A 72,089-nucleotide genomic window follows, 5' to 3' on the forward strand; every position below is an offset into this window, starting at 1 on the left:
AGTCATAACTATGGACTTTGGTAGACAAGTTCGATTACGGCTCGCCTACCCTTAAGGCGCGCCTCCAACTTTAGACCAGGATTCTTTTCAAATCTTTATCCAGAGGGCGCGTCCACCTATAATCTGTAGGCTTTACACATCCCTTAATATATGTACAGAATTCAACTGTTATAAGTGAAGTATCATATCATGGATATCTTTTTGTTCGTGTAGATAATTAGCACAACTTTTCCCAAATTACTATCATTAAAGCACTTTCAAACAGGGCGCGCCTTATCGTTTTAAGAACATAAATACCAAACAAGCAAACAGCTGAAGCCACTTTTCTTCTTTTATTGATAATGTGATCTAGTGTGAAAATTACACCAGTCTCATGGCTACTATGCTCTGTGGGGAAATAATTTGAAAATTTTATCCTTCAGCTAGCTCCAAGGTTCGTAGTCATATATACTACCCCTAGGCTAGGAGGAATTTATTTGCTACTAGTCTATTACATAAAAATCAATCATAGAAGTTATGGGGCCCAAGCTGCACCCTACTGATAATACTTTCGCAAGTGCTCTGCATTCCAGGCTTGAGGAATGAGCTTGCCATCTAAATCTTCCAAGCGATAAGTCCCCTTCCAAAGTATAGTTTTGACCCGATACGGTCCTTCCCAATTAGCTCCAAGCACTCCATGTTGAGCTATTTTAGTGTTTGGCATGACTTTTCGCAAAACAAGATCTCCCACCTTATAAGGCACGGACTTCACCTTCTTATTGAACTACCTTGCAATTCTCTGCTGATATGCAGCAAGTTTCAACTGAGAATTCATTCTGGCCTCTTCCAACAAATCCAAGTGGAGCCTTTGATTAAACTCTGCATCTTTCTCAATGAACAAATCCCTTCGCAACGATCCAGCTCCCACTTCTACGGGAATCATAGCCTCATACCCATAGGTTAGCATAAAAGGGGACTCGCCCGTAGTCGACCTTGTTAGTGTATACTGAAAATATTTATTTGAAGTATGTACATTTATTTCTGGCCAGTTTATTTGAGAATCATTTGAATGTTTACATGTTGTCTAATATTATATATTATGAACAATCTAGTATCAAATGGGATACAGAATATTAGATTGTTAAATACGGTTATATAATATAATAAGGTTCACAACACAGGTGGTGTTGGACAATCCACTGGTATGGCTGTAGTATTATTTAGATTAGTTTATATTGACTAATAAATAATGCTAGTATACTTTGTGTATATTGAACAGGATCAAATTTAGAATTGTTCCCTTAATACTGATTAAGAAGGAGAACTAAGATTTTATGTTATTATTAATGCTTAGGTTCTTAATCCGGAAATAGTAATTGACACGTGTATATTATTTACATGCTTTGATTTATATATGAAATAATTCTTTTGAATTATATCATTATATTTTGGGTGATGGAATTATATACATGATGGATATTATTTATTGAAGGAATCCATGTCCTGATAATATTCGGGTTAATGATGTCCCCTTGAAAGCTCAAAAAGATTTAAATATGTGGAACCCTGCAGGTGGAATTTATTCTGGCATAATTAAATAAAGGTTAAGTGGATGATCAAGGATAAAAGATATTAATTAAATAAATTATCAGTAATTTATTTAATTAATGGACATATGATATTTTAAACATGGGGAATTTAATAAGCAAATAATATTGGAACCGAATTAATTAAATTACGGTATTAGGAAAGGTAGTGCAAATATTAATTCTTTAGTGGATTGAATTAATATTTAATTACATTGGGCTAGGCTCAAGATGTAATTAGAAGGCTCAACCTAATTATCCATGGTCCCTATTGTAGCCTATATATATTCTTATTCTCTTCTTGCTTGGAATTGTGTGAAAACATATTGTAGCCACCAAGGAGCAAGAAGAGAGGATAACTTGAGAAGACGGAGGCCACACTTCGCGGAGGCCACACTTCGCTCAAGGGAATTTGGGAATACGATAGAAGAGCGTGGAATCAACCATTAACAAGGTAATCTTCTTTTCGTAATCTTTATCGTAAAACGTAGTAACACCCCAAGTCCGTGGTTCCCAACAATTGGTATCAAGAGCCTGGTAATGGGTTCTACGTTTTATGATATAATGTCCATGTCGTAATTATATATGCGTGTATATATTATTTTGCTTGTATTGGTTTTGATGCAGGTTGTTAATCCACTATTATGACCATGTATATTTTAATTATGTGTTTGGATCCCACGTGGTTTAATCGTGGTTAATTTTTGTTTTGGTTTCCACGTGGTTTAATCGTGGCATGTAATTTATGGTGTCTAGAATTTTATAGAAATTACTAGAACAAAATTCTTAAATTAATAAATTTTGAAAGGAATAAATACGGATTTTCTTTATTTCTGATTTGGGGCGATTTTGTCAAAAACGGGTTCATCGAACTTGTAAGGCTGTGGGTTTTAAGCGAGACCGATGTGACTCCTCCACTACCTGGAAATCAAACCATTGATGAATATTGAATTGAAGTATTCTATTCAAGGCAAAATTACGAATATTGGAAGGTATACATGCCACCCATCGTGGCGTACCAAGTTCCATAGATTTCGAATAATTTAAGATTTGATGATGGTATACACTTAGCTATGAAAAATAATATAGTCCACCCCAACGTGGCATATTGTTTAGTAATAGGACTGAAGTAACATTTAAACAAAATTAGGTGGTATACATGTCACACATCGTGGCGTACCAGAAGCTTATGGTGTTTAGATGTTAGTGCATTAAATTTTAATAATTTAGATCGTAATAATTAATGCACCCTTATTTATGTGATGTTTTTATGCATGATTCTCAGGATAAAATGGGCTTTAATCCACTATTCACCATACTTAAGGATAACAAACTTACCGGACTTAACTATATTGAATGGAAACGAAATTTGGACATTGTGTTGACTGCTGAGGAGTACAAGTTTTGCACTTATGAACCCAAGCCTGAACAGCCTGTTGCTGATGCTCCTGAAGATGAGAAAGAGTATTATAAACGGTGGATTAAGGCTGATGAGATGTCGCGATGTTACATTCTGGCAGCAATGTCGGGTGTTTTGCAACATCAGCATCAGTCTATGGCCACTGCTTCGAATATGCTCTTTAATCTCAAGGAACTTTTTGGAGATCAGAATAGGGCTGCTAGGCAAGTAGCCATGAAGGCTTTAATGAACACTCAGATGGCTGAAGGCACACCTGTAAGGGATCATGTTCTCAAGATGATGTCGCATCTGAATGAGATAGAGATCCTTGGTGCTGAACTTGACGGGGAAACCCGGATTGACATTATCCTTATGAGCTTGTCCAAGAGTTTTGAGCAGTTCCGCTTGAATTACAACATGAACAAGAGGCAGTATAGTCTCGCGGAACTGTTGACAGGACTTCAGGCAGCTGAAGGATTATTTCGGCAGAGTGTTCAAGTGAATCTGGCTGAGAAAGGTTCTTCCTCTAAGCCGAAAGGTATTAAGAAGAAGAAAAAGGCTTAGACACAGAAAGCTGTGAAGGCAGTGGGAGTTCAGGGTGGTGTGAAAAAGCCTAAGGGAAAGTGCTTCAGATGCAAATAGTCAGGTCACTGGAAACAGGATTGTCCTCTTCCTAAGAAGACAAACAATACTGGTATGTCTCTTTCTCTAGTTACAGAAACATTTATAGCGGCTATATCTACGAGCACTTGGTGTGTAGATACAGGAGCCACTGATCATGTTTGTAATTCTATGCAGGGGTTCCAACTATCCAGAATGCTTAGAGATGGTGAGATATACGTGTTCATGGGAGATGCTACGAAAGTAGCAGTAGTTGCAGTAGGAGTTATTCATTTATCTTTTGGTTCTGATAGGATTTTGGTTTTGAACAATTGTCTTTATGTACCTTCTTTTAGAAGGAATTTAATTTCGGTTTCTAAACTTGCTTTGGATGGTTATAACGTTTGTTTGGATCGTAATGTTTCTATTATGATGAATAAACGAATTATATGTTCTGGTACATTGCAAAACAATTTGTATATAATTAATCATAGTCAACCTGCACTGCAACTGCAATTTAGGGAATTGAACAACACATCTTTAAACTCTACTAAAAGAAAGGAACCTTCTAGTTTGAACCAAACATATCTTTGGCACTTGAGATTAGGTCATATTAACTTGAGGAGGATTCAAAGACTGGTAGTAGACGGGCCTTTAAGCTCATTGGCAGTGGAGCCATTTCCAGTTTGTGAATCCTGCTTGAAAGGTAAAATGACTAATAGGTCTTTCAAGGCAAAAGGGAATAGAGCCAAACAACTGTTAGAATTGGTTCACTCTGATTTATGTGGACCCATGAATATCCAAGCAAGAGGTGGTTATAAATATTTCGTCACTTTCATTGATGATTATTCTAGATATGGGTACGTTTATTTGTTGCACCGTAAGTCTGAGTGCTTTGATAAGTTCAAAGAGTACAAAGCTAAAATGGAGAAGCGACTTAATAAAAGTATCAAGTCACTACGATCAGATCGTGGTGGCGAATACTTGCTTGGAGAATTTAGGGAATATTTATCAGAAAATGGGATAGAATCCCAGTTAACTACACTAGGCACACCCCGGCAGAACGGTGTAGCAGAGAGAAGGAACCGGACTCTTTTAAAGAGTGTTAGATCAATGATGAGTTATTCGGATTTACCCAAGTCGTTTTGGGGACATGCCTTAGAGACAGCAGCTTATCTTCTGAACTTAGTACCTTCTAAGTCGGTTCCTAAAACCCCCTTAGAATTGTGGACCGGGGGTAAACCGAGCCTAAGACATATTCGAATATGGGGTTGTCCAGCACATGTGCTGAACAAGAACGCGACTAAGTTAGAATCTCGTACAGAAGTAAGGTTGTTTGTAGGCTACCCCATGAGAACGAAAGGATATTTATTTTATAGTCCGAAGAATCGGGATGTCATTGTTAGAACCAATGCAAGATTCTTAGAGGAGGAATATATAATGAATCACAAACCCATGAGTAGTGTCATTTTAGAGGAACTAGTGGGAGGGACAAATAATACCCATGAAGCTGTAGTACAAGTAGAACAACCACAACATAATGTACAACTTGTCACTAATACCGCACCAGTGCCTCGTCGTAGTGGGAGGGTTGCTCAACAGCCTGATAGATTCATGTTTTTGGGTGAGTCTTCAGACTTGGTCTCTGGTGAACATGATGATGATCCCCGTACATACGAAGAGGCAGCACAAGACAAAGATGCAGATCTTTGGCAAAAGGCGATGGAATCTGAGATAGAATCAATGTATTCTAATCAGGTCTGGGAGCTCGTGGAACCACCCAAAGGTATAAAACCTATTGGATGTAAGTGGATCTACAAGAAAAAGAGGGGATTAGATAAAAAGGTGAAAGCCTAGAAAGCAAGACTTGTTGCGAAAGGGTATACTCAGAAAGAAGGTATCGATTATGAGGAAACCTTTTCACCGGTAGTCATGCTTAAGTCAATCCGTATTCTTTTATCTATAGCAGCTCATCTCGATTATGAGATTTGGCAAATGGATGTCAAGACAGCTTTTCTTAATGGAAGTCTTGAAGAAACCATCTATATGCAGCAACCAAAAGGATTCATTAAGGAAGGCCAAGAGCATCTGGTATGTAAGCTTAAGAGGTCTATTTATGGACTTAAACAAGCTTCTAGAGACTGGAATATTCGTTTTGATCAGGCAGTCCAGTCATATGGATTTGATCAAAGTCCAAGCGAATCGTGCGTGTATAAGAGAAGTGAAGGTAATGCAGTGGTTTTTCTAGTACTATATGTAGATGATATTTTACTCATTGGAAACAATGTCGAGATGTTGTCATTAGTAAAGGCATGGTTGTTCAAATAATTTGACATGAAGGACTTAGGTGAAGCGGCATACATCCTTGGGATCAAAGTTATAAGGGATCGCAAGAAAAGGATGTTGGCTTTATCTCAAGAGCCCCACATTGATGAAGTATTAGCTCGTTTTAACATGCAGATCTCCAAGAAAGGTTTTCTACCTTTTAAGCATGGAGTTGCTATATCTAAGAAGCAGTGTCCTTCGACACCTAAGGATCTAGAGAGCATGAAAGCAGTTCCTTATGCTTCAGCATGTGGAAGCTTAATGCATGCTATGTTATGTACGAGGCCTGACATCTGCTTTGCTGTAGGCATGGTTAGTAGATATCAGTCGAACCCAGGTCAGGAATATTGGAGTGCAGTAAAAACTATACTCAAGTACCTGAGAAGGACTAAGGAGTATATGTTAATTTACAAGGCCTCAGATCTATTTCCTTTGGGATATACTGATTCAGATTTCCAATCAGATAGGGATAAGAGGAAATCAACCTCGGGATATGTTTTTACTTTGGGAGGTGGAGCCGTTATATGGAGGAGTGTAAAGCAGAAATGCATTGCAGACTCCACCATGGAGGCCGAGTACGTGGCGGCCTCTGAGGCTGCCAAGGAGGCTGTATGGTTCAGGAACTTCCTTTTGGACTTAGATGTGGTACCTAATTTGCCTAGGAGCTTGACGGTGTATTGTGATAACACTGGTGCTGTGGCAAATTCAAAGGAACCGCGAGACCACAAAGCAGCTAAACATATTGAACGTAAGTATCATCTCATACGAGGAATCGTAAAGCGAGGGGATATAGTTGTGGCTCACATATCATCAGAAGACAACCGAGCAGATCCTTTCACAAAGAGCTTGTCAACCAAGGTTTTTGACAAGCATGTGGAAGCGATAGGAGTCAGATGGATGGACACATAGATTTTTATGTAATAGTGGATTAAATAAACACTGATGTACACATAGAATATTTTGAGTATAAGTGGGAGATTGTTAGTGTATACTGAAAATATTTATTTGAAGTATGTACATTTATTTCTGGCCAGTTTATTTGAGAATCATTTGAATGTTTACATGTTGTCTAATATTATATATTGTGAACAATCTTGTATCAAATGGGATACAGAATATTAGATTGTTAAATACGGTTATATAATATAATAAGGTTCACAGCACAGGTGGTGTTGGACAATCCACTGGTATGGCTGTAGTATTATTTAGATTAGTTTATATTGACTAATAAATAATGCTAGTATACTTTGTGTATATTGAACAGGATCAAATTTAGAATTGTTCCCTTAATACTTATTAAGAAGGAGAACTAAGATTCTATGTTATTATTAATGCTTAGGTTCTTAATCCGGAAATAGTAATTGACACGTGTATATTATTTACATGCTTTGATTTATATATGAAATAATTCTTTTGAATTATATCATTATATTTTGGGTGATGGAATTATATACATGGTGGATATTATTTATTGAAGGAATCCATGTCCTGATAATATTCGGGTTAATGATGTCCCCTTGAAAGCTCAAAAAGATTTAATTATGTGAAACCCTGCAGGTGGAATTTATTCTGGCATAATTAAATAAAGGTTGAGTGGATGATCAAGGATAAAAGATATTAATTAAATAAATTATCAGTAATTTATTTAATTAATGGACATATGATATTTTAAACATGGGGAATTTAATAAGCAAATAATATTGGAACCGAATTAATTAAATTACGGTATTAGGAAAGGTAGTGCAAATATTAATTCTTTAGTGGATTGAATTAATATTTAATTACATTGGGCTAGGCTCAATATGTAATTAGAAGGCCCAACCTAATTATCCATGGTCCCTATTGTAGCCTATATATATTTTTATTCTCTTCTTGCTTGAAATTGTGTGAAAACATATTGTAGCCACCAAGGAGTAAGAAGAGAGGATAACTTGAGAAGACGGAGGTCACACTTCGCTCAAGGAAATTTGGGAATACGATAGAAGAGCGTGGAATCAACCATTAACAAGGTAATCTTCTTTTCGTAATATTTATCGTAAAACGTAGTAACACCCCAAGTCCGTGGTTCCCAACAGACCTTGGAGTTGTATTATAAGACCAAAGAACCATTGGCATATGTTCTGACCAATCTCCTTTCTTTTCCTCTAGCTTGGCCTTTAGAGTATGCTTAATGATCTTGTTTATAGTCTCAGTTTGGCCATTGCTTTGTGGGTGATAGACTACAGCGAAATCTTTTTTGATGTTCAAATCTTCGCAAAGTTTTCTCAACTCTTTACTGTCAAATGGCTTCCCATTGTCAGATATGAGTTTATACGGAATACCAAATCTGCAGACTATGGAATTGAAGACGAAATCTTTGATTTTTTTAGCCGTGATTGTGGATAATGCATAGCTTCCGCCCACTTTGTAAAATAATCAACAGCCACCACGGCATACTTCACCCCCCTTGACCTTGGGAAGTTCTCCAATGAGGTCAATTCCCCACATAGCGAAAGACCAAGGACTTTCCAACGAAGTTATGGATGTTGCTGGGGCGTTTGAATAATTAGCAAATCGCTGGCAACGATCACATGCCCTAACAAACTTGAAAGCATCTTCTTTCATGGTTGGCCAATAGTATCCATGTCTGAGGACTTTTAATGCCAACGAACCACCCCCCGAGTGGTTGCCACAAATACCTTCGTGTACTTCTATCAGAATATAATTTCCTTCTTTCAGATCTACACATCGTAAAAGCGGTTGATTAAACCCTCTCTTATATAGCACCATATCATACTCAACGTACTTTGCAGTCTGATAACGAAGGCGTCGAGCTTGCAGCTTGTCTTCCGGCAAAGTCCCTGCTCAGATATAATTGTGAATAGGAGTCATCCAAGTCTCCTTTGGGATCCCTTGCATCTGAAATACACTTACTTCTGGAATACTTGGAACTTCTTCAATTCCCAAGGGAATTTGTTCTAGCAGCACGTTGTCCATCTGTGAGCCCATTTTTGTCAAGGCATCCGCATTGCTGTTTTCTTCTCTTGGCACGCCTTCCAACTTGACACTGCCAAATCTTTTAAGTAAGCGTTGCACACATCTCATATATAATTTAGTTCGAGGACCTAGGGCCTGAAACCCTCCATTGACTTGATTTACTACTAACTCCGAGTCGATCTGGGCTATCAAATTTACGACTCCTACTTCTTAATCTATCTTCAGGCCATTGATTAGTGCTTCATACTCGGCATCGTTATTTATGACATAAAACTTGAAGTGAATGGCGTTCATCAAATGATGTCCTTCTGGGGTAATCAAAACAATCCCTGCTTCTGCTCCACTACTATTCAGATTAAAGAGTTGGAGTCTGTTCCTCTCTTTCCACCGGGTATGCCCCTGGTGTTGATGTAATTTTATCTACTGAGTTCTAATAATTTTTTTACTTGGCAAAAGAAGAAAAACTTCATTTATTTTAATGAATAAATCATTGCTTTGGTATTTACTTCCACATGGCCCTGTAGGCTGTGGCCTGTAGACGGAGAGGCTCAACACCAAGTCCAAGGCCAGAGCCAGGCAATTTGTCACCAAAATATATTCAAGTCCATTAATCAATCTGAAGACATGTAGAATGGTGTTCTAACTTGTTAGAGTAAGAAAATAACCAATAACTCAGTCTCGTGTAATACCAAACGCATTAAGCTCAATAAGCTCTGGATTTGCGTTTTGATTTGGTAGTATTAGCACACATACTTTCGAGAGGTTTATAAGTAAATCGTAGCTACGCACATACTTTTGACAGCAACACGCCTATTAGAAATACTAGAACTGGTGACATTTCCTTGAATTTCACAGTTTTGCAAGCTACAAGGTAGAAGATAAGTTGGAACTGCCAAAGTGCCCCTGCAGTCTGCAGATTTAATCAGTCGTTGAAACATCGAAACTGATCGGTTTAATCTGTCGTTGAAAGACTTGAATGCATACATGACTGCTACTGACATAGTTTAAAACTGAGTCTAGTTAACTGAGTTTCTTTCCCCTGCGTGATTTATATTTTTCTTACAGTTGTTCTGGCCTTCTAGGACATTAAAATTAGAAAGTACAACCTAGGATCTTCATAAAATGTACCAGAAACACCCTATGTTATAAATAACGAAGCTCATGTAGTCATGTAGACACGTACTGATCTCCTGGAAGATAAACATTGAATGTTTGGAAGGATTTACATTTACAATTCTCACCTAATCAAAGTTCCTAATCTTTAACTAACAAATGTTATCAGTAATGAAACATCTGCTCCAGGTTGCAGTACTTTAAGAGCAACATCTGAGACCGGCCTGTTTGTTTTATACCATTTTCAACTTATATTACATGCCGGTCCACATCAAGCGAGTGCGGATAAATTATCCGTCCGCAATTTTTTTTCGCAATTAAGACAAATCTTATAACTGAAAAATTAAACGTTAATAAGAATAGATAACCTTCATGCATTCACATTAATCAGCGAAAAAAATTTAAGAACAAAAATTATTGTCATCAGGATCAGGGGAAGGGGTACCGGGGACACGTGTCCCCTTAAAATAAAATTTTATCATTTTTTATCATTAATTTTTTTGAAAATATATCAAAGTACCCCAGAAAATTAAAAAATATAAAAATGTATTACAAAATATGGTCGGTGATCACTGGAATATAATTCACGGATCCGCTCTGGTCAGGACCATGTATATTACAAATACTAGGATTTTTTTCATTTTTGGATTAAAATTATTTTCAACTGACATGCGAGGCGTCGAGCCTATATATGCCCCCGGTATAAAAAAAATCAAAAAAAAATCTTTAAATTAATATAGTGGGCAAGTGGAAACCCAGATTTTGCAACTGGTTTGGGATATGTTATCTTCAATGTTAAATCTGTTATATTATTACCAACTTTAACTTTATTTACTTTGTCCAGATTAGTTTTGATCGGCACTGAGATGCTTACATCAACATGAACCTTCTATATGGAAATATTAAACACACAGGTATGAATTGAATTAGAATAATATAATAAGTAACCAACCACTTGTATTTTGTAGGTACATGCGTGTACGTATTCATTCGTATTCATGTATTATACGTACATCCAATTTATTCACTAGTTGGCATGTAATAAGACAAATGTCAGTGTTGCCCCCCATCTGACTTTATTAATATCTGATGTGGCCTGCCCATTTAGTCAACAATGGACTACGCAGGCTTGATTTTGATTTTCTTTTTTTTTTTCTATAATAATTATTTAATTTTTAATTTAAGCTGGATCTCATGGTGGCTGCATGTGTTTCTTTGATTCTCTGGTATACAGTACATAAAATCCTCTAGTAAATTTTGTAGTAGAAGGTCTGATAACCGATTGTTGTAATAATTTATCAGCAATAAATCCAATATTAAATTTAATATGAATACAGAGAATCACGTCATCTATAAACGTTTCATGCAGATATTACACTTTGAGCTACATATGCAGATTGCAGGAAAATGGAACCTCTGATTTGAGTGTAAGAGTACAAATTATCAGCTTCAACTTATATATGCTGTTCGTTTCATAGCACTCTTTTTAACTAAACAAATAAACCGTACAAGATATAAATCTTAAACTTGCTAAGTTTCACTGATGATGACAACAACTATACATGGACACAAGAAAAAACTGAGATTTATTGGACTGTGCATAAGTCATTTACGCGAAAATCCGAAGCCATTGGCTATGGCATGAACAGCAGGATTGAAAGACAAACGGCCCAGAATACCTTGTTTGTATGGCAAGAATGTTTTTTTCTTCAAATCCTCCGAGACTGCACGGTTGATTGTGTAGTGCAACTCATGAGCTGAAATAGGCCCCTTTCCCTTTCTTTTCGAGCTGTAGACTGAATTTCCTGGATCATTATGTATCGTCCTGAAGCTTGAACTCTTGACCTCTTCGTGTTTCTTGAATAGAGAAGCATACTTCTTCAATGGATCAGCTTTGTCTGTTGCTCTTCCTTCTGATGCGCTCCGGAACAAGAAAAAGTCCTTCAACTTCCATTTCTTGGGGCCTTTTAAAGTAGTAGTATCTGATAGAGTGGAAACAGAAGATGTCAAGTTTGGTTTTTGTTTCGAATTCTGCTGATCATTTTTCTGCTGGTGTCGCTGCTGGTACTTAAATTCTTCTTCCCATGGATATTCAGAAACTCGCATAGGAGAAAGTGATCTAGTAGCTCTGTGCCTTGACCTAGATGTCGATAAAGAAGAAACTGATCTCTCCCTTCCTCTGATTGCACCCTCTTCTTTCGATATTTCCGATGATTTTTGCACCTCCCGTGGCTTAATTATACCTCCATCGAAAAGCACATCAGCAGTAAGTGAGCCTGCATCCATTTCCTGGCTCACATCAAACGCAAAATCATCCTCAAACAAGTTGTTGCACTCAGATGGCATGTCTGATGAAACACTATTTCTCATCAAATCACTACGCATGCTATGATTCGTCAAAAACTCATCAAACTCCGCATAAAACTGCGATACGTGCCTCGGACTAGTTGGTGCACTGAAGTAATAGTCCCCTATGCGTGCAGGCGAGGACGGCGCAGTAAATCCCGGGGACGATATCGCATTGCTGAACTCAAAGTCCATCATGGTCTGGCTAGGCAAAATCACCTCAGTTTCTCCCATAGTTGTGAAAAGAATAGAGTTGAGTCCACAACTAAAAAGATGTAAAATGAAGTGAGGGTATAATATAGGAATTTTGAGAGAGAGGCAACAGAAGAGAGCCAAAGTTATTGACTAGCCGCCTTTGATTACTATTATGACAATTTGTTGTGGCTCATCCTTTGTAGTTAACACTTGTTGTTAGATTGGTTACAAAGGTGGCCACATATGTTTATAGATTTTACTCCAGTTAGAAATTGACAGAAGGGCTTAGGATTACATGAGTAAAATTGTGTTGGTTTATTAAAGATGTTGCATGCGTAATAAGCTTTGTCAGCTCTCTCTTAACATTCATGTTTTTTATCTTGTAATATACATCAGATTGTTTTGCGTGATTGATGCTGTTTTTGTTAGATTGCTTCTAGATTGAATGTATATTTTGGACATGAGATTTCTAAATGATTGAGTACAAATGTAAAATTCAGTTAAAACACAATTTTATACCGATGTATTCACAATAATTAGATTAATAGTGGTAGGGATGTCAAAGAAAAAATTTGATAATGTTGATAAAAATGATTGGCTAAAATGACATAAATTAGTGATTATGTAAAATTGTTAAATCATTTACTACTCGAGTTTGCATATAATAATTAGTTGTTTTTAACAATAGTATTTTATTATTAATTCTAATTATTGTAGATAGAATGCAATATTAATATGATAATTAAATGATGTGTAATTTCACTATAGTATATATAAATATATCAAGGGTTGGTTCGGTTACTTAAAAAGAGGATAATTATCTCTTGATCACAGTTTCAAATCTATAATTTTAGCTAACAGGAATGTAACATTAGAGTGGATTAATTTTACATAATTTTTATAATATTTATTTATGATATTTTTGATATATTTTAACATTTTTATCTAGTGGAGATGCTCTTATTAAAGTTAGAAATCAGACATGTAAAATATTTTTTTGATAAATGTTGCATTTTCTTGACAGGGTCGAGACTTCCTCATTTCGAGATTTATTATAACAACTGTAAGTCTAATAATTAAAAGAAAATAACAATTTAATATTAAGTGGCCTATATCGGAGAAAAAGACACTTTGACAATATTTGTGGTAGTATTACTTATATGAATCCCACCACGATTAATTGTATTGGCCAAGTCGTGGAGGCCTTTCCTTCAAATTTGATCTTTATATCAAGTATTATGAATTTATGATGATGTAAGACCATATTTTAATTATAATTGGGTTGACTAAATTGGACATGTAGAATAATAGGTAAAATTTGTTAAATCTGTAAGGCATTGTACTATATTGGCTCTATTGGTTAACTATATTTTAAAAATAGTATGTTATTTAAATTTTAAGTTGTTATAAATAGAATATATTACTTCATTATGGTAATAGGCGATTAATTTTTTTAACAAATTTCTTACTGATCTGTAATTGTTCAACAAATATAGTCAACATCAAGAGGTTATTATATTTATAAATAAGGGGAATACAACATTGAAAATGATTTTTTTTTTAGTAATCTCTCTATTTTGTATTTATAGTATGTATTAATAGTTTTCAAGTAAGGATTCTATGTAATTGGAGATGCTTAAAACATATTTTTAAACAAAGAGAAAAATATTGGTGGTTTTAATATTACAAGTAATTGACCTGACAATTACAGCCGCCCTTTGTCACGTTAGTCATTTGTAATGGTGTTTTAGGATTCGAAACTTATTTGTTTCGAATCAAACACTCATGATACAGGCATTATGGCTCTTTGGAGCTTATTTTGATTGTTGTGTTTAGAATTTTCATATAATCTAAATATGTCACGTCTGTTCCATCGTAGTCAACTTGTAATATGTTTGTCTGAATTTATCAATCACATTTCACAAAGATATTTTATGGGAAGTTATTGTTCGTCATCGTTACACACAGTCGATATAGTTTTCTACTTCTTTTGCCTTGATTTTTGTACTTCATTTTTATATTTTTGCAGTAAAATTAATAATTTGTAGTATAAGAACTTTCTTTTAGTGTAAATTTTAGTAGAAGTAGGTTAGAGTTGAATACGAGAATAGTATAATTTTTACGCTATTTTAGTGTAAAAATCAGGCCAGCACTATGATTTGGTCACATTTTGTTATTCAAAAGTGTGATTGATTCTTGCTCACGGTAATATACAGTAAACTGGTCTTAAATAAAATCATGCAAGTTGAAATTTTAACTTATTTAATTGGATATGATCATTTAGAATTTATAAGTGAATTTGTAAGTATTTTTTTAATTGGGTTAATTATCAAACACATGATTTATGGAGGCCAAATACTGTATATCAATTGAGTCGCTCATTACAAATTTGACTTAATTTGACCACAAATTTGAAAAATCGTATTGATGAGATTAGTTTCCATATAAAATTTAAATTTTGCAATAACTAATTTGATATAAATTTTTAAATTAGTAATTAGTTGAGTCAAATTTGTAACAAACAATCAAACCAATTTATTTAAATTTAATGAGTCACGTCTTTGATGATCAATCTATTTTAAATTGTACTAGCATTTTTGTACATGACATGTTTATTTCCATGCCAAAATGTCAATTTTAATATTATGAAGCAAAAAAATATAAGAGAAATGCTTGGTACACGTAAACCCTTCCCGAAACTTTCGATTCTTAAATGATGAGTGTTATCATGATATTGAATATTTACTCATGAGACGAACCCCTTGTGTATTACTCCTTCCGTCCCCTTTTATATTTCCATCTTGCAAAAAATACATTTATTAAGAAATTGTTAGATAAACTTTTCCATTGAATACCCCTAATTAATACCTTAAAATTGAGAATCCGGCTAAATTTTAAATTAGGCAAACTTTAGAATTATGAACTATAGGGATGATAGTTTAGTAAAATTATCTCTAAATTTATTTTGAAAGTGTAAATGAACATATAAATGAGATAAAATTTATTTTGAAAATGGACAGGAACGGAGAAAATAATATAAATTCGATCAATGAAAAAATGACATATATTATTTTAAAAAGATTTTTAGAAATTTTTTTGAACGGGTAACATTGCTCAAAAAACAATACACTTCGCCTGCGGGTCGAATATCCAAAGTCTTGACGAAATTGTAATTTTTATCAATTTCGTAATGAGTGAACTGGATCTACCCTTGCAAGTAATTACGGCTTCATGATTACATGTTCCTAACATTTGAATTAATCAAAAACCAATAAATTTTTTGTCATTAGTCTGTGAGACAAAGCGGCCACGTTGTCAATTTTGGCCAACAAGATAAGTCATTGTCTTGAAAAGTAATGACTGGTGGAACTGGAACTGTGGAAGTACATAATAATAATAATAATAATAATAACAATAATAATAATAATAATAATAATAATCTCCTCTATCTCGACAAAAAAAAATAATCTCCTTTATTTATTTCTCAATATAAAGTATTTGACAGTTGGTATAATAAATTGAACCTCGTTTTTTAAAAAATAAAATAAAAACTTACATAAATTGAACCTAAATTGGACGTCTTTTTTTAAAAAAAAAAACACAAATTGAACTTTTAAACAAGATTTCAACAAAATTTCTATTAATATCATTAAAAAACAAATAAAGTCATGAATCAGCTAAACTAGAGATGCACAAAAAACTCATCAGGTCGGATTTTATCTGGGTCTTCAAAAACCCAGTTTTTTTAAACGGATCGGACCAGGCTTTTCTAAAAATCTGGTCAGTCCGGGCTTCCTAAAAAATATAAGGCCCGCGGGCCGGACCGAACCGGGCTTTATCCGGACTTTTTATTTATATATTAAATAATATTTTTATATTTTATAACTCAAATTATAAATAGTTTAAATACCGGAGAAAATAATATCTTGATATATCAGAGAGAGTAGTTTAGAAATCGATATAAATAATTATTTTTTAATAATATATATATAATTATAATAATATAATTATGTACAAAAAATTATATTGTTCAAAATCAGGTATGCTCAGCTAGTTTTTTGAACATCACATGCTAAGGGTGTGTTTGGTATTAGCAACAACAACTTTTCGCTGAAAAACAGTTTAAAAATTGTTTGGTAAAATTAAAAAGTTGTTTTTCGGAAGAGTACTTTTGGCAAAAAAATTGTTGTTGAAGAAAGTAAGTCCCCCCAAAAACCAGTTTTTAGAGCTTTTGGGGGAAGAGATGCTGATTTCACCATAAAACCTTATCAAAAATATTATTATTTTTAATTTTTTGCATCAAAACATATACATATCAAAAAAATTACCAAACTTACAACATCACTTTTTCTAACAGCACAACAATTTTTAATAACAATATCAAACAGAGCCTTACCAGGTAAAAAGGATGGTGTGATCCGTACATTTTGAATCTAAGGTTAAATCAAGAATTAAAATCGAATCAAATGTTAACAGTTCTAACTTAAATCTCGTGCGATATACGGTTCCCGTGAATATTTAAAAATATTATTTATCCCGTCAGATTATAATTTTAAAATATTTATATAAATATATAAAAATTATAAATTTATAATAAAAAATTATGATAGTTTAGTAGGATAACTATACAATATCTAATAGTTTAATAATTTTGTAGTTTAACGGATATATAACATTATTTATTTATTTATTAATAATAGGATAAGCTCTGATTGTAGTTTAGTAGAATAAGTAGACTTTTTGTGTAGTAGTTTAGTAGAATAAGTAGATTTTTTGTGTAGTAATTTAATAATTTAGGAGTTTAGCCGATATATAATACTATTTATATTTTTTTAATAATTAAAATTAGGGGATAATCATTAAATCAAATTATACCTCATTCTGATTCTAGTTATTATAGTATAGTACAGAAGTATAGAGTACATATGGCTCAATTTTGATAATTACTACCTTTAATTTGAAATGATGAAAAGTTCAATTTTGATGATCATTCTTATTATTAATGTATGTTTTGGAAAAAATTTAATTTAAATAAACAAATTTAAAAAGTAAATTTTTGAATTATCGGTTCATATGAAATTTGACTAACAATAAAATTTAAATAAACAAAAAAATATTTCTAATAATACAGTCAAAAAATTCAATATTTACAGTTAAATATAGATATTTATGTATTAATGGTAGATGAGATCGATACAAAAATATTTGAGAGAAAAAATACACCTATCTTATACTAGTCAAATTAACTTCGATTTCAACATTACAAACCATTCAAAAAATGGAGTTCCAAGGAACAGGAAGAAAATGCTCAAACTCGGAATAAATAAAAATCAACCAAATTTAATTGAAATTCAATTGATCGCTGGAATGCACCCTCCGTCGACCGTTCCATTAATTTATAAACTAATGATTTTGGTACGATAATTAAAAAATGTATTATTTGGAGGGAGAAAGTATGAAAAATGGATAAGACGATAAATCAATTAATATGAATACAGTAAAATAAAGTAATGAATGTAATTAATTTTTAAATTATAAATTTTATTATTTTTGATATAATTGAGAGAAACATCATAGAATTGAGAGGAACATCTAAACGATAAAATGTATAAAAATGAAATAAACATGCAGTTTCTCGTATAAAAATGAAATAAACATACGGTAGTACTAGACTGTAAGTACTAAGTACTCCATCTATTTTTTTATATATAACGTTTGACTTTTTGGCACACATAATATTTAGGAGGGTTGACGGCATAGCTAAAATTATTATTTTTAAGAAAATCTTTTTTTGAATAAAAATATGAGATCAAAACTTTTATTCATAAAAAGAATTTTTTGAAAAAAAATATTTTAACTATGTAGTCAAACCTGTGTGCCAGAAAGTCAAAAATCATATATTAAAAAAGAGGTAGTAACAGCCTACAAAGAAAATTGTAGTAATTAACATGGTGATTCGGGTTATTAAAAATAAACATGTGCCAATTTTAATATATTATTCATAATGTCCGCTATATTTCCTTGGAAAAAATCTTCTAGATGGCTATAATATAGGTTCATCCTCTAAACTTAATAAGTTAAAATAATACAAAATATAAAAAATATTAATTTCTCATTACAAAGCCATTTCAGTTATATGACTTTACTATTTTAATATAGTCGCCCTACGTCATATTATCTACTTTACAATTTACAGTTGGAACACGGTATTTGAAAAAAAAAATTATATATATATATATATATCTGCACTGACCTCATTCACACATGTTTAGAATTTTACTCAAGAAGCATCTATTATCTTACGTATGCACACTGTATATGATTACACAATTTTACAAACAAAACAAATTAGGTAAATAAAAGGAAAGGAAATAAATATTCTTTTGAGGCCCAATAAAACAACATTTCACAAGCCCAGTTCTGAGGAGGATAGAGTCAATAAAATTGGGCTCAGTGTACAAAATAGAAGGAAATGTTGGGTTGGATCTGTCTTACTGGGCTCAATGTTAAATACAAAATTTTGTATTACATAAATTTTCATTACAGATTTTATGGAGTACTTGAAATAAAGTTGATCTCGAAAATATAAACAAAAGATATGCGAAATATATTAGTTTTGAAAATACAAATTAGATGCTAGTTTTGGCAAAATTATTTAAAAATTTACATTAAAAATTAAAATGGCGGATATGTTTGACCAAGTCAGATGAATATATGTAGCTCATGAAAGGAATCCAAAGAGGGCAAAGATCTTAACTTGACAGTATGGCACTTTCTTCATCCAGTTCAGATTTTAGGTCCACCACCTAAAATCTTAACTTGACAAGGCCTTGGCCACCACCTCTTACTATTTTACTATCTTAATTTTTACACAGTTTAACAATTACTTACAGTAATAAAATAGGACAGCAACAATTTTATTAGGAGATGAGTTTTCATTCCAACCCCACGGATACGAGAAATTGACCAAAATATCACTTTGAGGTGGAAAATGGTTTAAAATATCACTTCTGAACATAGTGGCTAAAAATATCACTTCACCATGTTTGTAAAACAACCGAAAACACTACATGATCTAACAATTTTGTTTCTTTTTTTAAAAAAAAAAATTAAGCCATAACAGTAGATGAATTAGTGTTTTTGGGGCCAAAATGCTACGTAATGTAGTGTTTGCTACCAAAACAATGCTACGTAATGTAGTGTTTGCTACCAAAACGCTACTATATGTCACGTTTTGCACAGTTAAAAAAAAATAAAGGAAAAGTGCATAACGCAACACGGTGTAGTGTTTTGGATTTTTTGCCTAAACACTATTCGAAGTTGAGTCTTGAGGTAAAATTGTGGATCATCATTTTCAAAAGTGATAATTTGGACAATTTTTCAGCCAAAATGATATTTAGGGCCACCACTATATCATCCTCTTCAAAAAGTAACTTAACATGATATCATTATTCAAGGAAAACTCAAAAAACTTGCTAGCTAAATAATGAATATCCAAGATGAAAAAAGTACGTTTTGTGGACAATATCGAATTCAAGTTTGGAATTATGATCATGATATCAAGGGTACTACTCAAATCTAAGTTGAGAATCTCAGTGCACAATAATTCTGATACCAAATAATAAGAGCTGATAACTAGTACCACCATCCTGAAACCTTGAGTTGTCATATTACTTAACCTCTGTATCTTTTAACCCAGGGAAGCTTGTCTTGTGACAAGTATTTGTCATGATGCAACTCAAAGAAAAAACATACAGCTAGTAACTGAGTATGCAAATGCATAATTGAACACCTTTAACAACATTACATACATGAGCTTCCTTTCATATGGGCTTAGCAGTTAGCACTACAAGGGCCCTCCATTTTCAGAAAAGACACTTTGTTCTTTTCTTACATTTGTAACTACTAAATATTCAAGTGCACAGATCAAAGGACCACTCCCTTCTACTTTATATGTTTATAAAAAAATATATTAATCACCTTATATATATGTATTGCTTGAGCATGAGACAAGCTTAGATTCTGGTTGGCAAAGCTGCATGGCTGGCTCCAAAAATCAACCTACTATTTCACATGTTCTGGGCTCCATAACTGCTGTATTTACATATTCTATTCTCAAGACAAAAGTCTTTTTTTTTTTAATTCTAATATATATACATATGTCTCTTCTTCTTGTTGCTGCATGTTTTTGTTTGATATATGAATATTCTCCTAGTTAGAAATTTTGTTCTCATTTCTGTCAGCACTTAGCAAGCTTGTTTCCTTGACTAATCATATCTTAATTAGTTTAATGCAGCTGTTGTTATGATAAGTTAAGAGTATTATTATATGGGAGGTGGTTAGAAAGTAAATGATTAGTCAAAGATGATGCTAATGTTTCAAAAATAGAGATCTTAGGATTCCTAATGAGAACACAAAGGTATCTTTGCTGACAGCATTATTTCAAGCAATTTCACAATGCATCAGTGCAACTCATTAACTACTCTCCTTTACAGTTCAGGATTTGATGGTATCTTCATGTCATTTCCTAGCCAATTTTTACCAAGTCAATTGGGAGAAAGCATTCAGCTGCTCACATGTAACAGCTCAATGCCAGCAACTAATGGTAATACTTTATTTATGCAAGCAGAGTTTTCGCAGACATGGATGCCCTTACCCTGATACTCGCACAAACACGTTATCGTTGAGCCTTGAACTCTCAATCTCTTGTTACGCGAAGAAGAGGGTTATCTACTAGACTACAATACTGATAAGAAATACAGGATAACTAAAAGATAATGCCATCACTTTCTTATTTAAGATGTTAAGATCATTATTAAGCTGAATATCCTCAACTACATACCCAGAATAATGGGATGTCACTGTTTACACCTAAAACTCATAAATAACATATTTATCATTATTTTCCATTAATTATCCAGTCCAGTCGGCTATCAATACAGGGAAGAAAAGAAATATCCTAAATAATACTGATAGGGAGATTTTTCTACTCATATCTCCAGAGTTAGGTAAACATCACCCTAGTCCAGATCTTTGCAACAGCTAGATATAACAGATTAATTTTGGATATTAGTGTAGTGTAACAATAAAGGAACATATCTGATAAAATAAATGTTGCATTCGCAGAGAAAATAACGCAAGCCAGTTAGCTTGACTATGAAGAGCATTTTAATATTCGAGTTTCGTTGCTCAAGAATCGTAACAGTAATCTTCAAAGTAGTCGATCTTACATGGTGTGTACGGATAAAAGAACAAATATATTTTCTATCATATATTATCCTTCCGTAAGAGCAAATATAAAGAATAATAATTACAACCACTAAGAATTACAAAGAAATCGTTACTCCCTTACGTTCTGACTACTAGTAAGGAGCAATGAGTATATATTTACCTTGGTAATATATTTTATATGTATACAGATTTATGACTCAAATTATGCAGTCAGGAGACTAAATGTTGTAAACCTTATGTGTGCAAAAGGTACCTGAAACTGAAATCATATGGAACAACCTGGACAAACTTTGACAGCGATTCAGGTTTTGCTCTCTCAAGGCACTGAAGCGCTTCTTTTCCAAGTTCACTCGGTAGTTGAAGGCATATCCAGTCCAGCAATGATTCAAGATCCTTTGCAAAATCTAGCAAATACCAATCCAACAGTTTTGGGATTGCAAATATATTCGTCGTCGTACAGATTCCAACTGAAGCCTGTAAATACTCCCTTTTCGCCATGTCTAATTCTTTTTCAACCTCAAGCGCAGTGTAAATTCGTACCTTTATTTGAAAAAAGAAAATTGAAATAATTTAGCAATAGAACTTGTGTTTGGATATCTATACACCCCCTTAAGAGATAATCTTATTTACACTCCCCCGCAACAATAATGGTATAGTTGCTTAAGTTTTTATTATCAAATGCATACACTCTCCTGTAATTAGGCTTAAACAAATTGCTGGAGGATCACTCTCAAACAGACATGTCTTAGTTCATAAGATATGGCTTAAGCGCAGTGTAAATAATGACTTCAATTATTTAGAAATACTGGTAATGACTGTATATAATTGTTTGTGGCTCTAAAATATAAGTACACAAATTGAAGAACTCTGTCTTCTCTGCATTAATGACTTACAGCAGGGGAGGACCAACTTCCACAGGATAGGGCAAATGTTACCAATGGTTCAGATAACTCCAATCCGTAGGTACTTCGTGCTGTCAACTCATCATTTTTGGAACCCTTTGCAAAAGTCTGTCCAGAACCCATAAATACCGGTATGGTCAGATAACTTTCAAAGCCTAATGAATAAAGAGGTTTGGTTTCGGAAAATGAACTCACATATTTCGAGTGATAAGGCAGTCTCAGGATGAAATGTTCGATGGTTATTGCATTTAGCAAGTGTCCCCCAACATTTATTGTTGCCTGGGGAAGAAGAAACATAAAATTGTCAATCAATGATCTCATGTATGCTACAAATATTATGATTGAACTACGAGTCTATGAGTCTATGCCCCATATTTCCTTTGAAGTGCTGTGGATGGTTCCTAAACAATTGAATCACAAGGGGAATTGAAACATTTGAACTGAGCTTTCTACAGCATATGGTTGTTTTACCTTTTGCATCAGTGCAACAACCATCTCAGGGCTTGCGGGTATTCCATGTTCTAGAAATGCCTAAAAAAGAAAAGCATTTAATAGTTAGTAAATTGATCATCTGTATATGTGAAATTAATATATATTTGCTTCAGGAAAAGTCTAACTCATACATTCATCATGCATGAATTGTAAGTATTAATCCAAAAGGCAAGCTTCTCTTGATGAGTCAAACCCTTAAGATCAACTGCTGATAACTTTCCAAGTAAAAGTCTGAAAAATGAAGAAGTAAATTAGCAAAACATTTAGTAGCTCAAGTCAAAGAGGAGGATAAATTTTTTCTTGCGGCAGTAACTTACTTTAGCCTACGAACTAGAAATACCGAAATTGCTGTTCTGCTAGAATTGATTGAGGCAGTATCAAATGCAAATAATTTTGCATATGCACCAATATCTCTATCTCCAAATTCAAAACAGATGTCATAAGGATCCTTAAACTCCACTTCCTTGTGGTTGTTCTGCGAATTAAGTGCTAATAAAGATGGCAAAGTCTCTGTTGTAGTCCTAGACTTCACGGAGCTCATTCTTACAAAAATATTCATTAAGCATTTTAGAATACTCTCAGATATTTTGTTGGGACTCTGATCTCCTGATGACCTATCATTCTGTACTGCAGGGATTTCTCCGTCTGTAGCATCATTGTTGATTATTTTGCCTTGCTGAACATATATGAATGTAAGTCACAATCAATATCATAAATAAAAAAATCCGTGACTAGAAAAAACAAATGAGTACATTTCATACCTGTAGTTTGGGAGGATCTAACTGCTTCACTTCTAACCTATTATCAACTGGACCTTTCTTGACCGGAACCCTACTTGTCTGGTCTTTTAACTTACTCAAGTGCTGCTTGTCCTTTAAGGAAGTTGCGCATGACTGATTTTCTTTTCCTTGCACATCTTCTAATTGGTAGAATGAAGAATAAACCAATTCATGCTTTAATTTAGAAGGTTAATGAATAAAGGAATGCTGATAATTTCAGTGCATTACCAGTGATTAAAGGCATGTGCATTGGTATGGATGTTGATGCACATGGTTCATTTTGAAGAGATAAGTTGGACCGCTTCTGTTTGCGATCTTGAACATGACGCGGGTCATATAAATCACCAGAATTTTCCATATTCCTTTTGGAAGATGAAACATATACAGCTTCCTGATACAATCCTTGCCTAAAATGCACAACTTGTTCTTCCAGCCGAACAACTTCCTCTTCCAAAACAGCCACTTCAGCTAGAAGCTCCAGTGTCTAAGGATATCACATACAGACGATTAATCACATTGTCACAATGAGTTCTCTTTTCACATAATACGCAGGACATACTGTAAAAAAAACTAAATTAAGTCCTATATTTTTATCAAATTACTCAATATTCTTTCTCAGTTAATTATCCGAATATGCCCCTTCCCACGTACCAAACAATTTTGTAAGTTACTTTTCTTTTCGCGCAAACAATTATGTAGTGATAGATGTATAAGACAAGAACTAGAACTAACAGGTTGAGGGAGATAAGGAGGAAGGCGAGGAAGTGCTCCCAAAGGTCTACTGAAAGCCCTCTCTAACGCTCGATGAACGCTCTCTTCATGTCTAAGCCTTTTCTTTAGCTTATCCACCTGAAATTATGCACAATTTTCACAACATAAACAATAAACACAATTGAAGAGAGAATCAAATATAACAAGAGATAAGAAGATAAATAATTCTACATCTTGTTGCAGAGCCATTTTCTTTTGTCGAATCGAGCTTCGTTTATTACTTGTGGTTGCCTTCTCAGCAGCCATAATCTTGCTCTTTTGCATCTCAGTAGCTTCCTTCAAGCAAATAAAATCAAAACACAGGAATAAACACAATGAAGAAAATTATTGAATTCAATTAGTACAAAAACAGATCATATACATATAAATAGACAGACATACTAAAAGAATAATATAAATTTGATACCCTTTTTTGGATAAGAATGTAACAAACTAACCAAGCATGAAAGGCAAAGCAAATTATAATTCATAAGGAACAAGACTAGCATTAAAAGACAAATAAAAGTTTCAAAATTGATTAAAAAAACATCGAAAAATTCGATTTTTGATAGCCTCTCAATGAGGCCACAATTTCATCAAAGATTCCTACTTTGTCAGTGCTTCGAAAAATCTTTAGCTTCTGAAGTTTTCCCAACAAAGTAGTAGCCATAACATAAACACATACAAGTACTTAAATATATTTAGAACAAAAACAGAGCAAGTTTCATTGAGAAGCAATAGTGAGCATGTACTGTAAATGCAATCATGTAAACAAGTTGAGGAAACACATGGGAGAGATGATAAAAAAGAACGAGGCAGTGATAATAATAATTAAAGAAAAGTACTAGAAGAATGAGAGAGTAGTTATTTAACACGTTGATAAGGTTATAAAGATGGTTAAAAATTAAATAAGTGTGTGTGTATGATTAGCTTACTTTTTCATGTTTCAATGGAGAAGCTTTGTGCAGACTAGTTCTCACCCTTGTGTTCATGTTCTATGGTGATTATATATGTTTTGTTTAGCTGCAAGAATTGTATCTGTGAGGAGCTGAACATTAAAATGTGTGGTAAAAATGAAGGATGGATAGAAGATGAGAAGTGTGTTGAGTTGGATGAAGTAAGAAGAACAGGGTCATATTGTAGTGGAATATATGTATGTGTTTGATGAAGAAAGCGGGAGAGAGAGAGATGCGGGAGGGAGAGCGGGAGAGAGAGAGCGGGAGAGAGAGAGAGAGAGCGGGAGAGATGGAGAGAGAGAGGGAGAGAGAGAGATGTGAGAGAGAGAGAGAGAGAGAGAGAGAGAGAGAGAGAGAGAGAGAGAGAGAGAGAGAGAGAGAGAGAGAGAGAGAGAGAGAGAGAGAGAGAGAGAGAGAGAGAGAGAGAGAGAGAGAGAGAGAGAGAGATGTGGGAGAGAGAGAGAGAGAGAGAGAGGGCCTAAAGACAGGAAAACAGAAGTGGAGCAGCTGCTTAAAATCTAAGTAAGGGGCAGCCTCGATTCTAGTGAACAAGTATAAGAGTTTGTAAATGAGCTCCCACCATCCCCACCTCCCCCGACTTTAGCTGCACATCATCTTTCAAGGACACACATCAAAACTAAAGCGTATGTGTGTGCATATATGCTTGTGTGCGCAGAGGTGGGGAATCAAGTCTTCAATGATACGGGGCCTTGCTAGTAAATTTCGGTAAATCGGACCGGTACATGCCTCGTAAAATATCAATCGAGAATTAGTAAATAAACTTGGAGATTTTTTTATAAATTTGGCTTACAAATAAATATATTTATAAAAAATATATATATTTCAAGAAATTTTTAGAACGAGCAAGGACAAAAATTCTTGAATTGAATAAGGGTCAAATTCGGTATTGCTGTTGCAGACAATTTCGCTGAAAAACAATTAAAAACTGTTTGGTAAAATTTAAAAACTGCTTTTTTGGAAAAGTATTTTTGGCCTAAAATCTGTTGTTAGAGAAAATAAGTCACCATACTTTTAGAAAAAACTGTTTTTTCAGTTGTTGCGGGAAGCAGATGCTGATTTCACCATCAAATCTTACCAAAAACATCATTATTATTATTTTTGCCCGCAAGGGTTGGCTCAGTTGGTTAAAGAGAGAAAAATTGTCCTCTACCCAGTGCGCACCCGAAGGGTAGCGGCTGCGGGTTACCTACAATATAAAAAAAAAACATCATTATTTTTAATTTTTTGCATCAATATGTATCAAAAAAGTTACCAAACACTCATCTGATTTTTACAACAACACTTTTTTCAGCAGCATTTTTTCTAACAGTACAACCATTTTTAACAACAATTACAAACAGAAACTTGAAGTTTTCCCCGAGTTGAGTATTGTGTAAATATTCATTGGAAATAATTAATTTATCTAAAATCTTCTAATACAAAAAAAATGTCGCAACCGAATCACATTTTAAAAATTTTAACAACAAATTTTAAATTTCTAAATTTTAAGTCAATTTATATATCCTACACAGTGCGTGCAAAAGGCGGTGGATGGATTATAGTTTGCATTAGTTGAATCTAGAGTCTCCTACCCATTCAGCTAACATCCGAACCCCTCTCCCGAATTCTATATTGTGTATAGTTTGTTTCTCCTTATTATATATATAAAAAAAATCACTTCTTTGACTTTCTGTTGGTTGATGCCTATTTCCAAATACTTGTAAAAACTACTATTATATGCAACAAATCCAGTGATATTGTAAAGCCCATATTGATACAAAAATATGGAAAGATGGTAATAAATTAAAATATTATTAAAATATGACTTATTTTTATTTAAACGAGATATTAAACTTGTTGGTCAAGTCTTGTAATTTAAATATTAAATTATTATGAATGAGAAAAATATAATTTGTAGAATCTTCACAAAAGTTTACAAGCACGAGAAAAAAACTCTACGACAGCTCATGGTGCGAAACTAAGACTAAATTCAGGTCGAGCGAGCTGAATTCGAGTCGGGTATAACTTGAGTCGAGATTAATCGAGTCGAGCCGAGTTGGCTTGTTTAACTAATCGAGCCTAAACATATGCTCGAACTAGACTCGTTTAATTTTACGAGTCAAGTCGAGCATGCTCGCTTAGCTAAATGAGCCGGTTTTAACGAGTCGGACGAGCCGGCTCTTTTAATTTCACAAGCTGAGTTAAGCTGACTTATTCAAACGAGCCAAAATTCCTATCCGAACTTGGCTTGTAATTTCACGAGTCAGGTTGAGCCGGCTCGTTTAACTAAATAACCCGAGTTGAGCCCACTTAAACGAGTTCGAACCGGTGAGCTTGCGAGCCGTTCGACTCGAATTACATCCTTATGTGAGCCAGAAAAAAATAACAACATATTATGATTGTTTTTTGAATGGAAGCATCGAAGACGATCCAATGATCGTTTCTCGATTGGAGACGTTATCAATGACCGATTTTTAAAACATACTATATTAATTCAATGACAACAAAAATAATACTTTTATAATAGTGTGATAGAAATTACGATAAGGGATAAGATGACGAATATGATGATGAAGATTTGACTAGAGAAAAATAGATTCAAGTGAGAGAATTGAATTAAGTGGTTGATTAAAGTGGACGATTCAGAACCAGAAAATTGATTCAAGTGACGGATTGAAGTTGATGACTCTTGTTTTATTTTTATTTTGACAAACACTAGATTTGAGTATCGTGACTCGAGTGGTATAGGAAATTGGTGATAAATTAAAATATTATAAAAATATGATTTATTTTGTCCGGGGATATCAAAATTGTTGATTAAATATATGTTAAATTATTATTAATGAAAAAAAAATAACCGTCATAGCATATATATCACATATTAATTTTTTGGTAATCTTTATAAGTTAGTTTATGAAATGAGAAAGTATTATTTTATCGATAAGATTGGTTGGCACTATAAAGTTAAAGCTTATCGCAATGGGCCTATACATGCGCACTTTAGTACCAACAACTCAACAAGTGACTAGACACGATGTAGAGACAGGCGCTCACCGTTCCATGATGAATTAACGTGGACAACCGAGTCCTATGATTCCCACTCACTGAGTCGGTACCGTTTTTACTTATCATTTTAGTTAATTTCGTAGGGTCAATAATTTCCTTTAGTCTGAGATAAGAGCGAAAATATACAATCACATCAATAATCTTTATCCGCGAACCTCTTTTTAAATCATACTGTAATACACGAATCATTAAAAGTTTGGTAGTCGGTCGGTCGGTACTTGCACCCTTACCTATTTATTTTAATTTTAATTGATATTGGTGAATCAATTCTAATTTTAATTGATATTAAAGTCAGTTTCCTCCACCAATTTAAATTTATTTTATATCCAACTTTATATCACTATAATTGATATTAAAGTTAACTTGTTCTACCAATTTAAATTAATTTCTTCTACCAATTTTAATTCTATTATATTGAGTTTTATATTATTCAAATTGATATTTTTGGCTAGAATAAATTTAAGCAAATTAAATATAATTAATTGACTTTGATTGATATAATGGGTCTCGGGCTAAAACGTAATGATAAATACTACTGATCCGACTATAAAATCATACTATTGAATTAGAATAAACAAAATAATATATATTATTTTTCCTGAAAAAATATATTATACAATTGATCAAAACACACACAAAATTAAAATTAAAATACAATTCAACTAACTAAAAAATAATATATAATAATTATGCGGACTAAAACAAAATTATCTTATACATATTGACTTAAGAAACCTATATAGTATTAAAAAAGCATGTGGTCGTTCAATTCTATTTCTAATTGATATTGAACTCAACTTCCTCTATTATTTTATCAATTTCAATTCTATTTTATATTGAACTCTATATCACTATAATTTATATTAAATTCAAATTCTACTACCAATTTAAATTTTAATTCATATCGAGTTCTATATCATTCTAATTTGTTACTTCGGACTAAATTAAATTTAAACATAATAAATATAATTCTTAAGATTTATTTGATATACAATGTGACTCGGGTTAAGATAAAATAATAATATTATCAATCCTCATAAAAAATTACACTAATGAACTTGGATAAACAAAATAATATATTTTATTTATCCAGGATAAAAAAATACATTATATAATTGATTCGGACTAACACAAAACTAAAATAAAAATACAATTCGAGCAACAAAAAAACACATAAACTAATTATTCGGTCTAAAACAAAATTATCTTATTCATCCGGACTTTAAAAAAATTAAAATTATACTAAAAATAATTAGTTTGATTTGGTCAGTGTATCGGGTATTGGGTTAAAATAAAATGATATAAATCACGGTCCGAGATAAATCAAATTAATATTAGACTAACTATAATTTGTATCGTATTCATGTGAAATAAAGAATCAATTTTTATTTAAAACATATTTTTTTTAAATACACTTAGAATTATAAATAAAACTATATCGTTTAATCAGTAATATTGTCTTTTTCAAATATTTTTTATAGAATTATTGTTAATCGATTAAGTAATCATCATGATAAAATAATTTGTTTTTTAAGGTCCAAACATAATGGAGACATTAAAATTTTACCCTCAATACAATAATAATTTCATTATAATAATATTTTCCCCTTACCAATGTTATCACTTTAAATAAGTTTAAATGTTCTGAAAAGTTATGAACATATATGTTTACTTATATATCATGAAGTCATATTATTTAAAATTTTAAATGAACAAAATTAATAATTGAATTCAAGTATTTTTTTTAAATTATGTAATATTCAAAAAGATCTGTGCAGCACGGGTTTTAAACTAGTATATTATAATAACCGGAATGAGGTATAATTTGGTATTTTTTTTTGGTTAGTTTGGTTATCCCTGTTTATGATTGTCGGGCCTTTTTAATCAAGTGATTAGAACTGTTAAATTCGAATACTAAAAAAATATACACTACTCAAACTCCCAGGCTCGAACGCCGCCAACAAATATTTATATTATTATTTATAAACTATTAAAACGATCAGGTTCGAATCCCGCCAACAACAAATATTATTATTATTATTATTATTATATTATCGTAGGGCATCCGCAACCGCTACTCTTCGGGTGCGCACTGGGTAAACCCCACGGGATCACGCAATAGCCTGCAAACCACGTGAACCAAGATAAACTGCATTTAAGCGACATGCTTTAGCTAAGGAGTTATATTCATAAATTCTCCTCCCGTGAGATTCGAACATGTGAAAATATTATTATTTATAAATAAACTAATAAGGTAATAATCTAAAAAGAAATTTATTATAATTTTAAATAGTATACAAATATTAATGAAGACTCGTGCATCGCACAGGTTGTAAAGCTAGTATATTTTAATAACTGGAATGATGTATAATTTGTAATTTGGTTAACCCCACATTTTGGTTATCGCTTTACATTACGACCGTTAGATCTTCTTCATCAAATAATCAAAACCGATATATCCAACTACTAAAATAATACATTCCACAAATTCTCAGGTTCGAATTCCGTTAACAACAAATATTTACGTTATTTATTATTTATAAAGATATATATAATTCTAAGGTTCAGATCCGGTTAACAAATATTTATATCACTTATAAAACTACATATAAGTTTTCAGGTTCGAATCCCACTCACGAACAACAAACATTTATATTATTATTTATGAATAAGATCTCATCAATCATATACCACTTATACCATTTGAACGTAATTTTAAACTATACACAATGAAATTATAATTATATAGACATTATTTAGTATTTAATTTTTTACATCGAATTTTAATAAAATTATACAAAATCGAAATGAAAATATAAAAATATTAATCAAGATTCGTGCATCGCACGGGCCGTAAACTAGTATCTTATAATTCTACCTTTGTATGTCTTTTAGTTTTTTAATTCTACTAAACTTTTGATTGCACCATTGAATGTTATACTTCTTTTACATGTTTATAATTCTATTAAGTTTGATTTTATTTTTGTTATCTTATACTTCTACATGTCATTTCATTCTACCTTTATTAATATTGGTTTTACAATTCGTGCGATGCACGGATTTTCATTAATATTTTTATATTATCTAAAATTATAATAAATTTCTTTTTGGATAATTACGTTATTAGTATATTTATATAATAATAATTTAAACTTTTGTTGTTGACGGGATTCGAACTTGAATCTTGGGTAGTGAATTAATAATAATATAAATATTTACTGTTGGTGGGATTCGAACCTAAGAGTTTTAGTAGTGTATAAATAATAATATAAACATTTATCGTTGGCGGGGATTGAACCTCAGAGTTTGAGTAGTGTATATTCTTTTAGTATATGAATCTAACGGTCTTGATTACTTGATTAAAAAGATCTTACGGTCATGGTAATTACCAAACCAACCAAAAAAAGACATACCAAATTATACCAAATTTCGGTTACTATGGTATAGTATAGAAGCGAAGCTCCTTTTAAATTATAATATTAATTTTGGTTTCATCAATTTTTGGTTTCACTTATTCATTCATTTATATCTTATAATTCTACTTTTGTCCGTCTTTTAGTATTTTATTTCTACTAAACTTTTGAATACACCGATTATCCATGCTATACTTCTTGTACAAGTATTATGATTCTATTAAATTTGATTTTTTTTTGTTATCATATACACATTTCATGTGATTCTATTAAATTTTATTTTTGTTTTCTTATATTTCTACCTATTAAATTTGATTTTATTTTTGTTTCACCATTTTGACTTTAACTTTTGTGTTCTTAATTCTCTTATGTTACTAATTCAATATATTATACGTGTTTGGTTTCATCAACTTTTGATTTCACCCTTTTTGAATTTCATTATAACTCTAAATGTATAATTTTTATTCTTCTTTTACTTATATATGACTTATAATATTATATGTATTATTTTACCCATTTTTTAATTAGAATTCTTATATTTGATTTCAACTCAGCAATCCTATTTTTCATATGAATCAATAGAATATTTTAATGAAATAATAAAATTTTTAAAACCGTATAATAATTATAATCTTTTTGTTATAAATATAACACAAGTTTGATTTTATTTTTGTTTCACCATTGCAACTTTAATATTTGTGTTCTTAATTCCCTTATGTTGCTAATTCAATATATTATACGTGTTTGGTTTCATCAACTTTTCATTTCACCCTTTTTGAATTTCATCATAGATCTAAATGTATTATTTTTATTCTTTTTTTACTTTTACATGACTTATAATATTATATGCATTATTTTAAACTTTTTTAATTGCAATTTATATTGATTTCATTAGTAATCATATTTTTCACATGACTCAATAGTATATTTTAATGAAACGATAAAATTTATGAAATTGTATAATAATTATAATTATAGCACAAATATCGTATTCAATATTTTGGTTTGGATTTTCAAAATTATAAATTTTTATATGACACTTGTACTGTTATGATTTTTAAAAATTATTTAAATTAACCCGGCCAGTACTTCGCACGGGTTATCAATATGTATTTGTTAATTCAATATATTATATATATGTCTGGTTTCATCAACATTTGATTTCACCCTTTTTTAATTTCATTATAACTCTAAAAATATAATTTTTATTCTTATTTTACTTTTATATGACTTATAATATTATATGTATGATTTTACCACTTTTTTAATTGCAACTTTTATATTGATTTCAACTCGGTAATCCTATTTATCATATGACTCAGTAGTATATTTTAGTGAAATAACAAAATTTATATTGTATAGTAATTATATTTATTTTATTATAATCATAACATAAATATCGTAACTCATTTTTTAATAGTAAAAATATAAAAATAATATTTTATATATTGTCAATAAAGGTTGATATAATGGTTGAGGTCTTACTTTCCTAAATGTTAGGTTAAAAGTTCGACTCGTTCATACGTGTGCGTTTGTTTAACTTAAAAAATAGTAATCTACATATTTATATAATTCACTATTAACGTCAAACATAATAAATTTAATTATCGATAATTATCCACCATACCGATTATTAACATTAAATATAATTATTTCATGTATATAAATCATGTATTATTGTTATAATAATATGTAGGATATGAACATGCTATAATATTTTTTTGGGTTTCAAGTTTAGATCGAGTTTTGAACAGATTTTGTGTTTCGGGTCTTGTTGGGTAATGAATACAACACAAGATGGGTGAATGTGTTTTAAACAATTTTAATGTCTTTTTGAACTTTTTAATAATGGTGAACAAAATGATCTATATTGTAGAGATAATGTGTTTCAACAGAATAATAAAAACATGCATATGAACACCATATTTTTCAAAACTCACTTAATTTTATATTAAAATCAAGTTGGTGTTTGCTACAAATTTCTGTACTTGAACTTTTATATCGAGATCTCCAGTTAGTCATGTAGAGAACTAGACATCTCGATAAGTATAATGACTTATCACGATCTCTAATCAATTTATAGTTGTTTCAACTTATCGAAGTCTCTGAGTTCTCTATTGGAGAATTTGGCTTATCGTGATCTCTCATCTTCATGTCTTCACTTTGGCTTATCGATACCTCTAAGTTCTCTAGTGACAAATAGACTTATCGATATCTCAGAGATCTCTAGTGATATTTTGACTTATCGATATCTCAGATATCTCTAATGATATTTTAACTTATCGATATCTCCAGAGTTCTCTAGTGAAGAAATGACTTGTCGAGATCTCCAATCTTCATGTCTTCAATTTGTCTTGTCGATATCTCTGAGTTCTCTAGTAGTTTTTCTTGACTTCTCGATAAGTCATTCTGGAGTTCTCGAATGACTTCTCTATAACACATAATCTGTGACTTGTAAACTTCTTGACTTAGAATATTTTTCACAAAACAGATTTATTCAACTTCAAGCTTCTTCATACTTTCTATGAGGCATGATCTTCATGATCTTCTTCCAGAGCTTATTCTTAGGCTTGAAACTATTTACTAAAAAAATACTTCAGCCTAATCTATTTTCATATTTACAGACTTAAATGTTACAATACAAAATGCAAATTTAGATTACAATACAATTTACTTAGGATTGTCAAATTGACCTAGTCTTGTTGTAGTACATGCATGTCTTGCACAAAAATATCCCGTAAATTGTGAGAAGACTGCTTATCATAAATTCATGCATGTTAACAAGACTAACCCCAAGCTACAATGGACAGATAGATTTATCATAAATATTGACGCAAATATTACCTTCATACATTAGATGATTTCTTGAGTTTAACAGATACACACATCAGACAAATAATGTGTCTCCTGTTTCTTCTCTAATGAGGTCCATTAAGTATACAAGAATTTCTAGTTCCTCAATTATTGGTGTCTCTCTTAGAGCTTCCAAAAGTTTGAGTCTGTCAGGTTTTGGATAGCCACTCAACAAATCAATCCTAAATTTTGAGAATGTGCCAGCTTTGACATTTAGAAATCTTCTATCCTTGAAAATTCTGCTCATCCCTTTTTCCTTGAGATCTTCAGATCTTTGAATGTATATTTATATTTACTCATCATACTTCATCTTTCTCTCTTCATATTCAGCCTTGTTTTTTGCTCTTCTTTCCTCCCTTACTATCAACCATTCAGCTAAAACAGATCTCCATGCCCCGGTTGCAGTATCCTTATCCTTCAGTAAGCTTATCACTCTCTTAATTTTTGTGGGTGAAAAAGATTTCATTAAGTTGCTGCCAAGAAATGTGAAGGACCCATCTTCATAGTAGATTCTTACTTCCCTTAGTATTACAACCCAAACTCTGACTATTTCCTCAGCTAGTTGTTGAAAGTAGTCTTCATCTGGGATGCACAAGTTTAGAGGTTAAAAATTACTTTGCTTGTAATAATTCCAGATGTCCCTCTCAGTAACTTGCTCTTTCTTAGGTTTCTTCCCAACAGACTTGTAGTGAACTTTAAGTGATGGCTTGATAGATGGTAGGTTTGATATGTTCTTGAGAAATGTTTGGCTTGAGGTGATTGGTATTTTCAGAAAGATGTTAGCAGTTTGCTGGTACAAATATTTAGGCTTTGAAGTTTGAGGTGGTTTGGTATTTTAGTTTGTTGGCATAGAGGGTTGAGCTTGATTTGTTTGGATTTTTAGGATTTTTTGGTGTGGTCCTGAATTGTCTTCCTTCTTTTTTCCTCCTCCTTTCATCTCTCTTTTTGTCATCTCCTTTCTTCTCATCATGCTTCTTATCCTTGCTGCCAGTTGCTCTTTGAAGATTGACTTGGATTTGAGCCTGAAGGTTTTTGTTCATCATGCTTCTGCTCATCATCATCCTTGTCATCTCTTAGATTAAATTGAGTAGTTGGAAACATGGTGTTAGAATTCATTAGGTATCTATCCAGGATTTTTATCATCTCCACATCCTCATGCTTTTTGCGCCTTTTGTACTTAAGATCAGACTGCAAAGTCATGATCAGTCTCATATTTGATCTGACACAATTTTTAGGAATAATGAGATGTTTGCATTGATTGGTTGTTGGACAGATGTAGACCACCTCTTTGTTTGAATATAGATAGGCTTCAGGAAAAACTGCCATATGTGCATTTTTTAGCTCTTTTAGTAGCTGGGTGTCCTCTGGAATAACTGGATTTACTCTTTCAATCATTACATCCAGTTCAGATGCTCTTAAGGTTTTAAAATTTGGAAGAAACACCTGAAGACATCTGTCCACACCACCATCATTGATATTTACAACAATCTTCTTCTCCAAGAAATTGTCAATTTTTACAACCACTGCTCTAATGAAGTTGATGTTTTTGGCCAATACTTTCTTGTAGGTTATGTAGTTATTTTGAAGAGACATTCTTAGTACTGCAAGAAGTTCATTGAATTCTTGGTCTTTATTTGGTCCTTCTGCATCCTTTAGAAGTCTTTCTTTTCCAACATCATGAGATACTTGAGCATGTAAAGAGCTTTGACCAATCTGAATAAGCTCTTTATACTTAGATTTAGCATCCCTGGATTGTTGAATCCTAGCCTCAATCTCCCCCATAGTCTTGGTGACAGGCATGAGTAGAGGAGTTGGTAATTATGGCCTAATTTCTTCAGGTAGGGAAGGTAGTGGTATGTTGAGATTTCCCATGATGGCTCCCAAAGCAACATAATTCTGCATTTGAAGATGCTTGTGAGAGTCCACTAGGGTTTAGAGATCTGTCTGTTGACTCTGCACTAAGGATGTAAGAGCTTGAACTTGGGCACTTAGTGAGTCATTGGAAGATTTGAGAGAAGAAACTTGATGTTGCAGTTCTTGAACTTGTAGTGTGGATAAGGATTGAGATGTGAAGGAAGTAGAAATCCCAAAAGTGTCATGTACAGCCTTCTTGATTTCATCCATGAGCAAGGCTGAATGAGTATATCTGCTAGAGTACATTTGATCCAGTTTTAGTCTTGTGTCATTAGAGTGAATGATATAATTTTGAACTTGTTCATTCAGGGCCACAAATGAGGTCTTGAGATTCTTGACACTTGTTTCCATTCCACTGAGATCATACCTTGATATCTGGTCAGCAAAGGTTATGACTTTTTTTATCTCAGTTTGAGAAGGAATGATTTGATCCATCTTTTCCCTCACCATCCTCATTACTTTATCTTGATGTCCGGTCAATGTGATTTGTAGTGCTTTTCCAAATTTATGGAAAGTCTTGATTTGAGTCTTGTATACATCATTGATGGCATCATACACTTCCTGAGGAGTTAGAGATCTAGCATTGCTTCCCAGAACAGTGATATACTCATCCCTGAACTTAGCTAGCACAACATCCATTTCAATAGAGAATTCTTTATCTTGCCAAGCATCGCAGTTTACATCCTGACCAGCTTCATCTATAATTTTAGCTTGATTTTCTTCAACATTTGTCTGGTAGGTGAGCATGATAGCTTGGTAGTCCTGATTTGACATGTTGGAGGTGAGTAGCTGTTGTGAGATTTGTGCAAGGCCTCCAATCTGGTCAACTACAAGATCTTCAATGGTTGAAGGTTGATCTTCAGTTTCTTGGAGCCATTGGAAGATTAGATGGGGTTATTGAGGTTGAGAGGTTGATGGTTGGTTTGTTGGGTGAGAAGGTGACAGTATATCAGAACCACATGTGACATGAATCACAGTAGGCACTGTGGTTATGACAGGGTGTTGTTCCTTACTAGTCGTGGGAACCTCTATTTGAATTGGAGGGGATTTGATTGTGTCACTGTCATTTACAACAGCCTCATACCCTTGTGTGTCTTGCACCACACTGTCACTTAAATGTGCTATACTTGGCTCTCACATAACAGGGTCATTGTCAATTGTACTCCTAGTATCAATTGCTAATGCAATTTCTGCTAGGGTTTTGAGGGGAGTTGTTCCTGGAACAGGAACCTCCAATTGAATTGGAGAGGATTTATATAGCTCCCCCTCAGGAGTACTACCCTCAAACCTTACAGTCTGTGAAGACTGATTTACACATGAAGGTGCATTTTCAATAACCATGGGGTCTTCAGTAAAAATGATGAATCCCCCATGTTTGTGATAGTGTCATCAAGGTCTACCACAGTTAGTAGCCTCTCACCATCTAAATTTGGTGTCCGGGTGGTGAACAAGGTTTCTTGAACCATGTCACTTGAGTGAGTTTGCACTTGAGAAATGGATTCAAGTGCAGTATGAGAAGAAAAAATTTGAGAGATTAGGAGTTGTTGATTAGTAGTGAGTGTTGGCAGCTCCCCCTGAATGGATGAGGGAGCTTCAAGGGATGTGCTCTCCTTGTGTGTGACATCCTTGTTTCTCCTTCCATACACTTGTATTTGCTCAAGTGATGGTTGTGCAGACTCTTTACATGGTGTATTTTGGAGAATGCTCTTTTTAATAGAGACATCTTGTTGAGATGATGCCCCTAGTTTATGTTCAAGTCCCTTGTTTACAACTACATCCTTTTGAGAGGATGCAGAGGTGTCTAGAGTGGTCAACTCAGTTTGCTTATCCTTCTTTGGCTTTATGACCAAGGGTGACTCAGTTGGTGTTTGTTCCTCACCGCTCTCATTTAGTACAGTAATGGTTATCTCCTTTCTCTTCTTTTTACTCACTTCACCCTTTTGAGATGATGAAGTGGTTGGTTTCTTAGCTGCTATTGGCTTTAAAGAAGTAGGTGATAAGTGGATTTTATATCTACTTGGAACACTTCATTACAAGCTTAAGTTGGTGTTTTGGACTCAAGTTATTGGTATTTTTGATGTGTTTTTGTGTCTTTGCATTACAGGTATTAGTTGGATGAATAAATGATCTTTTTAAGGAAATATGATGAAAGGAGTTCAGATTCTGAAGCCCGGGCCACGTTCATGTTGAAGAGCATCTTGATAGCTTCACGTGGACTATTGATTCGCTGAAATCGAATGAATGGAGCTCAAGTTACAATAGAAATAAGAAATTGCAGAAAAATCCAGAAGCTTGGCACCCCCGCGCGGGAATGCGGGGCGGCCGCGCCAGATTGTCAGTAAGGCTGCGCGCCCGCGAGAAGTGTGGGGCGGCCGCACCAGTTGTCTTAGCCAGAATCCTGTTTGAAGTCTGTTTTGATGATTTTGAGGGCCCGGGTCGTCCAAAAGCATATATAAGCCAATAATAAATCATTTTTAAGGAGAAGGAGCCAAGGGAGAGCAATACGAAGACCTAAAGGGCACAAGATGACTACGAAAAAGAAGACTTTTGTATTCTTCAATATAGTTGATACTTCAGATGCTTGTTTTCGATTTGTCTTTGAACCCTAATACTCTTATATTGTTTATTATCATGTTTTTATTGGAACCCATGGTGACGATGAGTTCGATTATGAACTAATCATTGTCATGGGGTTCTAACAGATTTATTTATGGATTTAAATAGTTAACTGTTTTAAATCCTTTGTCTGTGGTGATTTATGATTTTCTAATTTGGTTGTGCTTATTCGTCTTTGATGCGTAGCTAACATCTAAGATCGTTTGTTAATCTCTATTGAAGCGACAGTAAATATAGAGGTTTAGAACTTGCCATGCTAGCATAGGTTTATGTATAAATTGACATGCATAATTCGTGGGTAATTTTAACCATCTTATTCACCCTATGTAATCAAGATAAATAACTTGCTCTTAATCAATTATATTTTCAATCTTTATAGACATATAGGGACTAAGCATAATTGGTGTATATTCAACTTCTATCTTAATTGTGGATGTTTGATAGTAAGGTATACGTATAATGAAAGTTAGCGAATACTAATTTCGTGTTATCTGATTAGTTGTCATCGCCATCACATGCTAGGGGTAAAGAACATAACTTTGAATGAAGTATTTAATGAAGTTAGAATCACATGTTTATTCTCATATAAGTAATTCAATCTTAATTCTCTTAGTTAATGTTATTTAGTATAATCTCTTAGTTAAATCAAAATTCAAATTGTTATTTGTCTTAGTATTGAACGATAACCATACATTGTTGCATAAGTGCATAATCTGAAATTAACCTAAACCAGTCCCTGTGATAACGAAATTGACTTATATCTTATATTACTTATGATCACGTGAGCTTGCGTGTATTTTCACGTGTGTTTTAGTGCGAACAAGTTTGTGGCGCCCTGTCGTGGATATCAGTGTTAAATTTAGTTTATGTGCTTGACATCAGTGGTCGTTAAAGTTCACTGACATGGATATTTTACTTACTTGTTTACTTTGTTTGTGTTTCAGGTACTCTAGAGAGCGTGTATACGAACGCATTCTCAATCTCGTAAGGAAACACTAGACGAAGTTCAAGTAGTTGAAGAAGTTTTTGAAGAAGTTGAGAAAGTAGAAGAAGTTGTTATTGCAATGGGAGAACCTGAAGAAAATCCGAAAGCTTTGATGGATTATTCTCAACCGAAGATCAATGACATTGTTTGCTGCCATTGATATGAGTGTATAGATTAATGGGTAAAAGAAATTAGAAAGAAAGGATTTGAAATGAGAGAAAAATCGGTTTGGAATTGAAAAAACTAGGTCACTCAGAGTTCTCGAAGGCGTAAGTATATGTGTATCGAGATGTCTGGGTATTTATAGTAAAAGTAGATGACTTGTCGAGAACTCAAAAATAGACGTTTGGAGTTTGTCTATCGAGAAGTCATTTTGAAAAGTGAAAAATATATCGATAAGTCATTTTGTTTTAATCTTATAGAGAACTAAAAATAAGCTTATCGAGATGTCAAATAAATACCCAACTTGTCCAAATTGGACTGAGTTGATTCCAATTTTTATTTGAGTAATTAAAATAAAATTAGACTAATTTTGCCAAAAGTATTTTACCAAAATAATTCATTGGATTAAATTATTTCAGTTCTGAGTTATTTATAAGTCTACCATTATACTTGTAGAGAACTCTGTAAGTTAACACTTATAGAGAACTCTACAAGGACTTATCGATAAATCATAATAAAGCTTATTGAGAAGTCACTCGAGAAGTCAGGAAATTGACTTATCGAGAAATCACTCGAGGAGTCTTAAAAATGACTTGTCGATAAGTCAATTAGACTCATCGAGAACTCAGTTTTCTATATACTTTTGATTACTTTGATTCTGCCTTGCTAATTTTACATATTGAAAATGAAAATTAACATCGGTTTACTTAGAATTTGAAAAATTCCAAGCTGAAATTTTAAAATTTTAAAAAATAAATATGCAGAGATTTCTGAAATATTTATAATTCCTATTCCAGTTAATTTCTAATTAAATCAAATTAATTTTGATTTACTAGAAATTAATCTGCTGCAACACATTAGCTGAGTTCTTGCCTTAGGATGAAGAATTTAACATTCCAATTTCAACTACAAGTCCAGTAAAAGTTGTTTCATCCAAAGGTTTTGTAAAAATGTTAGCTAATTGTTTTTCTATTGGAACAAAAATGAGCTCAATGGTACCATTTGCAGCATGTTCTCTTATAAAGTGGTACCTTACATCAATGTGTTTTGTTCTAGAATGATTAACAGGATTAGCCACAATAAATATAGCACTAGTATTGTCACACATGATTGGAATTTTGTGTAAGACTAGGCCATAGTCCATTAGCTGATTTCTAATCCAAAGCACTTGAGCAAAACAACTTCCAGCAGCTATGTATTTAGCTTCAGCTGTGGAAGTTGACACAAATTGTTGTTTCTTGTTATACCAGGATACAAGACTTTGTCCAAGAAACTGACAGCTTCCACTAGTACTCTTTCTGTCAACCCCGCATTCGGCAAAATCCGCATCTGTATATCCAACAGCTTCAAAACCAGTTCCCTTAGAATACCATAATCCCAAGTTTGGAGTTTCCTTCAAGTATCTGAAAATCCTTTTCACATCCATCAAATGTGATTCTTTTGGATAGACTTGAAATCTTGCACACGGACATGTTGCAAATATGATGTCTAGTCTCTTTGTAGTTAAGTAAAGCAATGATCCAATCATTCCTCTATAGCTTGAAATATCTACACTCTTGCCCTTTTTATCTTCATCCAACTTTATTGTTGTAGACATAGGTGTAGATGCAAGTGAACAATTAGTCATGCCAAACTTTTTCAATATATCTTTGATATACTTAGTTTGGCTTATGAAGATTCCATCACTTCTTTGACTGACTTGAAGTCCAAGAAAGTAACTTAATTCCCCTATCATACTCATTTCATATTCACTTTGCATAAGCTTAAAGAATCTTTGGCACAACTTTTCATTAGTAGAACCAAAGATAATATTATTCACATAGATCTGTACTAGTTTCATACCATCACCATGCTTCTTGTAGAAGAGAGTTTTGTCAATAGTACCTCTAGTGAATCCATGCTTAATCAAAAATTCTGACAGTGTGTCGTACCAAGCTCTAGGTGCTTGTTTAAGTCCATAGAGAGCCTTGGGTAGTTTGTATAAAAAATTTGAAAATTCTGGATCTTCAAAGCCAGGTGGCTGTTGCACATAAACCTCTTCTTCCAACTCACCATTAAGGAATGCACTCTTCACATCCATTTGATATACCTTGAAATTTGAATGTACAACAAATTCCAGGACAATCCTTATTGCTTCAAGTATTGCAACTGGAGAAAAATTTTCATCATAATCAATTCCTTCCTCCTGTGAGTAGCCTTTTGCAACCAACCTTGATTTGTTTATGGTAATAATTCCATTTTCATCCATCTTGTTCCTGAACACCCACTATGTTCCAATGATGCTTCTGTTCTTTAGTGCAAGAACCAATTTCCAAAATTTGTTTCTTTCAAACTGATTTAGCTCTTCTTGCATTGTAGATATACAATCAGGATCAAGAAGGGCTTCTTCAGTTTTCTTTGGCTCAACTTGTGATAGAAAACATGCATGAAGACATTCATTTGCAGTTGCACTTCTAGTCCTCACTTCAACAGTTGGATCACCAATAATTGCTTCTCTAGTGTGACTTCTATCCCACTTCCTTGTGTGACTTTGTTGACTATAATTTTCTGTGTTTTCTTCACCATTTGCATGAATTGCAGAACCTTCCTTTCTTTCCCCCCTGAGTTTGTGCTATCAAATTTATGTTCATGAGGTGAGCTTCCATTCTCATGGTTCACTTGTTCAGTTGACTTTTCATTTATTCTATGAGTTATATTTACTTCAATTTCATCATCAGAATCACCATAATGTTGAGGTTTTCAAACTTTAGGGCTTCAACTTCATTTTTATTGAGGCATTCCAATCCTGGGCACTTGTCATCATCAAAAGTAACATTTGTGCTTTCCATAATTTTCTTTTATTCAATAACATAGACTTTATATGCAGTTCTCTCCAATGAATATCCCGGAAAAATTGCATCAAAAACTTTAGTGTCAAATTTTCCCACATATCCAAAGTTGGCCTTTAACACATAGTGTTGGGTTTCGAGCACCTAAACGCAACGGAAACAGTAATTAAAAACGTGATAAACCAGAATTTTCGAAACCCACCGCATGATCCATGCGAAAAATAGATATTTAATTTGTAGATCAGATTGTTTACCTTAAGAAGCTTTACAAATTGATTGACTAATGGAGATCCAAAGCTTGTTCAATCACCACGTATCCCGCTCTCGCGATCTACGCTCTATCGGTATCCACACGAATGTTTGAACGCAAGGATTGAATGTGTACTAGCACAAACTCGTTTCTTCTTGCTCTCTCCATCTTCTCCCTTGGTGGCTAGGGTTTTAGTAAAAGTCTTGTACACAAAATCAGCCACACGAGAGATATTATATAGAGAGTATAATAAGAATTATAAATCTTAACTAATTAGGAGTTATTATTAATTCGAAATTCCTATTTGTATAATAATTAAGTCACACTTAATTATTTAACAACTGAATTTCATAATTAATATTAGTAAATTCGAATATCAATATTTATCTAATTAATTAAGTCATACTTAATTAATATATTATAAATAATTCGAATTACTTTAATATAATTTAAATTCAATTTAAATTAAATAATCCTTCAAACATTCTTAGTGTGTGACCCTATAGGTTATTATTACATTGACAACGAAATTTAAATCTAATTTAAAATTATAAACAATGAGCGACATCTAGTAATACATCATTGTTACCCAAGTAATAATAATTGAATCGGTGATCGATTAAATATTTCATGAATAATATACAATGTAATATAATCCCTTTAACCAAATATTATAGATTAAACTAGAGGCATGTAATGTGTCATCCTCATCATAGTTTAATCCAAGTTTCCTTGATCAATGAGTAGACTATCATATCAAATCAACATTTAAGCGTGGCCACGCATTTTATAGTCTAGCTCATACAAGAGGCCAATAATATCACTCCTAAAATAGGAGGGTTAAATCTAATCTAGATCATTCATATTTCTCATACGATTCATAATATACCCAATGTCCACTTTTATTATTACTCGTTCAATGATAACTTTTAATGGAATCAATGTATATTAATTCTCGTATAAAAATATGATGACTTCAGGTCTAAGGACCATTACATCATTATCACTATGAGAATGACTTATGACACAACAGACATGTAGAATCTCACATTGGGTCTGTCCAGCACCATGTACATATACATCTGCCTGTGTTTTTTACTTTAGTATCACTATACCTATGATCAATGAGATGTGATCATTAGTCAACAAACACACTAGTCTTAATGTATTATTATTGTCCCTTAATAATAATACTCGACTAGGGACCTTTAGGAATATTGATACTATTCTCATAATCTCATTTATAAGTCACGTACTTAGAGATATAGAATTGCATATCATATTCCAAGGATATTTATTAATCTAACATTTATATTACAGTAAATTAAGAATTAATAAATTATAAAGGGAATAATCGATAGAACATAAACATTAATAATCCTAATGTCTTAAACTAAAACATCACAGTGTTGTCTCTAAGGCACAAACACTAACAATCTTCCACTTGCACTAGAGTCAATCACCCATGTATCTAATACTTATGGAACTACTATGACCATCGTACTTCTGCTGCGACAAAGCCTTAGTCAGTGGGTCTGCAACACTATCATTACTATGCACTTTACATTTATATCTCCTTAATCATTAATCTCATTAATAAGGCGATATTGCCTAAGAACATGCCTAAACAGTCTCCACGGTTGTTTCAAAAAAAATATTTATATATTCGGCTTCCATAGAATTATCAATGTTCTTGCTATGAACTATTCAAGATAACATCAATTATATTTAGACAAAACACAAAATAAACATAAACTCGTAATCATCCTTGTATGTCCAAAAATTATGTTCAGAAACTAGTATCGGTGTAACCCTTTACAACTAGTTCCATATCTTCTCCATACACCAAAAATAAATCTTTAGTTCTCTTTAAGTACTTAAGAATATTCTTGAAAACTATCCAGTGACCCTCACCTAGATTAGACTTGTATCTGCTCATCATGCTCAAAGCATACGAAATATCAGGATAAATACATATCATTGTACATATTATAGATCCAATTGCTAAAGCATATATAGCTTTCTCAAACGGCCTTTATCATCTAATGATTTAGGGGGCCATTATCTTTTGAGATCACTATCCCAAGAGACATCGAAACATATCCTTTCTTTGTCTCTTGCATCATAAAATGATGTAATTCTTTATCAATATATGTACTCCGACTAGTTTGATTAATCTCTTCAATCTATCTCTATAGATCTTGATCCCTAATATATAGGTAGCATCACCTAAGTCTTTCATCGAGAAACTATTTCCCAACCAAGTATTAACAACCTATAGAGAAGGTATGTCATTCCTTATTTTTTATATATCATCTACATAAATACTAGAAATGTCACATGGCTCCCACTAACCTTCTTGTAAACACATGGTTCATCTTCATTTTGAATAAATCCAAACTCTTTGATCGTTTCATCAAAATAAATATTCATTCCCTTTGAGGCTTGCTTTAATCTATAAATAGATAAAAGCAACTTACAAACTATCTTAGCAAACTTTGGAGCGACAAAACCCTCAGGTTGTATCATATATACATCATGTTCAAGGCTCCCATATAAGAAAGCAGATTTGACATCCATTTGCCAAATCTCATAGTCAAAGTAAGCAGCTATTGTTAGCAAAATCCCGATGGACTTGACCACAGTAACTGGTGAAAAATTGTCATCATAATCTATACCATGAATTTGTTTGAAACTTTTTTGCCACTAGTCGCGTCTTATTGGTCTGTACTTTACCATTCATGTCAGTTTTCTTCTTGAAAACCCATTTGCACCCTATAGGTTTTACCCCTTCGAGTGGATCAACTAAAGTCGGTACTTTATTTTGATACATGAATTCCATCTCGGATTTCATGGCCTCTAGAAATCTCTCGGAGTCTGAACTGTTCATAGCATCTTGGTAGGTGAGAGGCTTATCATTATCCGCAAGCATCACATCACAATCTTGAGTCAAAAGAAATTCATAATTTCTCCCGGGCTCATGGTGAATCCTACTAGATCTACGAATAACCTGTGTTTCCTGGACATGATTACTATCAACATTTTGATGTACATCCTGATCTTATTCCAACTTTGGTTCAATATTATCATGTGGTTCTCGATCTTCATCGAGATGTATTATCCTCCCACTGATTTTCTTAGAAAGTTGTTCTCCCTCAAGAAATAACAGCCCGAGCAACAAACACTTTGTTCTCAGAAGGATTATAAAAACTATACCGTAGTCTCACTTGGGTATCCCACAAAATAGCATCTATCTAATTTTGGTCCAAGCTTGTCAGAGGTTAAATGTTTTACAAACGCATCACGTCCCCAAATTTTCATAAATGACATGTTATAACATTTATCACTCTATATCTCATACGGAGTATTTTGAACCGCTTTAGTCGGAACTTGGTTAAGTGTATATGTAGTCGTTTCTCGAGCATAACCCCAGAAACTGAATGGAAGATCCGCTTGACTCATCATCGATCGCACTATATCCAACAAGGTACGATTTCCCCTCTCAGAATCTCTATTCCATTGAGGTGTTTCATAAGGAGTAAGTTATGATACACTATCACACTCCTTCAAGAAACTCTTGATATTTAGGCTTAAGTATTCTCCTCCACGATCTGATCGTAGAACTTTTATACTTTCCTCTGTTTGCTTTTCTACTTCAGCCTTATATTCTTTGAATAGTTCAAAAGAATCGGATTTATTCTTCATAAGAATCATATATCCATATCTATTAAAATCATCAGTAAATGTTATGAAGTAGTATAAGCCACCCCTTTCCATCATACGCATTCAACCACATACATCATTATGTATATGTCCTAATTGTTCGGTGGCCCATTCACCAGATCAGGTAAAAGAAGCTATAGTCATTTTGTCAATGAGACAAAGTTCGCATCTTCCGTATGATTCAAAATCAAACTTATCCAAGTATCTATCTATATGTAACTCAGAAATGCGTTTCTCATTAATATGGCTTAACGATAATGCTAGAGGTAATGTTTGATTTGAGTCATCTTAGAACATATAAATTGTTAACTAATTGTGTAACATTATAAGCCTTATCATTAAAATAGAATAAACAACTATTGTTTATTTAATTAAAATAAAAACCTTTCTTGTCCTGAGAAGAAATTGATTTAATGTATCCGTTAAAAGCAGGCACATAATAACAATTTATCAAGTTCTTAAATCTTTCCTTATGGGCAAAATTAGGTATCGAGTTCCTTCAACTAGAGCAACAACTTTTACTCCAATTATAACTCGATACCTAAAGCTTGACCATTGATAGTCTTCTTCTTTAGATCTTCCAAACAAGCTCGACAATTTAACTTCCAATCATCCAGTTATTTCCACAGAAATGACAAGCATCTCCATTAACAACACCATTATCGGGCTTCAAAAGCCCTTTGGGATTGGAATTTGGTTTGGCACCGAATAAGATCAAATATTCATATTGCTTGTCCACTTTCCTTTACCATTTGCATTCCATGTGTGCATCATCAATATGGACGTAGTTCATGCCTTTACCGTGTTATTTTCAGCAGTTTTAAACATGCTTAACAATTCAGTGAGTGTTCTGTCTATCTCAATCCTTTTGTTATTAACAAACTAAGAATAGAAGTTGTTCAAAGACTGTTTGATCAAATCAAGCTGAGTCTCTAGACTATTCTTGAAACCCAAAATATCAAGGTACATATACCTATCATCTTTAGAACATGTGGTCCAACTGGATATCATTCTCCCATTAATGCAAAAGTATGGTGCCTTATTATTGTCAAATTTTTCTGACGAGCCTATCCTTCAAACATCCTTTGAAGGTGCTCAATCATATCATAAGCATCATTATGCTCTTGTTGCTTCTAAAGCTCAGCACTCATAATTACAAGCATGAGACATGAAACATCAGTTGCATAATCAATTTGCTTCTGGTAAGCATTTTGTTCAACACATCTTTCATTCTCATTTAGAAGAAATAAGGGAGGGGTTTGAGTGACATCCTTGAATCTGAGGACAATCCTCAAGTTCCCATGTCAATTGAGGAAATTATTTCATGTCAGCTTGTCCTTCTCAAGGACTATTACATAGAGAAGTTATTTGTCATTTGATATCTACAATATTAAAGTGCATAAAATGACTTAATCTACAGATGATCATTAAATTATGTTCAAGTGATTATTTATATATATATACACAATATATATCTCCCACTATTTTTATCAAATCAATAGCCCTAACTATTAATTCGGAAAGAATATCTTATATATCATTTCTAGTGAGCCAAGATCCATATTTCACTATGCATTAGGTCAGCTTTGGATTTTCTCCTAAAACATGATTATTTAGGTAGATAACATTTGTCAATTATATCAACTATATGACTCTTGGATAGCTTGGTGGAATAATATTTGTTCATATTTATCTAATAAATCTCTCCAAACTCTATGCCTCTAAGTTCACAATCCTATTTTGGTAACTAAGTTAAGTCAAACCCAATAGTCAAAAAATATCAATATACTTCAACACATCTCCCACGATAGATAGGAGTACTTCGCTTTGGCGAGCCCACTCCTTTTCGATCTAGGGATTAATGCATTGGACTCATTGGAAGACATCCGATCAACTTAATATTAATTTTAGGGTTTTGTTAATTTTAAAACGATCATGATCCCATCATAAAGAGATTCCCATTTTTTTCTTGAATAAAATACTTCAAATCAGTATTCGTCAATGGTTTAACTTCCAGTTAGTGAGGGAGTCACAACGGTCTCGCTTAAAACCCACAACCTTACAAGTTCATTGAACTCGCTTTTGACAAAATCGCCCCATATCAGAAATAAAGAAAATTTGTATTTTATTCTGTATTTCATAAACACGAGAATCTCATAATCGTTTGTTCATTTTAAAAATCTTGATTCGTTACAGATTTTATCTTGTTTAGCAAGCATGGCATGGCTGTCGTATCTAATACATACATTCTTAATCTAATTAAGCATGCATCTTTATAAACTACTCTACACATACATTCATCATATGCGCATATATATGTAAAGTGAAATAAATAAACGTGGTTGGTTATGCTTCATCCTATGTGATCTTCATCAAGCTAATGACAAAGATTTAGGTCAATCTAAGGTGAAAAATAAATACAAGATAACTATTACATGTCTTATTTCTTATATTACTTCTTTGGATGACCTCCATGTGGGATTACCCTTGATCTTCAAATCTTCATGTCTTCATGTACATTATAAGAATGAAATATAAAAACTAATCTAATGAACTTACAAGAAGAACTCGAGTTACATTCGAGATTTAATAATTACAAGATTAAACGACATGTAAGCCGTATTTAAAAAACCAAAACCATTAACCTAAGGTCATAAGTCATAACCATCCACCATGCTCAGTTAACACATAAGAACATGTTAAAACACATAATTTGATCTTAACATATCATATCCATCATGATATAATCATAAAAACCAAATATGGCAAAAATCAAAAAATTTGAAATTAAATATGATAACATTAAATCGCAGATTACAGGGCCTCAACGATGATAAACGCCTTACAGATCAGTCGATGATAGCTTTTGCTATCAGTTTCGTTCAGACGCTCGATTACATATGAAATAGCCTATTCGTTCGCTAAAATCGGACACTAGACCCAGATTTCAGCAAATCCGCTGCATCCGATTCAGAATCGTATCAAATACAATTCATATAATAAGAACAAACACAAAACATATTTATATCAGTATATATACAGATTATATAATCATCATATGATTATACAACTCTCATGAATATCATATATTTAAAACATATACATACATACGCATATATAAACATAACAACATGTAAAATATACAAAATCGCATACATAACAGTCATGAAATATTGTATACATGTTATCATCATAAAACCAATAAACACATAAACGAATTAAACACTTTTCGCAAGTAGCTCTGATGCAATTGTTGGGTTTCGAGCACATAAACGCAACGGAAACAGTAATTAAAAACGTGAAAAATCAGAATTTTCAAAACCCACCGCATGATTCATGCGAAAAATAGATATTTAATTCGTAGATCAGATTGTTTACCTTAAGAAACTTTACAAATTGATTGACTAATGGAGATTCAAAGCTTGTTCAATCACCATGCATCACGCTCTCACGATCTACGCTCTATCGGCATCCACACGAATGCTTGAACACAAGGACTGAATGTGTACTAGCACAAACTCGTTTCCTCTTGCTATCTCCATCTTCTCCCTTGGTGGCTAGAATTTTAGTAAAAGTCTTGCACACAAAATCAACCACACAAGAGATATTATATAGAGAGTATAATAAGAATTATAACTCTTAACTAATTAGGAGTTATTATTAATTCGAAATTCCTATTTGTATAATAATTAAGTCATACTTAATTATTTAACAACTGAATTTCATAATTAATATTAGTAAATTCGAATATCAATATTTATCTAATTAATTAAGTTAGACATATTTAATATTATAAATAATTTGAATTACTTTAATATAATTTTAATTTAATTTAAATTAAATAATCCTTCAAGCATTCTTAGTGTGTGACTCTATATGTTATTATTACGTTGGCAACAAATTTTAAATCTAACTTAAAATTGTAAATAATGAGCAGTATCTAGTAATACATCATTGTTACCCAAGTAATAATAATTGAATCGGTGATCGATTAAACCTTTCGTGAATAATGTATAATGTAATATAATCCCTTTAACCAAATATTATAGATTAAACTAGAGGCATGTAATGTGTCGTTCTCATCATAGTTTAATCCAAGTTTCCTTGATTAATGAGTAGACTATCATATCAAATCAACATTTGAGCGTGACCACGCATTTCATAGTCTAGCTCACACAAGAGGCCAATAATATCACTCCTAAAATAGGAGGGTTAAATCCCATTTAGATCATTCATATTTCTCGTACGATTCATAATATACTCAATGTCCACTTTTATCATTACCCGGTCAAGGATAACTTTTAATGGAATCAATGTATATTAATTCTTGTATATAAATATAATGACTTCAGGTCTAAGGACCATTACATCATTATCACTGTGAGAATTACTTATGACACAACAGACATGTAGAATCTCACACTGGGTATGTCCAACACCATGTACGTATACATCTGCCTGTGTTTTTTACTTTAGTATCACTATACCTATGATCAATGAGATGTGATCATCAGTCAACAAACACACTAGTCTTAATGTATTATTATTATCCCTTAATAATAATACTCGACTAGGGACCTTTAAGAATATTGATATTATTCTCATAATCTCATTTCTAAGTCACGTACTTAGAGATATAGAATTGCATATCATATTCCAAGGACATTTATTAATCTAACATTTATATCGCAGTAAATTAAGAATTAATAAATTATAAAGAAAATAATCGATTGAACATAAACATTAATAATTCTAATGTCTTAAACTAAAACATTATAGTGTTGTCTCTGGGGCACAAACACTAACACATAGAACTTGCTTCCAAACACATGAAGATGCTTCATAGTAGGCCTTCTCTTGGATAAGATTGAGTAGGGTGATTTGCCAAGATTTTTGTTAATGAGATATATTTTTGAGTATATCATGCAGTGTTCACAACTTCTTCCCAAAAACTAGTTGGCAACTTTGCATCTTGCAGCATTATTCTAGTAGCTTCCATCAATATTCTGTTTTTCCTCTCAACTACTCCATTTTGTTGAGGTGCCCTAGCTGCTGATAATTCTTGAACAATGCCTTTGTTTTTGCATGAATTCAGTTAAGGTTGCATTCCTGAATTTTGTTCCATTATCACTCCTCAATCTTTTCACACAATTATGATCTTCAGCCTGTTTCTCAATCTTCTTGATGTGCTCAATTATGATGTGTGGAGTCTCATCTTTAGAATACATAAATTCTACCCATGTGTACCTTGAGTAGTCATCCACCATCACAAGTGCATATTTTTTTTTTTGAAATTGACTGGACATTTACTGGTCCAAATAAGTCCATGTGAATAAGTTGTAGAGGTGCACTTATAGAATTTACAGTTTTACTCTTGTGACTTGATCTTTTTATTTTTCTTTTTTGACAAGCATCACATACTTCATCTTGAGCATATTCCAAATCAGGAATGTCTCTCACCAACTCCTTTTTAACTAAAGTATTGATTACTTTGAAATTCAAATGAGACAGCTTCTTATGTCATAGCTTGCTTTGTTCTACAGATGCCTTGGTGTAGAAGCAACAAATTCCATCCTCATTTGCTGAGTCCAAGTCTGCAACCAATAATCTTCATTTCCTTGCCCCTTTCAGAGCAACTTCACCAGTTTTCTTGCTGATAAAAGTGCATTTTTCTTTGTCGAAGAAAACTTTAAAACCTTTGTTTGCAAATTGGCTGACACTGAGAAGATCACTCCAAGACCACCTACCAGTGCTACATTATCAATGACAATATTTTTAGAAATCAATTTGCCATATCCCATTGTGAAGCCTTTGTTGTTGTCTCCAAAAGTCACCAATGGGTCAACCTTCTCCTCAAACTGTGATAGCAGGGCCATATCACCTATCATATATCTTGAGCATCCACTGTCTATAATCCATATGACTTATTTCATTTTGCCCTGCACACAATGAGTTTAAGTGTGTTTAGCAACCCAAGCAGTATTGGGTACTTTCTTCTTGTTAACAGAGTGAGCAGAATCAGAATGAGTTGTTTCAAATAAAATAGAGTTGATGTAGACCCAACTTTTACTTCTTTGAGGTCCACTCTCATCTTGTGGCAACTTCTCTTCACTTTCAAGTTGCAAGGGATGCAATCAAACTTGTCACAGAATGAGTAGGGATTATTTGCATTTGCTTCATTGTACTTACATGCTCCTTCTACTGGCTTGCTAATAACCTTTTTACAAAGGTGAGTTAGATGATTCACAGAACCACATTTTTGACATTGCTTCCTTGGAGCATCTGCAACATAAGCAAAATTGTTGCTCTTGTTTATCCCAATCTTGCCATTTATATTTTTCTTTTTCTTTCTTGCATCTTCAGTTTTCATTTCCTTCAAAGGTGTTTTGGAGTCTTGGTTGACCATGGGCTTCTTTTCAGCTTTGGAAGTTGGAGTTGTTTCTGTATTTTTCTTCTCATTGTCTTCATCAGCAATTTCTTGCTCAATGATCAACTCTTCATCACTGAAATCTACCTCACATGATTTGAACATTGGTGAATCAACCTTTTCAGCATAGCTGGAATATCTTCGTTTTCTGTTGCTTTTCCTTTTCCCCCAGTATCTTTCTTCTTGTTGTTCAAGGAACTATAGTCAAGACCAATAGCTATGTTAGCACATGGTTTGTTCTTCTCATGGTATTGTCCAACCAACTCAGATGCATTCCTGAAAGATTTTAACTTAACTTTATTCTTTTCAATCTTCTCTCTTAACACAGGTTCAATCTCATTGGCACACTTTAGCTTATTTTTCAAATATTCATTTTCTTGCTTGACTGACTCAATCTCCACAAGAAGTAGATCCATCTTTTGCTTTTCACTCTCAAACTTCTCATTTACTTTTGTTAGCCTACTGACTTCCTCAGTAGCTGCCACTAAGCTAGTGTGTATGTGAAACATCTCCACACTCATCTTTTCCACAGTCTCCTTATATTTACTAGCATTTAAATCAATAGTGGTTAGAGTTGGTACCTTTGATTTTGAAGTAGATGCTTCTCCTTGCTCAAAAGCCATGGGTGCATAATTCTCAACTTCTTCATCTTTATCATCAACATTAGTCTCATCCCAACTCTTACCTTCTGCAATATAAGCTTTTCCAGACTGCTTCTTCAAGAGAGTTTCATACTTTGCTTCCAGTTCAAGGTATGCTTTGTCTTTCTTCACCTTCTTAGGCTTTCTAAATTCAGTAGCAAAGTGACCTAACTCATCACAGTTGAAGCACCTTATCTTTGATATGTCCACAAATCCTATTTTGTAACCACCTTTGCTAACTGAATTGAACTGAGTTTTTGGTTTCCAATTGTTACTGTTGGAAGATTGTCCCTTGCCTTTGAAAAACCTTGGCTTCTTGACTCTAATGTTTGAAAATTTTCTAGCCAAGTAAGCCATGGACTGATCCATTTTATCTAGTTCATCCAAGGTGTAATATTCATCTTCCTCCAGTTCCAACACAACTTGCTTCTGAGGTCCTTTGTTCTTCAGTTCCATAGCTTGACTAACTGAAACTTGATCATCTTGTTCATCTTCACTTTCTTCTCTGTCATTTACAATTAAAGCACTTGAACCATCAACAATATGATCATGGTGTGCTTTCAATGACTTTCTTTGCATCATTTCAAGTTCATAGGTTTTCAAGATTCCATATAGAACTTTCAAAGTTATTCTGCTCAAATCTCTTCCTTCTCTAATGGCTGATATTTTCTGTTCAAGATGGTCAAGAAGTGATAGCAGAAACTTTAGGTTAACCTCATCAACCTCATAATATTTATCATGAAGCTGCAAGTCATTTATCAATTTATTGAACCTGATTCCTTCTTTTGGTTTAACCATAAACCCTTCATACTGTGAAACCAGAATCCTCCTTTGGTTTGACCTAACTTCCTCCGTTCCTTCACATAATATCTCTATTTTCTCCCAGATTTGTTTGGTTGTGTCACAGTTGACAATGTTATTGTACATTACATTGTCCAATGACTCTATCAAGATCAGCTGCAACCCACTATCTAGGGAGACTTTTTCCTTCTCAGGCTCAGTGTATTCTAAAGGATCTTTAGGAGCATAATGAGCTGGAATGACCATGTTTCCATCTGTAGATTCCTCAACTCTTACCATATGAGTGAAAGTCCTATTCTTGAGGATCTGAATGTATAATGGATTGGCCATTCTGATAAACAACAATATTTTCTTTTTCCATAGTGTATAATTAGATCTGTTAAAGGTGGGGATTTTAATACGGCTCAGTTTCTGTGTATTCATTCTTCCAAGATCTTTAATCCGTTTACTTTCAGATTTTGCTCTGATACCACTTGTTAGGTAATGAATACAACACGGGGGTGAATGTATTTTAAACAATTTCAATATCTTTTTGAACTTTTTAATAATGGTGAACAAAGTGATCTATATTGTAGAGATAATGTGTTTCAACATAATAAATAAAACATGCATATGAACACAATATTTTTCAAAACTCATTTAATTTTATATTAAAATCAAGTTAGTGTTTGCTACAAAGTTATGGGTTCTTAATATGTTAAGAACTCAGCTTCTCTTTTGAGAGTTACAAGAAATTTCAGATCTATTTTGTTACAACTAAACAAAGCATCCAGTGTTTACTTTATATAACAGTAAACACTGGTTTTTACACAGCATGCAAAAACATGTACCAAACCCTACTTTTGGATAGCCAAATCTTTCTATTTCTGGCTTAGTGTATCTTTGTTAATCTTGCACGCATGTGACTTTACTTTGCCAGTTAATCTTGGCCTTTGATCTTGTACTCTTCAAGCAACTTTTGTAGACTTTTCAAATCAGTGATTGATTTGTTTATTGATTGTTAATCTTGGATTTTAAACTGATCTGCATTATGTACTTGAACTTTTATATCGAGATCTCTAGTTTGTCATGTAGAGAACTAGACATCTCGATAAGTATAATGACTTATCGAGATCTCTAATCAATCTATAGTTATTTTGACTTATCGAAGTCTCTGAATTCTCTATAGGAGAATTTGGCTTGTCGAGATCTCTCATCTTCATGTCTTCACTTTGGCTTATCGATATCTCTGAGTTTTCTAGTGACAAATAGACTATCGATATCTCAGAGATCTCTAGTGATATTTTGACTTATCGATATCTCAGATATCTCTAATGATATTTTGACTTATCGATATCTCCAGAGTTCTCTAGTGAAGAAATGACTTGTCGGTCGATATCTCCAATCTTCAGGTCTTCAATTTGGCTTGTTGATATCTCTGAGTTCTCTAGTAGCTTTTATTGACTTCTCGATAAGTCATTCTGGAGTTCTCGAATGACTTCTCTATAACACATAATCTGTGACTTGTAGACTTCTTGACTTAAAATATTTTTCACAAAACAGATTCATTCAACTTTAAGCTTCTTCATACTTTCTCTGAGGCATGATCTTCATGATCTTCTTCCAGAGCTTATTCTTAGGCTTGAAACTGTTTACGAAAAAATACTCCAGTCTAATCTATTTTCATTTTTACAGACTTAAATGTTACAATACAAAATACAAATTTAGATTACAATACAACTTACTTAGGGTTGTCAAATTGACTTAGTCTTGTTGTAGTACAGGCATGTCTCGCACAACAGGTCAGGTATTGGTTCAGCATACCTAAGATCCAAACTCAAATCCAAAATCTTTCATCTCTTAAAAAATGACAAAAAATAACATATTTTAAAAAAAAATAACCATTTTGAAAAATGGTCAATTTGATTGGATACTTAACTGATAGCTGGGATTGGGTATCCCAATTTATATAAAACACTACACTGGTTGTTTGGTATCGCATATACGAAAAACTCCGATGCCAGTTTTATCTTATATATATTGGATAATTCATTGACAGTTAGGTATCACACAGGTTAAAGTTAGCTAATTTTCAGAAAATAATTATTTTTTATTAATTTCATATAAAAGATAGGCTAAATCTATTCTTCACCCGAAAAAAATTCATATCCAAATTTAAAAAACCGGGTTCAAATAAATTCAAATGGATCAGAACAAGTGGTGTGATAAAATTCATGCCTGATGGACATCATAGGATAAAGTTCATCCCTGACGACAACATATCTTTATTAATTATTGTAATATACCGTAATTTTTAGATATCGATTAATAATAGAATAATAGAAAAAAGTATTAAAATTTGATTAAGATTAGGATTTAAAATTGAATTAGACTAATGGGCCTAAAATTTGGATTAGATTTTAATATGGATAACTTGTAGGTTAAGATATAGGGTTTTGTATCGTTATAAATACATCCTATTCATTTTCCTCGTCTTTTATATCAAAATTCGTAGGGCTTTTAGGCACAAAAATCAGCAATCTTGTAAAAATTCGTAAACAATTCATCATAAATCGGAATTCAGTGGTCCTGGACTTTTCAGAAATCTCTTTTCGTTCTCTACAACTTTCGTGTTTCGTGTTTTTCAAGATAACGTCGTTTAGAGGGTCAAAAAGGCTATATTCAAATCTGGTCAGAATTTGAGGTAAGATTTCGATCGATTTAGCATGTTTTCAAAATGTATGTTATGCGTTTATATTTGATTATCAAAATATGGGCTAAATGATGATATATTTGATAGTATTATGTGATATAGAATATGTATCGATGTATATATGTGATGTCTAGACAATAATTTGAGATCTTTGATTTGTGCCATTGTTTGTGAAAATATCGAATAAGAAATTAGGACCGCAGTAAGTCACCAGATTGTAGTGACAGTTTTGTAAAAATTTAGGATTGTTATCATCGGGTTGTAGTGGTCGTGGCATGAATTATGGATTTTGAATTATTGTTATTTATGTGTTATGTGTATTGAGTGTATCAAATAAAAATAAGAATATGTATTAAAAGTGTTTGTTTCGTATATCGTATCATATAGCTTATCGTATTTTGTTATATGTATATGTGTTATTTGGCCCTGCTAATTGGATCGATTGGTTTCTTGTTGGGTTATATAACTCATTACTTACAATTTCAAGTTTTATTTAAGAGTCCGAGTTGAATAGTATTGAAGTTCGAGTACTCAGGATTGCAGTAGATTAATTTTGAATTTCTGCTTTTAGTTGCGTATTTGTATTAGACACATTTGTAATAGAATTTCGGAAAGCTAAAGTGTATTTTCAATTAGTTTTAATTTAGATTTAACCGTCCGGAAGAGCGCATTGTTACAGTTCTCACTACCTTTCTAGTAGATCGGTAATGTCAAAACGGTGGATCAGGAATGTCTTCTGACCTAGAAACTGTTACTAGCTTGGAAGCTGGCCTATGTAATGTCTCTGGTTCACAAGGGAGCTGGAAAGTTCTGTCATCCTAGTTGGCGTTGTCATTCGGTTTTATATAGGATTTAGATAAATGATAAGTGTACGATAATATTTTTGTTGGGGTTAATGTTTACAAGTATGTACTTGGTATAATTTAGATGCGTACAAAAATTATTTTAAATATTAATACATGGATCTTTCTTTAAACCTCGAGCTTCTAGAACTGAATTTTTAACATTATATCAAAGCATAAGATGTCAGAGTACTCATGTTCTATTCTTAATATTTTTCGCAATTTATTGTGAACACGAAAGGTAAATTAATATTCTAAAGATAGACGATCGTATTCCACTCTTCGACATTAACTTTCTGATGAAGTGTTATAATAATAATATAAGATTCTTTCGATACATAAATTATTTTCGAGTGAGGGTAAGTATTAAAATAAAAAATTTAAGATCATGAAAGAGACATTTCTTCTAACACCTTGAAATGGGTTTTCGAATAAGGGAAGTATTAGTTATAATACTAATATACGATCATGTTAAGTGTCTTCCTTCAACACGAGCAACTGGTTACTTAACATCAGTCGCGACCGGTTCCTTAACAGAGAGTTAAGTTGTTAAGTAACGAGTCACACTAAAACCTTCAGGTGGTAGAGTAAGAACCCAACATGATATTATATTCTTTAACACTCCCCCACAATCGTACAGTACTTTCACTAGGATTGATAATAACAAATACAACCAATACCAATACTAATATCAACAAACAATATTTAAATTAAATAAATGGGGATGGGAGGACTGGAACCCGAGTCTCTCCCTAAACCGAGTTCCGATACCATATTAACTTTAGAGATATAATACGAACGTAAAACTTTATTACAATCAAAATAAAATTTATAATACATTTTTGCACTTATATAGAAAATCAATATAAGCTAAATACTGAAAATACTCTAATATATATAATATGATAATAAATATAAATATATTCTAACAAAGTTTACTACTGCAGAACTTGATCAAATATTTACAATTTTGTCACTAAAATATTATACATACTCGTATAACTAATCTAAGTACGTATTTAATTACATTTTTCTCTTTTCATTTTATTTTAATATATAGAATAATTGCATAATTAAACATGTTAAGTATCATCAATGCCCCAAGGGACAACAGGGCACTGGTCCCTTTTATCATCTTAGGTCGCCTTGGGTTGGGTACCTAGTAATAGCTACAAACATATACTCCCTCCGTTCCTAAAAACATTTCATATTTGTGTTAGTCATGTTTGCCAATGCACACTTTTAATTGTTAATATCTTTAATTTTGTATTAATATTAAATATAAAAATTTTATTATATTAAAGTACTCATAAATACGAATTCAACAAAATCACTCGTGACTATATTTGATTTTATAAATTAGATATAAATTAATAATCAATCACTTATTATGAATTATGTCAAAAGTCAAAATATGAAACGTATAACAGACCGAAGGGAGTAACATGGAGGGGGCTTGCTAGAGAGCATGCAAGTCAGCATGCAAGTCCTCCACTTATTGAGCTCGCATTATTCAGTTGACCTGCAGACATTGTCAAAAACACAACGGAGTGTATACGTCAAGTTACAACAAAATATAACGAGAGATAGAATATACTTGTATATTGTATAACATAGTGCATTCGTTTAGGCTGTTGTGCAAAGATATTGGACTAGGTGTTTACAGCAACTAAACAGCCCGTTTGTATTTCTGTTATGCGTTGATGTACTGTGCGAGAAGGGGAGGATTAATGGGCACCGTATCACGTGTCTTTCATAAAATTAAATTTTATGTTTTTAATTATTAATATTTTGAAAATATGTGAAAATGACACAAAATATATTAAAGTGTCACTCAAATTTTTTAAAAAAATAATGAGATATTTTTAAAATTTGCCATGTGTGAAGGAACCGGTTGCCCATCTCGAGGGCATAAATGGTAGGGATCAAATATGGTCGAGTAATCAGTTATTCTAAAATTTCAAGGTGTTAAAGAATAGTCATTTTTATTTTCACGATCTTATATTATTCTAACCATACCCTAACCTAAAATTTATGGATCCGCCTCAGTATATGAGATCAACATTTGGGAACATTTTCGGGAACATTTTTACAAATTCTAGCAGTTCTCTTGTTTTACTCCTCGAAAGTATATTCTTTCATGACAAAAATAAATGTTCTCAATCAGCAAACCGGTATAGTTTTCCTAATGGAACGTTACGCGAAACCAGCTCAACGTTGTCACTTTCCCAATGTTTGCTTGGGCCTATCTTAATTAACTCATGTCCTGTAACTTTTCTTCATTTAAAGACTATACAGTGCTTAGTTGAATTATAGCATTTCAGTACTGGGGAGGACCAGTTGTTGATCAAGTGGAGTGGGACCCATCGTCATGCCACCCAAATCATTGTGCTGTCCTCTCTAAACATCATAAAGCTGCTAAGTGCAATCTTCCCAGTACTACTTATTCTTCAGGGTTATTATTGTGAATTATGTCTTCTAACAACTCTCTAACTCAAAAGTCTATAATTTCTCCCAACTAATTAAACCTCAATGATCAACTTAACTAAACCTGTAACTTAACAATTAACATGCTATACTAGAACAGCAACTCCAACAATTTAGCTATTTGGAGTCTTAAAGTCAAATATAAGAAACATGGAAAAAAAACTACTCCAACAGTATCTTAGTGATTCCTTAAATCAATAACATGCACTAAGATCTTCTTCTCATTGCTTATCTTTAGCTAACCTCTCTCATTTTCTAACTTTTATTTTATAATATATATTTGAAATAAACACTTTCTCTTTCTTTAATTTATGTAATAATATTACGAAAAAATGACAAAAATAGCAGATTTTTGAAAAAAATTAACAAAAATAGTCATTCTGAAAAAAGTGGCCAATTTTGGCCGATTGAATACTCCACTGTTAGTTGGGTATCCCAATTTGGGTATTTCATATATGAGATACTCCACTGCCAGTTGGGTATCCCAATTTGGGTATTTCATATATGGGATACTCCACTGCCAGTTGGGTATCTTGTATTAAGTGGATACTCCACTGACAGTTGGGTATCCCATCGGCTAAAGTTGGCCAACTTTTCAGAAATGAGTTATTTTTGTCAATTTTATGTAAAAATAGGCTAAATTTGTCTTTCATCCTAATATTATTTTTTAATGATTAAATATTGTATAAGGAATGAATATAGGAAACTATATTTACGATATCAGGTTGATTGGACTTGCATGCCCTTGGTATTGAGGTATCGAAAGAGTCAGATTATTGTGCATACATCATAGGGGGAAATAGAGCAGATCTTAGACCATATCCAAATATCAAATGTTACACTAAATTTTTAGAATTTTTGTTTATTTCAGCATTACCTTTTTACTTCTTATATAAAACAAAATTATTCCGTTTATACCTAACCAACTTTATTACTTTTATACTTTTGACAATAAAATAATGAAGATCAATTGTACTGGTGCTTGGAAGAAACAGGTAACTATTCGGTCAAATCAGCATATAGACTTTTGCAGACTCAGAGGGGTGATTGGAACCAGGAAGAGAATGACAAGCTCTGGCAAATTCTATGGAGCATAAAAGCACCCCCGAAGGCTCTTAATACGGTCTGGAGAGCTTTATCTCAGTGTCTTCCAACTTTAACCCAACTTCAACAGAAACGTGTCAATGTCCAAAACATCTGCCCAGTTTGTCAAGAGGAGGTCGAAACGATTGAGCATACTTTACTGAATTGCAGAAATGCTAGACAGTGCTGGATAATTATGTTTCCTGGGATCCAGCTTCAAGTCGTCACTTGCTTCAAATCATGGCTGAAGTTGATGTTCGACAATATCAGTAGTAGCAAACATGCGGATGTCGTAACTTTGTGTTGGTCAATTTGGAGATCACGGAATGATGTTGTCTGGAATCAAAGACACACTAAAGTCACTAAAACAGTTGCGGATGCAAGGCAGTACCTTATACAATGGAAAATAACCCAAACCAGATCCTATGTGACTCCTCTCCAGCCGCTAGTAGAGGGAGACGGAGCTTTAGTATGGGTTAAGCCCCAGCCAAATAAAATTAAGGTATCAGTGGACGCTGCTGTCTTTGACGATCGTGGTGATGTTGGTTTCGGACTCGTGGCAAGAGACTCTGACGGTCAACTGATAGAAGCAAAGGCAATCTTTCAACCTAGTGTGGTTTCGCCTCTGTTAGCAGAAACCATGGCCTTCAAGGAAGCCTTAAGCTGGATGGAAACTCGAGGCTGGTCGGAAGCTACAGTAGAATCTGATTGTTTGGTAATGGTGCAAGCAGTCAGAAGTACTACCAGTTTTAGATCTTATTTTGGTCTGCTTATTGAGGATTGTCGTAATTCTCTTTTAAGTCTAAACAATGTGAAATTGTTTTATGTCAAACGGTCTGCTAATATGGTGGCCCATCAAGTTGCTAGGGAATCATATTATTTGTCAGATCGTATTATCGACAAGAGTTCTGTTCCTAAGTCGATTCAAGACTGTATTATGTTGGATTTGAATGCTTAATACAACCCAGCTTTTCGTCAAAAAAAAAAAAAATTATCTGTATAATATAATTATGATGTAAAGTTTAGTATATGTTGGTTGGAGTTGAATATGCAAAGTGTAATTTTTACATGATTTCGGTGTAAAAATCACATCAAATTAGTGTAATGCATACCGTTACATTACGCTGGTGGAGTCATGATCACAACTCATACAAAAAGCTACTTGGCAAATACAATTTTAACCAATATGTAAATATTAAGCAATCAGTAAGTATCAAGAAATGTTTTTTTTTTCTTTTGCTAATTAAGTATCAAGAAATGTTGCTAGATGAAGAAGAAAAAGTAGCACGGGCCTATAGGAGTAGTAGTGGTCCTTGTTTTTATCGTCTTGCAAACGTACAGTCCCCATAGAGTTTCTCGAAGAAAATTCCAATGGTAGGCCTCTCTCTTGTTTTCATCACATCTCATGTTGTCTTCATGATAAAAAAAAAAGGTCAAAAGCACCACATGATGTAAATCTTCACTTTTCATTTTTTACATTTTCCCAGTCTCATCTATATGCAATTTCATGTAAGCACATCTCTTATGCCTTTATTTGTGGAGTATCTAATAAGAAAGGGTAGTGGTCTCTTCAACACCAAAAAAGATATAAACGATTTTCTGTCATTCTTTTTCATGTACAATGACATTTTACCTTATTATCTTTACTGCCGACAACAAACTTAAGCAAATTATGAATATCAATAACATAAACTGTAGTAAACTCAAGTCATAACTATAGTTTTACTGTCTGTACCTTTATTAACATTAGCAGGTCTGTATACTACAATACCTGATGTTGAACCTGAACGCATTCCCCAGAAACGTACCCCCTAAAATAAAGTCGGCATTCTGTAGGATTCTGTTTTCTTGTATCTTTGAGCTGAAGCCAAACTTCTATTTCTAGTCCAGGCTCTAGCACAAGGTTCCGCAGATTGCGCCTTTGTCATGCATATAATATATCTTTTTAAACACCCCCACAAACAAAAGAAATCAAAATTGCATATTTTTCAGCACTAATGTTCCCATTACTTAGCTAACCATTAAAATACCAAATAATTGAGAGGAGATCACAGCAAGTCCATAATTCCAGTAATATTACACGTTCAACAAAATAAAGTATATATATAATGGGTCATGTTCCCTGGCAATCGGGTGTTGTTTAAACTTTATCAAATATACTAATGCAGGGGCGTCAGATCTATATTTCAAGGGTCCAGTTTTAACAAAAAAAATTTAGCCTTCCCAAATATTCCTTAGATCTGAGCCCTTATTTATAATGATCTAAGGGTTTTGGACCAGTGTGTTACATATGAGTTATATAACACACGATTGTTAGGGATTAACACCCATGGCCATATATAATATATGATGTATAATTTGCAAATTAAACATAATTGTATGGTGTATAATTGTACATAATGTCAAAGGAGAGTAGAGAGGATCCAGATGGAAAGGGATACATCATACAAGCCAAGTAATGAGACAAGAAATACAAAAAAAACAATAACGTACAAATTAGTCAATTTCCCACTGTACACCAGATTTTAGCATTGGCAGTGCCAGCTATCTCGAGTGATTCTATCATAATATGGGGCATCAGCATATGGCCCTGGTTTCTGCATATCTTCAACACTTCCCGCAAAATAGGACTTCCTACTTGACTTTCCCCTTATATATTAACACAATTACTACAAGTAATCAGATGACAAGGTGTTTGTATAAATTACTGTGTAAGTCGGTAAAAATAAAGATAACTAAGATTTTTGTAAGAGATAAGTTAAAAATTCATGGAAGGAAGCATTACACCCCAACTGTGTTGCACTTAATATTTGCTGCAGCATATTTTTAGTAAAATTTTGTTTCACAAGAGATGTGCGGTGGTAGCGGCGATGCGTGTGTCAACCTATCCGCCATCCTTCCTTGCCTCCACCAGTAAAAAATTGAGGAAAAAAAAGTTATGAGAGCACCATATTAGAGTCTACGGCGGCACAAATATCCAAAACCAGAACGTCCCAACCAAAACAGGACCAAAAATTGGATCATTAAGTAGGAAATACTGCAGATCAAACCAATAACTTTTGTGCAGCCCAAATGAACTAATCATTCACCAGTGAACTTTGTTTTAAATAGAATATGCATTTGTGCTAAAGTCGGTGCTTTTTTAAGGAGAGGACTGGTGAAGTAACAAGAATTGTAGATTCAATAATTATGGGAAGTCTACAATGCTGCAGAACTGCAAATCTTATATACAATCTGAAAAATCGGGTTGCCAAGAAATAGACTAACCTTCAAGCTCTGCCTAATGTACATAGCATCGTCACTTAATTACAACAAATAGCTCCACGAATTATCTTTTCTGTTTGAATTTCTTGTCTCTACAAATTTACACAGCTACCTGAATAGTGAATCCTGCACATATCAGTTCTTTTTCCAGCTTTCAAGTTCTAAAACGAATATGTAGAAAGATAACATATTAACATTAATAGTATCTCAGAGGAAAAAGCAAGAAGATGCTAACCTAGGAAAAACTAAAAAGATGCCAATATACAAACTTTTACGCCTTTTGAAACCTATCATGGACTCTTAAAGCTTCAAGAATGCTGTCGACCCATCTGCAAGGCAAAGATGCGGAAAGTCGGTCCTCACACCATATTATAAACAAGGGATCTTCATACTGATTTAAAATTAAACAGCAAAATAATTTTTATAGTAGGCTACATAATTTATTTCCAGAAAACTTAAAATTATTAATAGGCATAAAAGACATGAGCTTTAGGCTATATTAAAGTAAGACAAAAAATTAGTTTGATGTTTATTAGATGCCCCAACACAATGCATTAATGTCCCCCCCAATCCTGAATATTTTTTTGCAGGACATTGAATGAAAAGTATCAGCGCAGATGAATCTTTATTTCTTTTTTAGTAAAGGGAATAGCTAAAACATTAGTTACCCTTAATATCATTATTCAGTTTGCTGTGACGAAGGATACATTTGTACACATAGTACATACACAAATGGTGAAAGACAGGACACTGAAATAGCTACAATATCGAGTTTAGCCGTCCTATATAGCACAGACTTGAGATTGAGCCAATGAAATAGAGGCAAGCACTGTGTATGTAAAAACACAGCAAAGATGCAGAGACAGTAACAGGACCAATAAATGCAGAGAATCTTCAGAACTTCATAAAAATGTACCGAAAACAATAAACTATTAGAATTTTGTATACACTATACAATCAAAGGTATTCCTTTAGTTATCACTTTTTACTTGCCCCAGATATTGTTCTCCACAACAATGTACACTACCAACATCAAAGCTATTTATGGGGTAACAGCGTGAACTAATAAAGATTACAAATGAAAGAGAAAAATAAAAGGAAATGAAGCTACGAACCTTCTATCTAGAGTCAGAGTGGTTACCTTTTCATAATAATGTATCACATGGAGGCTTTTTATGGAAAATAAATGTGTAGCAAATTTTCTGTACAACTGCAGATACATGGTTTCTTGTCGAACACAAATTTCTATTGTCCCATTTAATCAACCAACTACCCTCGACATTGGTTACCTCCAACCCTCTCTAAATTCCCGTCCAAAAAGATTTAAAAGAATTACCGCTTCCCATTGAAATGAATTCAATACAGAAATATTATCTTTCTTACATATTAGCTGACACTAGCATGTGCATGTAAGACTAATCAGTCACATTAGTATAAATGACTCCAACACTATAGTTAACCTCGAGACCTCTACAAAGCCGATAAGGGCTAAGTTAAGGAACAATAGAGTCTCTCTAGAAGAGATTGCATCTGATAGCTAGTTTATTGACTTATTTTTGTGACTACAGCTATGAACAACTTGTTGAATAATATATGATCCATTCAAGAACTTCTTACAACACCTTAAGGTTTTAGATGAGCTGGTTACTTAACATGGTATTAGAGCACGATTTAATAATATTTGTGTGTCGTCCTTTGATAACTTATGTCCACTATTACGAGTAATGGAGAGCGTTGAATAATCTAAATTCTGTAGCAATAGTAAGTTATACTGTCAATATTTGTTGTCAAATAAATACTAGAAAAACAAATCTCGAAAATTATTACTAAAATAAAAATCACAACACATAGAAAAGGTTCCGTATAATATTATTATTAAATAAAATTTTGAAGTATCTAGGCAACTAGGCATGCATGGTAGAGTGAAAGATTCGCCAGGTGTGAATCTTCGTGCTTGAGTGCACGAGACTCTGACAGCTGTGGGCCCCATCTAATGTGGAACATAATTGTTACTCTGATATGCAAATGAAGTCAAAGAATTTTAGGAAAATAGAAGAGAATCACCCTTGATAGCTTATAGAAGATCATAGATATGGAAATATCGGGATTCAAAATAATTACCCTAAATGTTTATTCACTTGAGCTCCAACGTTTAATGGCTGGAAAATAGCTTATCTTTGGAAAATAATATCCACAAAAATATTTTCTGGATGATAACTTTTCTTAAAATTAATCTGGAAATCAGTTTTCCAAAAAATATTAAGAAAATCTGATCCAGTGAATTATTTGTTTTCCGTTGTAATTTTCATAGTTTTAGTGGTAATAAAATTTAATATATAATTTAAGAAGTCATTATTTCTAATATCATAACAATTTTTAAAAGACGCCTGTCCCTTCAAATATTATATTGTCTCTAAACTAAACAAATATTGCAAAATCAGGAAGACATATTCTCAAAACTAGAAAAGAAGACGTAAATCAGAGATCATACTTTACCAAACCTAAAGAGACACTAGAAAATCAGGAATATATTTTATGCGAAACAAACGAAGCTTTATCATATTGTAATTCAATCCGTAGTAAATATCTAGAGCTCGTCAATCTAGCAACAGCTATGGGTAGTACTTTTTACTCATCTTCCCTCGTGTAATTGCTCCTTTAGGTCCGACTACTCTCATCTTTATTGCGACTTCTTCGAGTAAAACACTAAATCCCTTTTAAAATGTCAAGCATTAGTTGATAAATGATTTTTAATGACTTATTACATACAAATCATAATCATTCAATAATCATGATTAATTTATTATTCAATTCAAAGACATTCATCTTCTATTCTTCTAGATTTATCGGGCTTCATCACTTTCGCATGAAGCCATTATTTGTTATATATATTATACCTTCTGCTGCACACTAAACATTTATATGATCCGCTAAGCAAGAAGACATTTTTTGAAGTTGGAGTATATGTTAATGCTTGGACACAGAAATTCATAAGTAAAGCATATACAACTGAGAGTTTATCTCAGAGTAATCAGCACCAAGTAAAACACCACCTATAAACGTTATCACCCAATACTAGATATTTAGGATGTGTGACACCTCACAGATACCACTCAAAGCATGCATAAATGTAGCCCATAAGAACCCAGTTGAATATAAATTGAATTTTTCTAAAATACCAAAAATTAAGTTACCCCTCAAGACCAGGATTAGTCGGATGGTAGACATTTTTCAGACCCATTCTTTTCGCAGCCAAAGCAGTCGTCTCACCAATGCAGGCAACAGAATAATCCCACCTTTCTAAATCTGGAATAAGATTAACCCAGGCACTGTAGCAAAAGACTGAACTCAGACAACAGGAGGAATTATTAAACAAAAAAATTAGACATGATATATGTCGAAACATCACAAAGGGTTCCAAAATAATCATATGGAGGTGCCTTGTCAAACTGCCTTTTCTTAAACTTAAGAAATAAGATTATAATGTTCGTTCAGAAATGAAACTTGCATTTTATGTGATTACCATGGGAGGCAGTGTATTGTAGAAATATTAGTATACACAATATGAAAATCCAAGTAGATAAGCAAGGAAAAATGATAATGATCTGATTCCGAACGATGTACAGATGCATGAGCGTCAAGGAAAACAATCCTAAACAACAGCCACTGCAGCACTACTACTACACATAGGTTCAGCATGGTCCTAATAATTTATTATGACAAGAAAGTTGTAAACAGCTAGCATTAACTATAAATAGTGAAACACGAAAAAACTCTCCATCTAAGAAGAGTAGAATATATAATTTTCAGAATGGTCTAACAGTTTACCGAATTGAAGAAGGTGAAGCCACAGCAATAACAGGAGAAGAAAGTGCCTGCTGAAAAAGAATTGGATCAACATGATGAACAGGTACCTGAAAAACTGGAAGTAATCAGGAGCTTCCAGATACATCATAATAAGAGAATTCACATAGTTTCATATTATATGGTCAGATCTGAGAAACTGTGCAATCAAGTTTAGGTCATAAAGATTCTAGAAAAGATATAGCACCATCCAGCGCCATATCAAATTAAATCATCCAATTACAGGTAGTCGCCAGAATTACTTTCATCTTTGCTTGTCTTTGGGACTAATCAAATATGTTTCTCCATTAGTTATTGTAAATGGTGGTCATATGGGGGGTTGAGTCAAAGACCAAAATTAGACATGGCTGGAAATTGTAAATTTTAATTGAATGAATTATCATATGAACTTTTAACTCTAATGATAAGATGAGCATTAAGTTTACAACGGCATACTGAATAATAGAAACTGAGCAACATTGCAATCAAATTCGAAAAACAATAAAAGCTGTTGGTTTATGTATAGACATCTCAGTGAGTGGCATTACAACATATTCTAAGAATGACCCTTGCAGATACTTATTACATGAAAAGTACGCAGGTCAGGCATGACAAGGTCCTTAAAAGTGCACAAAAGATACTGAGAATTTATGCCCTTTCTATGAGCCCCTGAAATACTTACTGTTGTGTATGTATTAAGCCTCGTAACTTCAAATCCACGGCTAGAAAGGCCTTCCTCTGAAATAAAGATGCTATTTGTCAGATCCTTATCGAAATATTTCACAATGCATTAGCAACATAGAGACATGAACGGTTTTATTGCACACACAAGTGCAAGATAGACGCGCAGCTCTCACTTTCAATAGGCTTTTTTTTTAATTGTAAAGAATCATCAGTCATGGACAGAGAAGCGAGGTTTACTTGGATTTATAAAACTTTAGGATCCCCTACCACATTTATTACATATTATACAGAGTGCTGAATATCAATTTAATGTAAACTAAATATATGATTACATAATATCACTTTTCTTTTTGTTGCATATTAGAAAAAAGCTTAATACATAGCAGGGTTCTTTTCTCAGTTCCAAAACTAATACAATTTTCTCCTTTTGTGGGCACCAGTACATATAGAACACTGGTATCTTTAATTTAAAAGACTACTGAAGTTAACTTATACACCAGGACCTTGGTATACAAGTTCTTGCATTTGTCGTCGGGATGTCTCTTATCATGTACTATTGTACTTATCTAACAAAAATCTCGATTCACCTGTGAAAGAATGCTGACATCCTCCACATTCCCAAAATAAAAGTGAAAGCAACATGAAATTTAAGATTCTACATAGTTAGGACACTTGCTTTATATAGCGCCTGAATAGGACACGTATTATTATCATACCCAAGCCACAAGAACATTTTCCAAGCTAACGTATCAGAGTAGGTGATCTTTTAAATTAAAACCCTCCGTATTTTATTAATAATGAGAAAGCACCACTAGATATAATACTAGCATCTATTGGGATCTTTGACATCACAGCCCAGTAGTATAGCCATGTAAGACTTCAATAAACAGATGAATTAGATTTATAGTGCTTTCACATCAGTTATATACAAGCAAAACAGAAAACACAATATTAAAGGCACATACCAATCTCACTGCTAGCTTTTGCAGATGCAGGATACAACACGGTGCACTTTCTGTTTCCAGTATGTGGGAGCTCTGAAGCTAAAACCTTACCAGTTGCTGAAAGAATAGTATTTTGAATTTAAATCACCTTCTAGCTTCTGAAAGCTATCAGATTCATAGAATGTATGGTTTTCCCAAGAATATACCTTTTGAAGGAGTAAATGCAATGTCAAGTATCTGTTTTGACGAGTGTGCCACGTTATCAAATATGCTTGCTGTACCAGCTCCTACAACACATATCTTCACATTTGGGGTACCAGCAGCACTATAAATCAAAAACCAAAACACATCAGTATGAAAAAACCGTCTAGAACTTCAGCTTTTACTAACTTGACATCACTGACTAACTGAAAAATCTTACTTCCAAGCTTCAAGAAAGACTAGACCGGCTTCAGGAGAAGTTATAACAATCCAGTCAAAAGTCGTCTCTGTTGCCGCAAGACATGCAAAATACCACTTCTATTATGCAGATCACTGATTACTTGTCAACTACTTAAGGAGTTCTAATTAACTGAAATAACAAAAGTTACCACATCCTATAATAAAAAACTACTTGACCTACTAAATAAATGCCTATACGTTAATGTCACTGAAGGATAAGATATGATAGAAGATGTTCACTATGATGAAGAAGGGCAATATATCAATATGAAAATCACATATCATACAGATGGCAACTGAAAAGTGCAAGATAACTGAAAGACTCAAACCATATCATGTCCTTGTATTCATAATAACATGTCCCAGCATAATTCCAATATCAAGTGCCACAACAAAGTGAAACAGCACAACCCTGAGAGCATACCTCTCAATACAGAAGAAAGCCTTTCTAAATCAGGTAAGTGCCTGTGTTGGATGAGTGGAAGCTCTAGACAGTTGACA

The 72,089-nt window shown here is 33.1% G+C and overlaps 3 protein-coding genes across 14 annotated transcripts in view; all 3 read right to left on the minus strand.

The window, feature by feature from the left end:
- Window positions 1–11,583: 11,583 nt before the first annotated feature.
- LOC141684988 (uncharacterized) lies at window positions 11,584–12,558 on the minus strand. The gene has a single exon (XM_074490118.1). It carries the CDS (start codon window positions 12,556–12,558, stop codon window positions 11,584–11,586), a length of 975 nt encoding a protein of 324 aa, XP_074346219.1.
- Window positions 12,559–21,763: 9,205 nt separating this feature from the next.
- Window positions 21,764–25,974, minus strand: LOC141706828 (uncharacterized). Of its 2 annotated transcripts, none has more exons than XM_074509679.1 (11): window positions 25,609–25,974; window positions 24,866–24,970; window positions 24,656–24,772; window positions 24,152–24,407; window positions 23,906–24,060; window positions 23,462–23,820; window positions 23,276–23,375; window positions 23,124–23,183; window positions 22,848–22,931; window positions 22,644–22,760; window positions 21,764–22,290 (listed from the first exon to the last, which is right to left on the minus strand). In XM_074509679.1, exons 1-11 carry the CDS (start codon window positions 25,663–25,665, stop codon window positions 21,985–21,987), a joined length of 1,716 nt encoding a protein of 571 aa, XP_074365780.1. In that variant the 5' UTR covers window positions 25,666–25,974; the 3' UTR covers window positions 21,764–21,984. The 2 variants fall into 2 exon arrangements, with proteins under 2 accessions (XP_074365780.1, XP_074365779.1); XM_074509678.1 differs by having other exon boundaries at window positions 23,906–24,063; window positions 25,609–25,973.
- Window positions 25,975–64,082: 38,108 nt separating this feature from the next.
- The window catches only part of LOC141706829 (uroporphyrinogen-III synthase, chloroplastic), a 10,149-nt gene continuing 2,142 nt past the window's right edge, over window positions 64,083–72,089 (minus strand). Inside the window, exons 2-12 of one of the 11 annotated variants that reach the window (XR_012568905.1) lie at window positions 72,013–72,089; window positions 71,569–71,635; window positions 71,354–71,472; window positions 71,169–71,264; window positions 70,202–70,257; window positions 69,505–69,590; window positions 68,871–69,005; window positions 65,912–66,005; window positions 65,680–65,788; window positions 65,198–65,317; window positions 64,749–65,081 (exon numbers count right to left, since the gene is read on the minus strand). The exon at window positions 72,013–72,089 is cut by the window's right edge and continues 11 nt beyond it. Coding sequence is in view for 2 of the 11 variants with exons in the window: in XM_074509681.1 (XP_074365782.1) it covers window positions 65,948–66,005; window positions 68,871–69,005; window positions 69,505–69,590; window positions 70,202–70,257; window positions 71,169–71,264; window positions 71,354–71,472; window positions 71,569–71,635; window positions 72,013–72,089 (694 nt within the window). In the remaining 9 variants the exon portion in view is untranslated. Of the gene's footprint in view, window positions 64,332–64,748; window positions 65,082–65,197; window positions 65,318–65,567; window positions 65,803–65,911; window positions 66,006–68,855; window positions 69,006–69,504; window positions 69,591–70,201; window positions 70,258–71,168; window positions 71,265–71,353; window positions 71,473–71,568; window positions 71,636–72,012 lie in introns of those variants that run through there. The other 10 variants (XR_012568908.1, XR_012568906.1, XR_012568909.1 and 7 more) reach the window with 10 other exon arrangements.

The sequence above is a fragment of the Apium graveolens genome, chromosome 2 (genome assembly GCF_009905375.1).
Source record: "Apium graveolens cultivar Ventura chromosome 2, ASM990537v1, whole genome shotgun sequence".
NCBI classification, from domain to species: domain Eukaryota; kingdom Viridiplantae; phylum Streptophyta; class Magnoliopsida; order Apiales; family Apiaceae; genus Apium; species Apium graveolens.

Bases quoted from the DNA above. Each gene is read 5' to 3' on its own strand.
- LOC141684988 (XM_074490118.1), bottom strand. From the start codon at position 12,558: ATGGGAGAAACTGAGGTGATTTTGCCTAGCCAGACCATGATGGACTTT.
- LOC141706828 (XM_074509678.1), bottom strand. From the start codon at position 25,665: ATGAACACAAGGGTGAGAACTAGTCTGCACAAAGCTTCTCCATTGAAA. The intron at 24,971-25,608 runs GTAAGCTAATCA...ATTTGCTTGAAG, and splicing joins CTCCATTGAAACATGAAAAA to GAAGCTACTGAGATGCAAAA. The intron at 22,932-23,123 runs GTAAAACAACCA...CTTCTTCCCCAG, and splicing joins TTGTTGCACTGATGCAAAAG to GCAACAATAAATGTTGGGGG.